General features: G+C 44.9%; 4 pseudogenes; 1 reads left to right on the forward strand and 3 right to left on the reverse strand.

Annotated features, from left to right (window-relative positions):
• Positions 1 to 10177: 10177 nt before the first annotated feature.
• LOC123142349 (wall-associated receptor kinase 3-like) lies at positions 10178 to 24840 on the reverse strand (annotated as a pseudogene).
• Positions 24841 to 32487: 7647 nt separating this feature from the next.
• Positions 32488 to 39876, reverse strand: LOC123142350 (uncharacterized; annotated as a pseudogene).
• Positions 39877 to 43910: 4034 nt separating this feature from the next.
• Positions 43911 to 50109, forward strand: LOC123142351 (disease resistance protein RGA2-like; annotated as a pseudogene).
• Positions 50110 to 66559: 16450 nt separating this feature from the next.
• The window catches only part of LOC123142352 (wall-associated receptor kinase 3-like), a 17541-nt pseudogene continuing 12011 nt past the window's right edge, over positions 66560 to 72089 (reverse strand).

The following is a 72089-nucleotide window of genomic DNA, read 5'->3' on the forward strand; positions in this document are numbered from 1 at the left end:
CCGGCAGGATGGGGCCCGTGCAACCTAATGGACTGGTGCAGAAGAAGAAGATGATGCAGCACCCATTTTACTTTGTCAGCTCCCTCTTGCAGGGGGCTAGATCAAGGTACTCCGGTGTGCAGAAATTGCTCTTCGGCCTCCTTATGGCCTCGAGGAAGCTGCGTCATTACTTCCAAGCCCACGAGATCACCATCGTCACCCGCCTCCCGTTGCAACGGATATTGCATAACCCAGACGCAATCGGGAGGATTGTGGAATGGGCCTTGGAACTGTCGAGCTTTGGTTTGAAGTTTGAAAGTACTTCAATGATCCAGAGGACAGTCTTGGCAGAGTTCATCGCCGAATGGACCTCAACGCCCGATGAAGAGATCCAGGAGACCATCCTCCCCGGCAAGGAAACAAGTCGCAACTGGATTATGTACTTTGACGGGGCTTTCTCACTGCAAGGCGCCGGTGCTGGTGTGCTACTCGTGGCACCCACCGGAGAGCACCTCAAGTATGTTGTCCAGATGCACTTTCCCAGGGAGATGTCGACGAACAACACTGCTGAGTATGAGGGGTTGCTTGCCGGTCTCAGGATCGCGGTAGACCTCGGAATCAAGAAGCTCATTGTCAGGGGTGATTCACAGCTTGTCATCAAGCAAGTTAACAAAAACTATCAAAGCCCGTTGATGGAGGCCTACGTGAATGAGGTGAGGAAGCTGGAGGAGCGTTTTGACGGTATACAAGCGGAGCATGTTCCCCGAGTGGAGAACGACACCGCCAACTACCTGTCGAAGCGCGCTGCACTCAAACTACCTGTGGAGCCAGGTACTTTTGTGCTTTATTTAACTCAACCATCCGTTGAACCATCGACAGAGCAGAACAAGCACTGGAAATCAGGTCCCGGCAAGTACCTTCCCGCCGAGCTCGCAGGAGCCGCCGGCAAGGATGTTGCCGTGGACACCGAGCCTGCCATGGGGCCACAGACTCTGGCAGGGCGTCAAGCCCTGGCCGTAGAGACAGCCGCTCCCATGGTAGAGGAAATGCCTTTGGTCCTTGCCTTCGAGCCCCAGGCTCCGGCATGGGCACAACATACTATCCGATTCCTCCAAACAGGGGAACTCCCTGAGGAGCAGGAAGAAGCGGAGAAAGTAGCCCGTCGGTCGGCCATGTATCAGTTCGTCGACGACGTCCTGTACAGAAAACGACCGAACGCTGTGAAATTGAAGTGCATTCCCCGGGAGGAAGGACTGGAGCTGTTGGCAGAGATACACGGAGGCATATGTGGCTCCCACATAGGGTCGAGGGCCCTTGCCGGCAAGGCATTCCGGCATGGTTTCTTCTGGCCCATAGCCCTCCAGGATGCAACGGCACTAGTAACCAAGTGTGAAGCGTGCCAGTTTCATTCAAAGAAGCTTCATCAACCAGCTCAAGCTCTCCAGACAATCCCTCTTTCCTGGCCATTCTCGGTATGGGGGCTCGACATACTGGGCCCCTTCCCCCGTGCTGTCGGGGGCTTTGAGTACTTGTACGTTGCGATCGACAAGATCACAAAGTGGCCGGAGGTGGAGGCAGTGAGAAAGGTGACATCACAATCAGTCGTCAAATTCTTCAAAGGGCTAGTCTGCCGTTTTGGTGTGCCAAACAGAGTGATCACCGACAACGACCCACAGTTCACGAGCCACGCCTTCATGCAGTACCTCCAAGACCTCGGCAGCAAGGTCTGTTTTGCTTCTGTTGCACATCCACGGAGCAATGGCCAAGCTGAGAGGGCAAATGCTGAAGTGTTGCGAGGCCTCCGGACGAGGACTTTTGACAGGCTACGCTGGTGTGGACGACGCTGGATTGATGAATTGCCGGCGACTCTTTGGTCAATCAGAACGACACCAAATCGAGCCACCGGCCAGACACCCTTCTCTGTCGTTTACGGGGCAGAAGCAGTTCTCCCCACGGAACTCACATACGGGTCACCTCGAGTGCTCGCTTATGATGAGCTTGAGCAAGAGCAGTTGCGGCAAGATGACGCAACGCTCCTTGAGGAAGATCGTCTTCGGGCGGCTGTGCGAGCAGCATGCTACCAGCAAGCCTTGTGCCGCTACCATAGCCGCAAGGTTCATGCCCGAAGCTTTGAGGAAGGCGACCTTGTTCTGCGGCACGTTCAGTCGGCCAAGAATTCCAACAAGTTGATGACAAAGTGGGAAGGCCCTTATCGGGTAACACGAGTCACCAGGCCCGGCGTAGTCCGCCTGGAGACCGAAGATGGTATTCGAGTGAGCAACTCCTGGAACATCGAACATCTTCGCAGGTTTTACCCATAAGGCGCGGTTGCCGGGCTCCCCGGCAAACCACCTTTTGTGCAAGTCTTGCTGGCAAGGCATGTAACCCTTTGTACAAAGCCAAGCGCATACCCTGAGCATAAATAAGTGAAGCGCTGGCGCCCTAAGTTTTAGCATGCATGCTAGGTTGAGTCTCTCTCTGTGTTAGGGTTGATAGTGCTTGGCGGCGACTAACCATCTCCAGCCGTTGGCCCCCCAGGGGGCGCCTAAAATCACCGCCTGGGGGTGACCCGGCGAAAAAATGGGCCCGGGGGCGAGTTGGCCCCCAGCCGCCGCCCCCAGGGCCGGCCCCAGGCGCGGGGAAAAAAATTGTGTAGCAAACTTACGCAAAGTTCGGCTAAAACACGCCAAATTTCTGCAAACTTGGGCTTATATTAGCGGATTTAAGTCGAGTAGTCGCCATTACATATAAAAACTAATAAAAAAACTTGCTGAAGGCCAAGAAGTCGCCGTCGTCGCCGCCATCGTCGGCCTTCTCCTCCTTGACTCGGGCGCCCCTGCTGGACCACTCCCCAGCTGGTGGCGGCGGCGGCGCGTTGTCGTCGTCGTCGCTATCGTCGATGATGACGACTCCTCCTTCGTCGCGGCCTCGGCGGCGCTGCTCGAAGCGCCACAGGGCGGCGCGCTGGCGCTCCGTCGCCATCTTGATGGAGTCCTGGCGTGCCCATTCAAGGGCCGCGTCGTCGTCGAGCTCGACCTCGCCGTGCTCCGTCTTCACCGGCTCCAGCCCCAGCTCCATCTTCACCGGCGCGAGCCCCGGCTCCGTCTTTGGCTTGACGAAGCGCGGAGGAGGAGCCGACGAGGAGGCGCGCCGGCCGCCCTCGTTGATGACGATGCCGGGCTCGGCCTTGATGCCGAGCAGCGTCGGAGTGCCGGAGGAGTGGGAGCAGGAGCGGGAGGAGGAAGAGGAGGAGGACGCGCCGAACCTCCTTGGCGCCCATTGCCCGTCGCGTCGGCGGTGCGCTGGGGCGGCCGCCCTCGCCGGGGGTACGCCAACGGCGGGTTGTTGCCGCCCTCGAGGTGCGTCAGCACACCCTCAAGTGTGCGGCCGGGGGCGCCCCACCACAGGTGGCGCCCCTCGCTGTTCTTCACGCCACCGACCACCAGCGCCCCATTGGTGGACGCCAGCCGCTGCTGCTGGCGGCGCTCGAAGCACGCCGCCCAAGCCGCATGGTTGTCGGCGGCGTACTGGGGGAGGGAGAGCTCGGCGTCGGTGAGGGAGGCGTGCACGATCTCGACCTCGTCGGCGAAGTAGGATGGTTTGGCCACGACGTCGGGCAACGGGGGAATGGGCACTCCCCCATTGCTGAGCCTCCAGCCCGTCGGCCCGGCGCGCATGTCCGGCGTCGCCGGGATGTTCGCCTGGAACAGGAGCCAGGACTCCTGTTCGCGGAGCGAACGGCGGCCGAAGCCGTTGGCCGCCGCCTCGTCTCCGGGGAAACGCTCGGCCATCGGGGAGATGGAGTGGCTGGGGAGAAGAGATCGGCGGCGGCGCTCGGGAGATGGAGTGGCTGGGGGAGAAGAGATCGGCGGCGGCGCTCGGGAGAGGGAGGGCTGGGGGAGAAGAGCTCGGCGGCGGCGCTCGGGAGAGGTGGAGAGGTGGCACTCATCACAGGCGAGCGAGGCCATATATAGCTGCGCCGCGTCCGTGTGTACGCGTCCGAGGGAGGGGAGGCGTCGGCGCGCCGCCCCTTGAACGCGCCGCCCATGAGGAATCAATGGCAAAGCTGACCGGCGGCAGCCTTGCCATTGATTCCCCGCGGGAAACCGAGGCGTCGAGAGAAGACTAGGCGGGCGGTGTCGCTGACGCGGCTGGCCCGTGGCGCTTTCGCGCCAAAAACGATTCGCCCGGCGCCCCAGCGCGCCGGGTTCGGGTTGGGTCCGCTGGTGCCAATTTCGGCCCGAGCCGGCGAAAAAAGTGCCCCTGGGGGCGTGACTGGGCCAATTTTTTGACGCCGGCGGCCGAAAAATCTCCTAGGGGGGCATGTTGGGGGCGTGGCTGGAGATGCTCTTAGCATAGAGGTCGGGTATGCATTTCTCTGTTCCTTTCCGTCCTTTTTGGTTCGCAGGGTGCGTGGACATTTCCTGCTGAGCTTGTTTTTAGGTGAAACTAGGGCTTTATTCATCAACCAAAACAGACGAAATACAAATGATGTCTGGTAAGTTCCCTAGCCACACATGTCGACCAATAGGGAGTGTCGAGGCTGCCTTTGCCAAGGCATGTGCCTCAACATTTGCCTCCCTATTCTCAAAACGAAAAACAACTTTAACAAAATCTAAAGTTCTAGCTCTAATTTCATCCAGAACAAAAGCATATGAAGAAGATGGCGCAGAACCACTAATATCTGAAACGACTTGCAAACAGTCCGAAGCTATTATCACATGTGATTGTAGGAGATCTTGAGCAAGAGCGAGGCCCTCGTTGCATGCTTGAGCTTCCAAACTTGCTGCATCCACTAGGCCTTCAAATACCACCGCTGATGAGCCAATGTAGCAGCTATTTTTATCCCTGCATATTGCCGCGCTTGCCCCCGTCCTTCCTGAGCGGGAAACCGCTCCATCGACATTGATCTTTACCGCATCTTTGCCGGGTGGTATCCAACTCTGGGCTCTTGGTTTTGCTACGCCTGCATGTGTTGTTGGTTCTCGCTTGGTGGCAATCTGAAGATCCTCGAGATACCTGTTAACAAAACTCATAGTAGATAATGGGCTCTGAAATTCATCATCAAGGATCGCCCTTCTCCACGCCCACCATATGGCCCACATGGTGATTAGAACCCTTGCAAGATCCTGCTGGTTCATTGATTCAAAAAGCCAGAAGAGCCATAGTCGTGCATCTTCACTTCTGTTTGATATTATATGCTCAACAATTTCCTCATCACAGAGCGCCCATACACAGCGTGCCATTCTACACTCAAAAAGAGAGTGGCGCCAAGAGTCATACTCCTCCTGGCAAAGACCACACTCAGGGGACGTAGCCATATTGCGCTCATGACGGAGTGATCCAGTCGGTAATGACGTCTGGGCTAATCTCCAAACAAAAACCTTTACCTTTGAAGGGATTTTAACTTTCCAAAGTTGCGACCAAGACTTGCTTTCAGCTTCGATATTCGAGTGACTCGGCCTGTGCTCTAGCCAATCCTCTCGCTGGTGTTTGATTCCACTGATCATTCTATAGGCTGATTTAACCGTAAAAATTCCTCTTCTATCATAATGCCAGGCCAGAAGTCGGGCTGCACCCGGAAACTCAGTGGAATGTTCTGAATAACCGTCACGTCCGGTGCAATAAAATGCTCAGTTAGCTTCCGTGTGTTCCGTGACCTGGACGTCTCGTCAATGATCTCTGACACAAGCTGCGGGGGATCGGCAGATATAGGGCATATTGGTTTCAGCTTGTAGTCCCGCGGAAGCCAGTTGTCTTCCCAGATGCGCGTATTTGAACCAGAGCCAATTCTCTTGATCAGTCCCAGAACCAAAATTTCTTTTGCTTCCAACAGCGAGCGCCACACCTGTGAAGGCTGTGCGCCAATGGTAGCCTCCAGAATGCTACCTTGTGGGTAATATCTCGCTCGCAAGACTCGTGCACTTAGTGACTCCGGGTCTTGAAGCAAGCGCCAAACTTGACGTGCTAGCAAAGCCAGGTAAAATAACTCGATATCCCAAAAACCAATCCCCCCCATATTCTTTGGTTTACACATGGTTTTCCACGAGACCCAGGCCGGTTTTTTCTGACCTTGCTTGCTTCCCCACCAGAACTTCCTCAGCAGTTTGTTTATGTGTTCAGTTAATCCTCGGCAAAGCTTAAAACATGACATTGAATATGTCGGAATAGATTGTGCAACTGACTTGATCAACACCTCTTTCCCCCCTGCTGACAAGCATTTTTCCCATCCACCCTTGAATGTGTCTCCATATTTTGTCCTTCAGGTATCTGAAACTCCCTTCCTTCTTCTTACCTACATCTGTCGGCAGTCCCAAGTATTTTTCTGACAATGATTCAGTGTGTACCTCCAAAGCATTTTTGATTTCATCACGCATTGAATCCGGTACACCCTTGCTGAAATAAATCGAGGATTTTTCAGTATTGACACGTTGGCCCGACGCATCACAATACCTTCTCAGGATGTCCCGCACGCGAATAGCACTCTCTCTGTTAGCTTCAAAAAGCAGAAGGCTATCGTCTGCAAAGAGTAAATGATTAACTATCGGAGCTGATTCTGCCACCGACAAACCTCGAATACCACCATCTTGAGCCTTTAAAAGGCATGATAGATCTTCAGCCGCAAGTAAGAATAAATACGGGGACATGGGGTCCCCCTACCTCATTCCCCTCGTTGGCCTGAAATCTTCCAAACTGCCCCCATTGAATAAAACTGAGAAAGTGACTGATGAAACACATCGCATTACCGTCTCCGTAAAGCGCGGGCTAATATCCAACTTTAGCATCACCGCCTTTAAGTAAGGCCACTCCAAGCGGTCATAGGCCTTCATCATGTCTAGTTTTAGGGCAACAAAACGGTTATTTTTAACTCTCCTCGACTTCATGTAGTGCAAGCACTCATACACTGTTATAAAATTGTCAGTGATAAGGCGACCAGGCACAAAGGCCGACTGCTCCTCGGAAATTACCTCTGGGAGAATGATCTTCAACCTATTGGCTAAGACCTTTGACGCTATCTTGTAGACCACGTTGCAAAGACTTATAGGCCAAAATTGTCCGAGGATTTTTGGACTAGCTATCTTGGGAATCAAAACGATGAACGTGCGATTGATATCCTCCGGTGAGTCATCTCCATTGAGCAATCTTATAATCATACCCGTAACCTCTTCACCACACAGATCCCAATGTCGCTGAAAAAAATGTGCGGGAAACTCATCAGGCCCCTGTGCTTTTGTTGGGAACATTTGAAAAAGAGCTTCCTTAATCTCCTCATTTGTATATGGTGCATTCAACTTGCCGTTCATATTTCCATCTACCCTGACCGGGATATGAGACAGCACCTCCTCCATCCCTATGCATCCCTCCGATCGGTACAGGTTTTCATAAAACTGGCTAGTCATCTCTGCCATCTCTGCGGCATCCGATGTGAGTGTCCCATCCGCCTTCTCCAATTGGGAAATATTGTTTCGAGCTCTCCTAGCACTGGCCTTTTTCTGGAAATATTGGGTCTTGCTGTCGCCTGCACAAAGCCAGTCTATACAAGACCTCTGTCCCATCATTATTTCCTCCCTGTATGAGATCTCCACGATCCGGTCTTGGAAGAAAGAGAACGGGCCGACGCCCCAAACAGTGGCGGACTCACGTACAGGGTTGTGGGGGCAACTGCCCCCACTCGATTTTTGGGCCCTCTGGTACTAGGCCTCAACTATAGAGCTTTGCCCCCTCTCAGCCCGTTGTCTTTGCCCCCACTTATTTGTATTTCTCGTTCTCTTTCCAAAGCCCATCCTGAGAGACAACCCAACCCACCTAGCGCATGGCCTTGTCACATAGGAACATCATCACGGCCGTATTACTTTGCACAAAGCGTTGTCTTTGACAGTTTCACTTGTGAAAAACACGGACTGAGATCTGACTCCTCGACGAAATTCGCCGCCTGCCACCCAGACAAAACGCGAGGCGCCCTTGCCGCTTCCTACGTGTTTTGTGGAGTTATCTTCGTCTGCATGTTATCCTCGGTGCCGCTTTGGTCGTTCTTTCGAGAGTGTGTTGATCTTTTTTTCGTCGGTGCTGGGGCTATAAATAGGCTGGTTCTCCTCTTGTGGTGCGCGGGGCGGGATGGACGGGATGTGCGCGCAAGCTAGCTAGGCCACCAGCCGCGTGGTCCACGCGGGGACTCCAGCAGACGAGGTAGGTCTCAGAGGCCATCTGCGGCTCACAGGCGAGGCCTTCGAACGTCGATCTAAGGTGAGCGGCAGGAGGCACGGTACTTGCAGGGCGCGACGGCGACGGGGTTCGCAACAGTAGGCTGCGGCTGCGTGCGGCCTCGGTCCAGTGGAGTCGTACGCGGTGGTGCCGACGGTCGGCGATGTTCCGATGAGCCTCGGCTGGGCTCACGCTCCATGGTTATGGTGATGGCCATGGAGGGGCTCAGGCAGCGCGTCGCGGCGGTGCGAGTGGCTGGCAGGTCGACCGTGTGCGGTGGGCGTTTGCAGAGCTCACGTGGTTGAGGTGGTGGTGGTGCGCGGGCAGGCGGAGCTCATGGCGCGATGACGGTGGTTGCTGGGTGTGGTGGCTGTGAGAGGACGTGTCGGCGAGCGTGACGAACCGGCCGCAGGCGGCTGCGGCAGCGGGGTCGCCATGTAGCTGCATAGGACAGTCGCGGCCTGCCACAACGGACACCGCAAGAACTCGCCGAGCTCTGGTGGGGTCGAGCCGGAGAGCAGCGCCGTGTAGTGGTCAGCGTGTCAAGGTTCTTCAGCTGGCCGAGGCTCGCCGGGAGGGGCCAGCGATGCTGTTCTCCGGGAGGCCGATGCGCCGAGCATGGTGAGGTTGGAGCAGGAGCGCGCCGTGGAGGTTCTCGAGGCTGACCGTCCGGCCCACCGCCCACGGCAGAGCTCCTCGAGGCTGGCCATCCAGCCGCCTTCGATCTGTTCTACGTAGAAGATGAGCTCGCGCACCGCCGTGATGGCGCCCTCGAGGTGGTTGGACCGTTGGAGTCGACGGCGAGGCTCTCCAGTTTGCTCCCTGGCCGGCATAAGCGAACAAAGGGGCACACGAAAACCTTCGATAGAGAATATATAGGCGTTACGTTCGGCTTCGCCGGGACGGGCCCGTGAGCGCATTGTTGCTGAGGTCGAGGTGCGTGAGCCAAGCTGAGGCGGGATGGGTACGGAGTACCGACAGGTTTGTGTCGGTGACTCGGTGAGCACCAGCCGCTCCAGCGAGGCGCCCTGGGCCGCAGACAAGTTTTCAGCCACGCCGCCGTCGGCATTGCACGACACGCCCGTCCACCGGCATGGCGACCTCTCCGTCGGGTTCCAGTCACCCAGCGCCCCCGTGCCGCCGTCACCGGGCGTGTGCCGCACCGTGCGCGTCCACGGCGAGGGCGCAGCCCATGCACGCCATGGGAACCGCGCATTACAACAGCAGCCGTGCCGCCAGTACCCGATCGCCCGCCTACAACTGCCCATGCAGGAGAGATGTGTGTACGAGTAGTGAAGCCATTACAATGGATTAAGAGTTGGCGCAGCGGCGTAGCTGCACCTGTTGGTGTGTCAAATTCAGAAGGAACACAACTATACAAGCAATTGGCGGGGCATGCAATGCAGCAACAAGAACAAAAACTGGAACTATAGCAAGAGCAGCACAGGATTAATATCTTGGAAATGCAACGCAACTGCGTTGGACAAGTTCCGTTCAGGAATTTTGTGGCAATCTCTTCGTCCTTCATTCCATGTGGAGGCGGGGGGCGAGGGAGGCTTGCAGTAGTTGTGATCATGGGCATGTCCTGGTTGTAAGAATCTTCAAGGCTTGAAGAAGTGATAAAGAAAAATATAAAATCCACATGCGTTCTTACAAATACAGCCAAAGCAACAAACGTAAACAAACTCCTACTCGGGCAGGGAAATGTAAGAAAAAGGTAAAAAAAAATGTTTGAGTCAATTCAAAATTTCCACTCTGATTCCTGATTCAAAGGGCTCTTGCCTGCTGCTTGCATGCATGACGACTGTGTTAGTTTACGTTCAATTTGCCCGTGTAATATTCGGAATAAATTATATCATTCTCTGTCCTATCCTGTTATGCGGAATAAATTGTTTTACTGTTCAACCAATATACTTGCTTCTATCACCTATCGTCTACAATCTCCCCGCAAAAAAAGCATCATCTACAGTCTACCCCAAATCACACTTATAAATAATTACATTTCCACTGCAAAGATGTGAATGTTCCCCTAAAAAAAGAATACAAATTTGCGTTTTACATAGTACACATGGTTGTCGGATCAACCCTATTTTGGGTACAAAAAAACAACAACATAAACGTGTATTTATCTACTTAGCAGCATGAACCGCATATGAGAGCAGCAAATATATGCACATCTTTCGACCTTATCTCTTTACACAATTGTACCAGCCTAGACTCGACAACATTTACCGTATGTAAAAAAACACAGTCCAGGCAGACATACTGTATCGACGGGCGCGGCATGCCGCCGCGCGGGCTATGCTAGTATTGCGTTATAAGATCGAGTAGTACGTCTTTTGCTCCAGGTCCAGCCACACGGATCGAGTACAATAAGTACACAAAGTTTTTTAATTTTTTTGAAACACAAGATACAAAGTTTATTTTGGGTACACACTGAGTAAGAAAATAGCAACAAGAAACGAGCTGCATGCCTACATCCGAGCAAAAGGGTCATAGACACCTTTTCTGCATTCATTGTAACATAGTTCCCTGAAGTGTGTAAGCTAACTAGTGGATAAAATGTACTCTTCTTCCATACTGTATTACCTTGTCAAACACTCTCCACTTCTTCCATATATCGTTAATACTTAATTTGTTGCAACACAATTTACCTCAGATTCGTCAACCACCAATGCGACATGCTCCTCGAGTGGCTGAACACCTTCCAATCTCAGCTCCACCTGTCTCATTGTTGGGCGTTCGTCCCCTCTTAACTTTACACATGCTACCGCAATTTCAGCAATTTCTTCAATTGTGTTCCCACCCTCGCTAATAACTTGCAGATCTAATATCCGCAACAAATTGCCTTCTGCAAACAAGGTAGCAAAATGAACCACTAGACCATCTCCTGAAGCCATATAGGAAAATGGCCTCTTTCTAGTCATTAGTTCTATGAGCATAACACCGAAGCTATAAACATCACTTTTGTCCGTGAGGCGTCCAGTGTAGAAGTACATAGGGTCTAGATATCCTAGTGTGCCTTGAACCATTGTAGTTAAACCTGATTTGTCCAATGGAATGTACCTTGAAGCTCCAAAGTCTGCCACCTTTGCTTCTAGATTATCATTCAAAAGTATGTTAGCAGACTTGACATCTCTATGGATGATAGGTATTAAAGCCATTGAGTGAAGATAAGCTAGAGATTTAGCTGTTTCAATTGCTATCCGTAGCCTAACATTCCATGACAATGAAATTGGTCCTTCGACGTGAAGATGATCATACAGAGTTCCGTTGGAGATAAACTCATAGACCAACAATGGGACTTCTGTTTCAAGGCAGCAACCATAGAGTTTTACTACATTTCTATGGTTGATTTGTGAGAGGATAGCCACCTCATTAATAAACTCATCAATCTCCTTTTGAACCACCATCTTTGGTTTCTTGATGGCTACGACATGGAGGTCAGATAAAATCCCTTTGTAGACAGTACCATGGTACCGCCACCAAGCTCACGAGCTTTATCAAAATTGTTCGTTGCCTTCTCTAGCTCTTCCAGGGTTATGATCATTCTTTCCGCTATATCTGCTTTTTGAGATATCAATTGTTGCAATAACTGGCCACGGTTTTGCTCGAAAAATTTACGTTTCAACATTTGGGCCCTCTGGTGCTTAAATTTGTAGGAAATGAAGTATGCAATAAGAACCAAAAGTATGAGTCCTGCCCCGCTAGCAACTCCAATGATGATGCTTATACCTAGAAACACCACATATTGTCAGTCTGTTTTCAAGATATGCATACCACGTGTAGATTTGATTCATGGTTGCATCAAGTAATGGAGGTATATTTAATTAGGAACTAGTAGTCAAAACTGCGACTTGAAAGTTTTGTTTATGTCCAATAAACCGACAACTTTAGGGAACATCAGGTGTGAATGAACAAATATTTAGACTACAGCTGTGATTTGAAAGTTCTGTTCTTGTTCAATAAACTGATAGTGGCAATCTAGGGTATAGAGTGAACTGAACAAGAACAAACGTATCTATTGAAACATAAGAAGTAATAGCCATTGCTTGTTATTTTTTATATTTGTCCCATTTTCATATTTCCAAAACTGAAATTCGTCACATATCTTATGATGGTGCAATTTCCATCTGACCAATATAAATAGTACTAGTAGTTTTCATACCTTGGTCAAAGCTACAATTTTTTTTATCCATGCTTCTTAATTGCCAATACTTTTGTTTGTCAGATCCAGTATGATCCGACAAACAAAAGTATTGGCACCGTATCTCTGTATCAGAACAAGTGAATTGAAATCGAGTAACAATCAGAATACTAGAGAGATTACGGTATTATTGTACGTAGGAGAAGTCGTTGCAAATTAAAGTTGCAGCTAGCATTGCTTACCTTTAATGTACTTGGAGGGGCCACCTGTGGACAGAAGAAAATGTTAAATTTAGCTGATTATCATTTCTACAAATATATGCAACAGAGGAGCATTGAAGGTCAAAATAAAAAAGAACAGTGTACAGTACCTTTGCATCCGTTGGAGACGTAGGGGTTGCCGTTGTAGCCGATGTTGCAATGACAAGAATAGCCTCTGTTCCTGCGTTTGCAATGGCTGAATTTGCTCTTGCAGAGGTGACGTGCTACATCGCCAGAGCAATCCCCACGCGAACTTACATTGGCTGATGACCCATTATGCAAAACCTCCCACTCGAGAAGAATGGGAACCTCTAGGCCAACTACCGAGGTCCGGTTTTGCATGATCAGGTCGCCCTGCTGTTCAAACCAACCCTCCTCTGTTACAAACACGTACTCGGGCAACGGTATCGGGTCCTCAAGGTTGTTGATGAACATGTTGAATAGCAATCGCCTGGGCATTCCGTCCATGGTCTCAGAGATGCGTGTTTGGCAGCAGCCCATGCCGTGGCAGTACTTGCCACCACCGCTTCCACCAAGGCCAGTGCTGCTACTTACGCTTCTGTCGAAGCAGAAGGAGGCACATCCACTGATAATGTCTGGGTTCCCGTGCCCTAGCAGTGTCGCCTGTGTGTTGCACCCGGTGACTACGAGCTCGTTCCTAGTAGACAGTGAGTAGGGCTCTTCTCCGGAGAAAAAAAAGGGGAAATCGCCAGACTGCTTTCCAACAGGTCCTCCGAACACTAAAGACACCGGGAACCCTTGAATGGAGTTACCACTTACAAGGGCATCTTTTCTGATGACACGCACAGTGGAGTTGGCAAGTGAAATACTAACGACCCGAAAGTCAGTGCTGCCAAGGAGCAGCCGTGGGGGGTCGACGGTTGTGTCACAGGTGAGGTTGAACCCTGGCAAGTAACAGTTGGCATCCAAGCCAATGCCAAAGGGGTATGGCACGTCCACGTCCCCACAAGACGCCAAGCAGCTACCTATATTGTACCAAAGAGTGGCAAAATCAATTTTTTTAAAATACAACATAACCAATTGAAAGTAATTTTTTTTTTTGCAGAGAATCAGACAATTCAGGTGTGAGCTATAGTCTTCGGAAACAAATCTTAGTTTTTTTTTCCTCTCTTGCTTGCTCCGGTTTATCACAATTTTTACCACTAGCTTCTATCACTAAATATTGTATATATCTTTCTGGGGTAGGAACGTATTAGTTGACTAACAGAGAAAAAATGTTGGCCATGGGTGGAAGCAAGTTACATGTAACTGCTAAAAAAACCATGCACATTCATGGACTCATGGTCCACAGGAACTCTTTTATATGGTAACACATTGGAAAAACATATGTAACTTCCATGAATTATGGGGGGAAAAATCATGCATGTGGAGGATTGGTAGACGCACATCCCTGTGAAATTTGGTACACGAAACATGACATTTGTGTGCTAGCTATTTTTACATGTAGTTATACCCGTCTCTAAATGCATGCCTTTTAATTTTATTTTGAATATACATATGGTTTTCCCTAAGCTAAACTATAAGGTTCATATAAACACATGCGCAATTACTTCTATGAGGAGGTGCTTCTGGAATGAAGTTGGAATTCTAGGAAATACTGAAAAGAAGTCAAAATATTCTGCAGTGGTTTACACATGTACATGTTCAAGACATCTGTATGTTTGTATATTTCAAACAAAATGAAGATGCTGTGTTTATAAACTCAAAGAAAAGCAATTCACATCCAAGTAAAATTTTAAACACCTAAACTTAGCATTGTACACAGGCAACAAAAATGACCTTATTCATGTAAACTCACAAACACATACACAAACAATACATTTACATCCTTCCGTTCCTAAATATAAGCCTTTTTAGAGATTCCAATGCAGACTACTTACGAACCAAAATAAGTGAATCTACACTCTAAAACAGCTCTATATACATCCATATTTAGTCCGTATTGAAATCTCTAAAATGTCTTATATTTAGAAACGGAGGGAGTATATTTCTGGAGACGTTTTAGCACTTGGAAATGCGCATATGCTCCCAGGGTGAACATTTAAGTTATTACTAACTCCTACACTAACTTGTATCGTGCTGACAGGAGCAAATTAACTGCTTCCGGGAGCACATGCTTGAAGCTTCCAGGATAACGCTGCACCAAGATGCTAAATAAATTTAAATATTTTTTTTAAGTTTTAACAATTCTAGGAAAATAAAACTCGTAACTGTTGAGTATGCATGCAATTTCTAAAGTGAAAAGAGAATTTGTTTGCCCTGGTCAATGAAAACAATTAGTACTTCCTTAAAATGAATTTTGACAACTAAACTGGACTTTTTACATGGAGCGAAACTGATGTATTTCATGAAAAATTAGAGCACACAAAGTCCTAGAATATCTACATGTCTGCCTTTTCAAATATATTAATCTGCAAACGCACAAAACATTTGAAGATTTACATGTGTGATTCAATTAAATATTAAACAGTAAATAATATTATTTTCATACAGAAACACATGGGCCTTTGAGTTTCCGGTGTACTAATAGCTTGTTTTCGTCTATGAATAGCTGGAGGGACCCACAAAAAAACTGGAGGGAAATATTTTGCAAGACCGTGAAGTCTGAGGTGGTGTTTGGTTCTCTAGTCCTAGGACTTTTTCTAGTCCCTGGGACTTTTTGAAAAAGACTCTCAAGGAGGTGCTTCTAAGGACTTTTAGCAAAAAGTCTCAAAAAAGTCCCCTCTTATTTGGTTTGCTAGGGACTTTTTTTAGTCCTAACACAAAAAAATCCCTAGAACCAAACACCCCCTGATGTGTCATAGAGAACCCGTCAATGATCACATTTTAAAACAATCCGATTGTAGGCAGAAGGAAAAACCAAATACTGCAACATAGAAGAATAGAAATAGAAAAACTCTTTCAAAATTAAATTGCTCACCTCTGTTAGCGCTGATAGCATAGCACCCATCGGGTATGGCATGGTTGCCAGTGGTTCCTGGCGGGCACCGGCACATGAATGATCCTTCTGTGTTTATACATTCGCCGTAACATCCACTTTTACTTGGTGACCACTCGCACTCGTTATCATCTACACATGTGGAAGGATCAGGCAAAGAGAAACCCCGACTTGAACCTATATCTCACTTGTACAAAGCGCACATAGAAAGACAAATATGTACAAATGGTTCTGAAATATTGTCATGTATTAAACAGAAGTATCACATGGTGAAGTGGTCCGAAATCTGCAAGCCTAAGGACCAAGGCAGCCTGGGAGTCATTTCATCCAAGCGGATGAATATTGCCCAACTCTCCAAATGGCTCTGGCGTATTCAGACCAATGCGGGAGGCCTGTGGCTCGAGATTATCCGCAAAAAGTATCTTCGCGGTCAGCCACTGGCCTTCGCTTCTAGGTCTGGAGGATCCCAATTTTGGGAATCGGTGATCCGTCTGATGCCGGTCTTGCGCATAGGGACTTCTATTAGAGTGGGCTCCGAGTCCGGCACATTATTCTGGCTAGATAGATGGGCAGGATCTCGCCCATTTGCGGAACGCTTCCACGCGTTATTCTCGATCTGTGTCCGCCCACAGCTCTCTGTAGCTGTGGCTTTAGCTGACTTGGGCGCCATTGCCTTCCGCCGTACCTTCCGGGCGGTGGAGCTCGATTAATGGGATGAAATGCTCGAGAGTATTGCCCTCCACCCCCCTCCCTTGAGCCCGACTCGCTATCTTGGCATCTGGAGCCAAGTGGCAGATTCTCGACTAGATCTCTTTACCAGGCGATTGTTCCCACCCCTGGGCCGATGAAACTATTGGTGCTCTGGGAGATCAAACTCCCCTTGAAGATATGCATCTTTCTCTGGCAATGGGTCCGAGGCCGTCTCCCTTCGGGAACGGAGGTCAGAAAACGTAACGGCCCTGGGGATGGCCTCTGTCCCATTTGTTTGGTCCCGGAAGGCTGTAACCACATCTTCTTCCGGTGCCCTGTAGCGCAGTTCCTATGGAGCTGCTTCCGGGAGGTGGCTGGCGGCAATTGGTGCCATGACAACCTCCCGGACCTATTTGGGGAGGTCCTTGGGCTCCCCGGTCCTAGCCGCCCCCCAATTTGGGTGGCTTTGGGTACCCTTGCTTGGACCCTTTGGTGTACCCGCAATAAACTAGTTATCGAGCGTGTCATTCTGTGCCGTGTGACTGATGTAATCTATAAAATGTGTGGCTTCTTACAGCTCTGGAGACCGCTTAGCAAGCGGTGTGATCGTGGCGTCATCGACAACATCATGGCAGGTCTTCGTTCCGCAGCATCGGCTTTTGCCCACCGCCACCACCCCCCGAGCCGGATCGGCTTGTTCTGTTGTGCCCCCAGCATGACTTTGTGCCTTGTTCATACTGTGTACTGATGTGTTGGATGCTTGGTCCGTTGCTTTATAATATAAAGCGGGGGAAACCTTTTTTCTCAAATATTGTCATGTATGGATTGTTTTTTTTTGACAACTCGTCATGTATGGATTTAAATTAATTAAAGTGTCACATGTTATGTAGGAGCCGTTTCAGGCATTTTGGTAGAAAGCTTCCAGCCCTATCAAGGGAAAAATATATGTCTCGCTTACTCCAACACCGAAAGAGCTCTTGCCTACAGTTCTTGCTTCACAAGGCCGACCCAACAAGTGGTTTTGGGAACCATATACCCTCTAGAACTGAGAGTGGTTTTGGGAAAATCCTGCGATTTTTCTTTTTCTATGTTTTTCCCGGTTCCTTTAGTTTATGTAGGTTTTTTACTCCCCATGTCTTTTTTTTTCTAGTTTCAATTCCTGTTTATGTTTTCTTTCGAATATAAACCATGTTTTTAGTAAAAAAAAAGGAGTGGGCAGTTTTTTAAGGACAGGAACAATTTTCAAAAATTTCGCGAACATTTTCTTGATCGTGTGAAACACTTTTTAGGTGTTAAGGTTATATTTTTAAGTGCAGAAATATTTTTATATTTCATGAACATTTTTAAGTGTTATAAACAATTTTCTAAATACTATAGAACTTTTTTTTATCTCAGGAAATTTATTAAAAAAGGACAAACATTTGTTTTTCACATTTTATGTATTCTTGTGGATGTAATAAAAAATTAAACGTTTCAAAATTTTAATTGGATGGTAGAAACATTTTTTAAATTTCATGAGCATTTAAGAACATTTTTTAATGTTGTGAATTTTTCTTTAAAAAATGTGCAAGCATTTTTTTAAGTTTTGTGAAAAACTAAACGTGTGCATTTTTAAAAATATATGACTAATGAAATGTCAGGAACGCTGCAGAATCTAAGTAAAAAAAAACTACTCCTTTCGATCCATAATACTTGTTGCTTAAACGGATGTATCTAGATGTATTTCAGTATTAGATACATCTGTTTGAGCGACAAGTAATATGGATCAGAGGGAGTACCAAAAATTAGAAAATAGAACAAGAGAACCAAACCACGGAGGGCCCCTGTAGACCAGCGTGCACTCAAGCTTGCTAAGGGGGAGATATAGATGTGCTCGATATTAAGTGCATGTTCCCCACTAATCGACCCATGCAATTAATTATGTTTAGCACCCCCAATGGCAACCCCATATACGTTATATAGTGAGTAAGGTTTTGGATATGAGCGGAAATTTTTCTCTTGGGGTTGTGTGGTACTCGGTTACCATGGTAAACATGAATGCCGGACACATTTCAGACGTAATTTAAAACCAAATTTTGAATTCAGTTTTTTCACATAGATATACATATGTATTGAACCCATATTTATCAGAAATCTTCTACTAATGCAGCGTTAGTGCATGATACTAGGATGGTTAGCTATACATTAGGCGTTTAAATTTAAAATTTCCCTTGGTATACATGTTTATCATGCGCGGTCGGGGGGGGGGGGGGGGGGGGGGGGGGGGGGGGGGCTCATTATCGCATAGTAACTAAATTTACCGACAGGTAAACAAAACACCAAGACTATCTCAGCTCAGCTTAAACAAAAGATAGACTCTACTTGCTTATTATCGTCGTTCAGTAGATTTATTTTGATGGTAGATTTGCATGGTGACATGTGTGGTGGATATCTATAATGTCTTAGATGATCATTTCCTTTATTTTGGTATATTGTAGATACATAATTTTTCTATGTTTAGTATATCATCTTGAAAACGGAATTGGAATCAAAACAAGCACTAATGAATATCCAAGTTGCCAACTGAGTAAGTATTAAAGATTGTACGGGTATCCTTTTTCTCTATAATTCACAACACAAACTCCATTAGGAGCAGGTATCTATAAGAGGGAGACGACCCACTTGAGAGCGACATAAATGGAAACAAAACCCTAGTCAATTCCCATATTCAATCTCGGCTACTGAACTTCGACGATCTTCTCTCTACCGTTACCAGGGCAATTAAAATAGTAATCTCAGGACTATCCTTGGCCACAGGGAGCCTGCACGTGTAGCCGGGAAGAGCTCTGCACGTCTGCATTGGCTCTTCCCTCGACGTCGTATTTCTTCCTCGACTACATCCGACTACCGCTCCATCAACTGTTCCTCGACTACATCTAGGTACACTGTAGTCATCTCTTCATCACCATCCAGATGTATGAAGTTCATTTGGCCATCTGATTATCTCACGTGTGATATGGTTGTTGTTTGTTTATAAATGTCGTTGCTAGTTTTATGTCCATGATGACTGTGATGTTAGTTTCCATTTGGTTGATCGCTAGTTTATTTGTGATAGGATTGTCTATGTGTATGTCCACTAGTAGAAAAACGACCTTACGTTCAGCTCATTAGTCCCGGTTTGATTACAACCCGATACTAATGATACCATTAGTCCCGGTTCTAACCGCTATGCATTAGTCCTAGTTCATTTGTGACCTATAGTCCCGCTTTGTGTCGCAAACCAGGACTAAAGGGGTGGTGGCAGGCTGGCGTTCGGCCGGGGCCCCATGAGACCCTTTAGTCCCGGTTTATGACACAAACCGGGACTATAGGTTAGCCCTTTAGTCCGGGTTGGAGCCACCAACCCGGACTAAAGGGGTTCTGCAATTTTCAAACTTTACCCCCCCCCCTCCCCTGTATCGCCTTTCAGTTTTGAAAAAAAAAAATAAGAAAAACTTCAAAAATTAAAATCCTTCAAGATGTAGTTATGATACTACATCTACTAGTTAGGGAAATTTAAAAACATAGATTTCGACATGTTTTGCAAAAAAATATTATGAAAAAGTAAAACAATGTTTGCATACGATGTCGAAAAAAAGTATAATCTATACCAATATAAAAAGACCCAAAGGGGCAGATCCAATTAATCTCGGCCATCAAATCATGTCAATCGAACGACTTAGACTGCTTCAATGCCGAGCGCTCAACACGTTTAGCGTGCAGTTAATTTCATGCCAAAAATAGTGCTAATCACATAATAACACGCAAATAATATCCTACTTAATATCCGCATACACTAAATATACTTTCAAATTAACGTGCATTGCACGTACACATTCACTAGTATATCAAAATGCTCAGCACGAAAAGCCGATTCCGATTTTGACCACCGTAGGCCGTTTTGCAAATTTTTAGAATCCTCGAATTATGAAAGACAAAAAAATAATGCTCAAATTTCTGTTTTTTTTGAATTTTGGTCAAACATTGGTCAAACTACTTATTTAAGAAATATCAGTGTTAATAAATAATTATTATTTTGTATAATAATAGTTTCAAACTCAAACGGTGAAAGGTGTGACTTCATGCTCAAGCTAAACTCCTAAGGTTTAATAGGATTGACATCTTACTATTGTCAGGAAAACAACAAGTGAAGACTTGGAAACTAGGGTGAATAGAACTCGAAAGTTAAGCGTGCTCAGGCTGTACTAGTGAGAGGAAGGGTGACCGGCCGGGAAGTTAGACGATTTGGAATATTGAGTGCTCCACACTTGAGCAGTGATGAGGGGTGATTAGATATTAAATTCTCAAATAGTTTAGAAATTTGAAAATCAGAAAAAAAAATCTTTTCAAAAAAAATCAACAAAATTCCTTTAGTCCCGGTTGGTACACCAACCGGGACTAAAGGTCCCCCAGTCCCCGGCGCGGGCTCGTGCCACATGGTGGGCCTTTGGTCTCCGTTTGTGTTGAACCAGGACTAAACGCGGGGGAGGGGGGGGCTTTAGTCCCCACCCTTTAGTGCCGGTTGTAGAACCGGGACTAAAGGTCCTGACGAACTAGGACTAAAGCCCGATTCTGCACTAGTGGTCATTGAATAAATTCATAATCATATTAATGCTAGCCTACACATTATTTCCAATAACTTCTCAGTCTCCGATCTCCCAGAAAAATCGATTTTTTTTAAAATAAATCAAAAAAATTTCAACAAAATTCTTTTAGTCCCGGTTGGTAGCGCGGGCTCGTGCCATGTGGTGGGCTAAAGGGGGGGACCTTTAGTCCCCACCCTTTAGTGCCGGTTGCAGAACCGGGACTAAAGGTCCTTGCGAACCGGGACTAAAGCCCGATTCTGCACCAGTGGACATTGAATAAATTCATAATCATATTAATGCTAGCCTACACATTATTTCCAATAACCTCTCAGTCTCCGATCTCCCGGGGATGTATCTGGTGTACCGGGGTAATTGGTGCTACTGGTGCATCGGTTCCCTATTGCACGTTAAAAAATGTTCGAAAAAACTATGAAAAAGATTTAGTGCATTGACACAACATCAATGTATCTTGTCACAAAAATTCAAATCAAAAATTGAAACGTTGCTTGAGATACAAAAATGACAAATTTGACACTGAATAGTACATAACACAACTTGGGCTTCAGTTTTGGCCCATTAACACATTGATGTAAAATTTCTCATTTTTGTATCTCCAGCAATGTTTTGATCTTTTATTTGAATTTTTGTGACAACATAACAATGATGTTGTGTAAATGCACTAATTTCTTTTGGATTTCTTCGAATATTTTTGAATGTGCAATGGGGTCCGGTACACTGGTAGCACCAATTGCCCCGGCACACCAGATACGGTCCCCCCATCTCCCTTCCAAGCAACAATGCACACCCTCTGCATCTCGCTACCTCCAGCTCCTCCACCATCCCTTTCTTATGTGGTGTTCTCCTCTCCTCCATGTCTGGGCAGATCCTGCAACATTCTCCCGCTTGCAGCTCAAATGATGAGTGTGTAGCATCCATTTTAGTGTTGCAAAGAAGGAGGTCAGAGCTCAAGGCATATGCACAAATGCATCTAGCAATTCGTCTCTAAGGCGGGCACCTCACACGTGTCATGTGGATGCACACACTCGTGCCTACCAGGCTCTACTGGTTTACTTATACCGCAACTCTATCTTCTAGTGGTTCGATTCTTTTTTTCCTCGAAAAGGGGATTACCCCGGCCTCTGTATCACAGGATTCACACAAATAGGGCTTATACCACAACTCCAACTTCTAGCAGATGGATTCTACTGGCCGAAACCAGCACCACGATCATCAGTAAGGGCATCACCACATCAGCTTCCTAGGGGAAGTATCCGGTGCACCAGAGCTTGCTGAGCACCTGGCTTTGGGTTGAACTTATAAATGTTTAAAAATTCTAAGAAAAAGTTAGCATATAACCACAACATGAGTCTAGAATATCACAAAAATTCAAGTCCAAACTCGAAAAACAAAATAAAAAATAATATACCTGGTGATATCAGTCCAAATCTATAGCCCAACTTACATTAGATACTATTCACTATTAAATTTGCCTATTTTTTTTCTAAACCTGTGTTATAAATTTTGGTTCAAAATTGAGTGACACTTTAGGTAGCAATACAATCTATGTTATATATTTTTAAAAATTGTTCAATACTTTTCAGGATGCACCAGTTATTCTCCCTAATCCAAAGTGAGGTTAGTGTCGTTGGATGGGAACCATGGTCCCAACAACGTTCGGCACTGTCATGGGAGCTGTGGTAACTTTGTCTAATTATCCTTTTATTTTTGCCGAGGGGTGTGATGTTCAATACTTTTCATTTGGACGGAGATGTATCATTCTATAGGCCCAGAAAGCTCTTTATTCAACATCCCCGTCTAGTAAGTTTCTCGTCTCCAGAAAATTGAAGTATAGGACATCCGTTGTGGGGGTATCATAGCTACCCCCGGTCCGGTTTATCGGGACTCGTCATATTTTTCATTAAACTTTGACTATGTATGTGATTACCAAAATTTAAAGTATATGGTACAAAACTATATTATTAAATTTGCATTTGATAGAGTTTTCCCGTGATATAATTTTTGTGACATATGGTTCAAGTTTTACTAGTTAAATCTGTAGTCAAACTATGACCCAAAACAAAAGGAGAGCTAATAAACCCGGACAGATGGAGTAGTATCATGCATATCAACTAGGCCATTTCGTTGAGTTGGCATATAATTAAGTGAAGAAAGCATAGGTGTTGAATCATATCGCGATGTCGTATCATAATATATAATGCGCTACTACATGTCCTGCACGCCAACAAATGAGGTCATATAAATTACTAACATACAATAACTTGTACGATAAAGATAATATCACACACCGATATCATATGCATAATATTACTATACCATAGTACTCCCTCCGTCCGGGTTTATTAGACCTCTTAGCAAATTAACCACGTCCCATTTTTGTAAGGCCCCTAAACTTTCGCAGTAAATTTCCCTCGGTTCTCTCTTATGCATGCGCGCAGGATTGGTTAGGCAGCCGCATCATTAGCTGCATGCACTACGCAATAACTGCTCGGCTAGTGCTAAACGTGAGCGTTAGGCTAGCCATAGTGGGGGTAACATAAGTAGTAACATGCACTTGGGACTCGTAAACATGCTTATGTGGCAGGCAATTAAAGAGAAGAGAGATGATTATAGTAACATAGGTAGATACTGTAACATAATAAATGTGATGCTACTATGTGTCATGCATGGCATGAGACCACCTATGATACTAATCTATGATACTATGCACTATGAATGTAGTATCATACACTAGTATCATATGCATGATACTAGTATATGTTACTCCCCACTATGACCAGCCTTATTGGCCAAGTGAAAAAGGGAAGCGGGCTAGCAGCTGCATGCCGTATATTGAGCTACTCTGGTTGGCCATTGGCATCCTCCGGACAATGCATTCTTAGCCTTAATTAAATCACCCATCATCTGTATTAACTTTTTTCCTTGCTACCTGAGTTTCTGCATGCAGGCCCAATAAATCCGGACGGAGGGAGTACTCCCTACGAGCAGCCTAAGAGTGTAGCAAACACACATACCTTTGCATCCGCCTGGAAGGTAGAGATTGCCGCCTTGGTAACCGCGTTTGCAGGTGCAGAAATAGCCTCCTCTCCTTGTTTTCATGCGTTCGATTCGGTTGCCGTCGCAGAAGCTGTGATTTCCAACAATCTCCCAGTCAAAGGAAACGGGAACTGCCATTTGCTGACCTGCCTGTAGCATGTCATTATAGACGGAGGTGTTTTGGAACCACCCATGGTTGGCGATGAACACATGCACGGGAAATCGCTCCATGTCTGCGCTACGGTTCCCAAGACCCAACGATGTGAGCTGCACGTCATAGTCGGACATGCTACTGCTGCGGTATACTTTGGCCTCCTGGTCACCGGGGGCGAATGGGTCCATGACGATATCCGCACGGCAGCAGCCTGTTCCGCCGGAGCATTCCACGACGGCATCGGGTGTCATGCGTGCAGCAGGTCGAAGACCCTGGCAGAGCGAGGTGCAGCTGGCAAGAGTGACGTTGCCACTCTTCACCGTCGCCTGCACGTTGCAGCCCGTCAAGATGAGCTCGTTCCACGATGATAGGGTGTAGGGCCCGTCTTCATCGTCCCAAAGGCCGGTGCTGAACGTGCCCTTGCCGTTGCCATCGGCGTCGAAGTCGATTTTGATGTCACCGTTGTGTTGCGCCATTAAAGAGGAAAACTCGATCGACATGACCTGGAGAGTGGCGTCGCCGTCGAGCAGCAGCCGTGCGTCGCCGCCGGTAGTGTCGCAGGTGAGGTTGAACCCTGGCAGGTAGCAGCTGGGGTCCGGGCCAAGGCCGAACGGGTACGGCACGTCCACGCCGCCGCAGGACGTGACGCAGTTGGGCATCCCTATCGTCGCTGGACCTGGGTCACCTGCTGCTGCTGCAGATGCTCCAGCGGACAACAACATGAGTAGTAGTACTAGTTCCGCTGCGGCTATTGGAGCTACTATGGCCGCGGAGATGATTATTTGCGCCATTGATGGATGGATAGATGGATGCATAGATGGAGCTAGCTAGCCCGTCTCTGGCTACCTATATACTCCTATTCCTTTATACGGTAAGCATTGAGATTCAGGTCTCACCTTGCTCGATAGCTAAGTAAGTATATTTAGTTACGTCTAGCCTTTCGATCAGCGACCACTGATTATTAAACACAAGACAATGAGTTATACTCCTATTCCTTTATACGGTACATAAACTGAGAATAAGAGTATGTTATTCTGATATAAATATGCACTCCTATTCAGGGTGAAAGCTAGACTTCAACGGCCTTTTGCGATAAGACAGCGACGCCTTGAACGCGTCGTCCATCGAGCGATCGAGCGCGTCAAGGTCCCAACCTGAAATGCCGCAAGCAGTTCGACGAAAGTGCAGCACTGGACCAGGACGGATTCAATAAGCATCCAACGCTAAGATGTGGTCACTGATTCCACGTGGAGATCCGGCTACGGGCATCTGCCATGGGATGATCAAAGTACCATGAGACTTTTCGCCTTACCATACGTAAGGGATAAAAAATTGATCACTTCACTTCCTTTTGTTTGGTCAACATGTGAAGAGCTCTATCAGTGTTGGTTTCCATTTTGAAAGCTGGAGAGTTGATTTCTATTCACCTTGATCAACTGATATTACAGAGTACAACATATATCTCCATAGGGAGAGAGCAAGCGCTCCTGAAAACAAGGCACGCAGGCCATGAGCGTTGCTAGATCCTACAAAGTAGGAGTGGACTAAGTTGGTACAACACAACGTTACAGAAATACACATGCACACGTTTACCCCCCCCCCCCCCCCCCCCTCTCAGCCGGAACTCCATGGGGAAGGACGTTCAGGCTGGCGCGGAACTCATGAAACACCTGAGAAGGGAGCCCTTTGGTGAACAAATCAGCAAACTGTGAACTGGATGGAACATGAAGAACATGAGCCTCGCCAAGAGCCACATGATCCCGGACGAAATGGAGATCGATTTCAATATGCTTTGTCCGTTGATGCTGAACTGGGTTGGAGGCGAGGTAGGAGGCGCTGACATTGTCACAATAAACCACAGTTGCACGGGTTGGGGGACACTTGAGCTCATGCAGTAGTTGATGTAGCCAGCAAGATTCAGCAACACAGTTTGCGACGCCCCGGTATTCAGCTTCCACACTAGATTGTGACACAGTAGGTTGCCGCTTCGAGGACCAAGAGATGATGTTATTGCCAAGAAACACACAAAAGCCCGAAGTGGACTTGCGGGTATCCGGGCACCCTGCCCAATCAGCGTCAGTGTTGGCAATGAGGTCATGAGAGGGTGATTTGTAGAGCTGAATACCATAGTGGGAGGTGCCTTCCAAGTACCGAAGTATCCGTTTGGCCAATTGCATATGAGTGTCACGGGGCTCGTGCATGAATAGGCAAACCTATTGGATAACATAGGAAATATCCGGCCGAGTGAGAGCGAGATACTGAAGCGCGCCGGCCAAGCTCTGGTAGTATGTGGGGTTGGAAATAGGTTGGCCAGCGTGGAGGGATAGCTTGGCAGAGGTGTCGACGGGGGTGGACACGGGTTTGCAATGAAGCATGTTGGCGCGGTAAAGAGTCTCAAGGGTATATTGTTGCTCACAAAGAAACACGCCGGAGGAGTTGGGAGTAACATTGATGCCAAGAAAATGATGTAATTCACCAAGGTCTGACATGGAGAACTCCTTCTTGAGAGATGTAATGATGGAGTGGAGAGTGGCGGGAGTGTTGGCAGTGAGAATAATATCATCGACATATACAAGTAGGTAGGCAATGGTGGGGCCATGGTGTCGTATGAACAAGGAAGAGTTGCTCTTGGAGGCACAAAACCTAATGGATAACAAGAAGGACTTGAACCGAAGAAACCATGTCCGAGGAGCTTGTTTCAAACCATAGAGTGACTTGTTGAGGAGATACACATGGTCTGGGCGTGAGGAATCAATAAAGCCGGCTGGTTGTGAGCAGTAGACAGTTTCTTTGAGATCGCCATGGAGAAAAGCATTTTTGACACCCAGTTGGTGAATTGGCCATGAGTGGGATGTGGCAAGACTGAGCACAACACGAATGGTGGTCGGCTGGACAACCGGACTGAATGTCTCATCATAGTCGACACGATAGGGGGTGCGCCAGCCCCTTGTGGGCTGGTGTGCTCCCCTCTAATGACCCAATAGGCCCATTACCCGGGTTGTTCGGTACCCCTTCCGGTATTCCGATGACTACCCGGTACACTCTGAAACACTTTCGTTGTCCGAATACCATCGTTTTATATATAAATCTTTACCTCCGGACCATTCCGGAGCTCCTCGTCATGTCCGTGATCTCATCCGGTACTCCAAACAACATCCGGTAACCAAATCATATAACTCATATGACACGATATCGTCGATGAACATTAAGTGTGCAGACCCTACATGTTCGTGAACTATGTAGACATGAACGAGACACCTCTCCGGTCAATAACCAATAGCGGAACCTAGATGCCCATATTGGCTCCTACATATTCTACGAAGATCTTTATCGGTCGAACCTTATGACAACATACGTAATTCCCTTTGTCCATCGGTATATTACTTGCCCGAGATTCGATCGTCGGTATCTTCATATGTAGTTCAATCTCGTTACCGACAAATCTCTTTACTTGTTTCGTAATACATCATCTTGCAACTAACTCCTTTGTCACTTTGCTTGCAAGGCTTCTTATGATGTGTATTACCGAGAGGGTCCAGAGATATCTCTCTGATACTCGGAGTGACAAATCGTAATCTCGATCTATGCCAACTCAACAAACACCATCGGAGATACCCGTAGAGCATCTTTATAATTACCCAGTTACGTTGTGACGTTTGATAGGACACAAGGTATTCCTCCGGTATCAGGGAGTTGCATAGATGGAGCTAGCCCATCTCTGGCTACCTATAGTAAGCATTAAAATTCAGGTCTCACGTTGCTCGATAGCTAAGTAAGTATATTTAATCACGTCTAGCCTTTCCCTTTCGATCAGCGACGACTGATTATTAAACAAGCGACAATGAGTTATACTCCTGTTCCTTTATACGGTACCTTAACTGAGAATAAGAGTATGCTATCCTGAAATATATACACACTCCTATTCAGGGTGAAAGCTAGACTTCAACGGCCTTTCGTGATAAGACGGGGACGCCTTGAAATGTGTCGTCCATCGAGCGATGGAGCGCATCGAGGTCCCAACCTGAAATGCCGCAAGCAGTTCCACGAAAGTGCAGCAGTGGACCCGGACGGATTCAACAAGCATCCAACGCTATAAGATGTGGTCATCACTGATTCCACGTGGAGATCCGGCTACGGGCTTCTGCCATGAGATGATCAAAGTAGCACGAGACTTTTCGTCTTGCCATAAGTAAGGGATAAAAAACATGTTTGGTCTACATGTGATGACGGGCTGCTGTTGGAGAGCTCTTTTTGGCCCCTCACGATGCAAAAAACGGTTAAAACATATTTTAGGGCATCTATTGGAGATGCTCAAATGACATATCGTACTGTATAATAACTCATGTGTTGTGCAATTTTTCCCAATGTTTATGAAATATTGGTATTTCAACAACTGATCCACCACCAGAATACTATTTTTGTGAGTCTAGCCCGTCCGGAGTACTACTTCTTGTGAGACAATGATACGCATGCATCTGCCTCTTCTCTCTTCCCTGCACACAAATCCATGGACATTGCTTCAACATATTTGAAATGATTTATATATTTGAGCTCCTGCTGCCAAGACCTTCAGAACTAAACCAATCTTGGATACATTCACAAGTAGAAAATGGAGCTTTATTACCGGTTCGTAAGGGCCTTTAGTGCCGGTTCTGCAACCGGCACTAAAGGGTGGAGACTAACCCACCCCCCCCCCTTTAGTACCGGTTCGGCACGAACCGCCACTAAAGGCCCACCACGTGGCGTGAGCTCGCGCCGTGGTATGGGGGACCTTTAGTACCGGTTGGTAACCGGTACTAAAGGTTTTTTTAAAAAAATTGGAAAAATTTGATTTTTTTTTATTTTTAATTTTCTGAATTATTTGATGATTTAGTCTCTAATCACCCCTCTTAACTGCTCAAGTGTGGATCACTCATTCCAAATCGTCTAACCTCCCGGCCGGTCACCCATCCTCTCACTACCCCAGCCTGAGCACGCTTAACTTCGGAGTTCTATTCCCCCTACTTTTCAAGTCTACACTTGTTGTTTTTCTGACAAATGTAAGCTATCAATCCTGTTAACCCTCAGGAGTTTAGCTTGAGCATTAGGTCACACGTTTCACCATTTGAATTTGAAACTATTATTCAAAAAAACAGTAATTATTTACTAACACTAATATTTCTTGAATAAGTAGTTTGACCATAGTTTGACCACAATTTGACCATAGTTTTACCAGATTTGACCAAAATTAAAAAAATTGAAATAATTATTTAGTAACACTAATATTCTTGAATAATTATTTAGTAACACTAATATTTCTTGAATAAGTAGTTTCACCACAGTTTGACCAAAATTCAAAAAAACTGAAATTTGAGCATATCTTATTTCCTTTTAAAATTTGAGGATTCTAAAAAGTTGCAAACAGGTCGTGGTATATCACCCGTCAAGAACCTTCAGAAGTATATCGCCGCAGCACAGCAAGGGACGTTCGTTCCCGACAGAGAGAACGACGAGCTCACACTAGCCCTCGGGAATCCTGAGCACCCTGGACGGACATGAGGCACGCCAGGCTCCGTTTCGTGGAAGGCTGGGTTTCCCGAGGCAGGCGGTTACAAAACCCGAGAGAGGAGGAGGAAAGTGGAGCAGACCGAACTGCAGAAGCTGCATGCAAGGGTGCAAGCGCTATAGGAAAAGGACAGCCAGCAACATGTCGGAGCTACCCCAGAAGCTACCCTGCCATCTCAGCGGAGAAGCAGCGCGGCTTCCACCGAGGTCCTTCAGCAGCCCGACTTCACGGCTCCTGCTAGCTATCCCGTGGATGCTATCACGGAGTCTCAAGATTGCCACCTTATGACGCAGTGGCAGAACTTCAAAGTAAAGGCGGCTGTCGGCTCTGTTGCACCTCCTGAACCCGGCGCAACTTTTCACTGCCGTCCGATTCCAGAAGGATATGCTGTTGTGATGGTGGATGAAATAACGGAGGGATTTGAGGATCTCGAGGGGGGGTAGAGTTTGTTTTTTATATAACGGAGGGATTTGAATTTTTTATCATTTTTTTTAAAACTGAAATGGCGATACACCGGGGGGGGGGGTAGAGTTTGAAAATTGCCCTATAGTCCCGGTTTGTGTCTCCAACCGGGACTATAGGTCAGACCCCTATAGTCCCGGTTTGTGGCACGAACCGGTACTAAATGTTAGCCCTTTAGTACCGGTTTGTGCCACGAACCGGGAGTAAAGGGGCTCGTGGGGCCCCGGCCTGACGCCAGCCTGCCACCACCCATTTAGTACCGGTTCGTGGCACGAACCGGTACTAAAGGTTCAACACGAACCGGCATTAATGCATAGCCGTTCGAATCGGGACTAATGGTACCATTAGTACCGGGCCAAAATTGAACTGAGACTAATGTGTCTCAGATTAGGTCCATTTTCTACTAGTGATTTCAAACACATTAAGATTTCAACGTTTCACATTTCGTATGTGAAACAAACATATTTCACATGAAAAATGTGAAATGAAACCTTTTCAAAAGAGAAACATGGAACCAACCTATTCCACTAAAACATATTTTAAGCCAAATATGAAACTGAAATGACAACTTTTGAAACTGATTTTTTAGAAATGTATAATAGTTTATTCAAAGTGTGTTAAAATATGTCAATTCACAAAAGTGCACATGAAATTGAGGTGATTTTTTTGAAATAAGCCACTAACATATTTCAGAAATGTGAAATATAACTACAGGGAGTGAATTTGTAATTTCTGATTTTGAAAATATGAAATATTCTATTTCAAATTGTGAGATATGTCATGTTATATTGACGTAGATATGATATTTGTGAAACAAGCTGGTAAGATCTTTCATAGCTGTGAAATAATAACTACAGAAAGTGAAAAAAATATACGATTGTGAAACTGATTATTTGAAAATGTGAAACAATGTATTTCAAAAGTGTGAAATTGTAATATGTGATTGTGACACTGATTATTTGAAAATATAACATATTTCACTCTTTTGAAATAAACTATTGCACATTTTCAAATAATCAACATTTCACTTTTCACTGGCTTGTTTCGCAAATATCACACAGATTTCAATTGCACATTCCTAGTGTGTGTGGAAAAGGTTTATTTCAAGTATCTGGAATATATTAGGGTTAAATAGATTTCTAGGATAGGTTAGTTTCACATATTTATAGTGAAATAGGTTTGTTTCACAATTTTCCTGGTGAAGAAGGTTTGTTCAAAATATGGAATGTGAAATGTTGAAAATTAAACATATTTGAAATGTGTCAAAGATTGGTCTATTTCAATTGCACATTTCTCAAATAACCTATTTCACTCATTTAAATATATTGTTTCACATTTTCAAATAATCAGTTTCAGAAGTTGACGTTTCTATTTTTTTTTCACTTTCAGAACCTATATTTCACTTTCCACTCTATAGTTTCATAAAAAATCACTTTTTTGGTGAAATAGGTTTGGTCCACATACAAAATGTGAAACATTGAAATTTAAATGTATCCAAAATTCGTTTAGTTCTAAAGGGTTTGGCATTAGGAGTTCAAATACAATTATTTTGAAAATGAGCTTATGTTTTAAAAGATATAAATGTTTTTAGTTCGCTAGGATGGAATAAAGTCCATGGAATTATTTTCAATGGAGAGAAGAGAAAGATACATGCGTGTCAGAGAGAGAGAGAGAGAGAGAGAGAGAGAGAGAGAGAGAGAGAGAGAGAGAGAGAGAGAGAGCTATCAAAACCATGTCTGCCATATACGGATAAATGGCGGGGGCCAATAGATGTATTAAACGTGGTATTCATTTTGTATTACAACAAAAAGCAGGAACAATAGTTTTTGATGACCCAAATCTTAAAACAACACATGGATGGTCGGACTCTTACCGCTACCTATTGTTAACACGCAAAAGGAGTTTGCAACAACCTGTTGCATCCGTCGCGCTCAGTTTTGCCCATGTTCCCGGCCTTCCTCAACCCCTCACCCTAGCACTGCTCACTAGTGCAGAAAAGCTTAGCTATAGCGCGGCAAAAACAACCTTACAAGCATGGACAGCCGACGCCACCAATATGACGCCATTGTTAAAAAATAGTGCTGGCGCTGGAGTCCACGTCAGCAGTATTCTAAAGAATGATGGCGTGCCATGTGGCCAACGCCAGCAGAAATATTCATCAGTAGTGGTATTCCATGTTGGTGGGACGCCAAAATTTGATTTTCAGATTTGAAAATAAAAGTTGTACATCAACGCGATCCCAACCAAAATGATAGCATAGTCATGTTTAAGAAAAATAATTAAATCAATAATTAACAATACTAAATAGACGCAAATAAGAACATTTAAGTTCAACAATCGCTGCCAGCATGTACAATTATCACACATATACAAGTTCAACTAAATAGAGGGGGTAATAACATGAGGCCGGTCATGCATTCCTACTAGCTAACTAGACTTTTCGGCGCGCGGACTCGGGGTCATACTCTGGAGTAAATGAACCATCGCTGCCAACAAGCCTATAGTAGACCATGATCTGGTCACAATCGTACTTGAGGTAGAACTTGGCTCTCTCCCCATCTTCCATCTTGTAAGCAGTTGTAAGGGCTTTCGAACCAGGGCAACTGAAATAGGTGCAGTTTCACTCATTGATGACAAGACAATTGAAGTGTTGGGCCGTCGGCATCTTCATGAGGGTGCACTGGAATGTGATGGTGGCATCAAGCGGAACTCGAAACCTCTCTAAGAAGTCACGCGGGGCTCGTGTCGATTCGATGAGCTTTGGTGTGTCCATTACCACACAACATACGTACCTAGCAAAGAGGTGAACAACAAAAACTAAGAGGAGCTAGCCAGTTAGGGAATAGAATTTTCTGTAGAATGGAAGTGAATGTGTTTGAGAAACAAAGGGCTGCCAACACTCCTATATACGGGCAAAATTTAGTGCTGGCATTTTCATAAAAGGTACGATAACACTAGATAGCATATCTATGACGTACATTGCAATCCAACGTCACCAGTATCTTCCAACTGGTCAGCACAATGTACCCACATGTTGGTGGTGTTCACAAAATGTTCATACCAGCACTATCCTTATAAAGCTGGTGTACCAGTTATGCCAACACCAGCACTATTTAAAAACCTAGTGCTGGTGTTGATAGGAAATGGCGCACCACCAACAAAAGTTGTGGCCAGCCCTTTCTCTACTGGTGGTTGCCTGCTGGTTAGTGGCTTGTTGGCACTACGACACCGTCCGCCCTGGGATGAGGCCGCAGTGCAGCGTGCTAGCTCCTACCTCACTGACGATTGTAGGCTCAGGACATGCAGGGTTGCATGCTTCTGCTGGCTGTTGAGTATGTATTGAAGTATTTGACTCAACTATGTGATCACGTTGTGTGCACTGCATTCTTCTTAAGATGATTGTGTGCACTGCATATGTACTGATGAGGGAATCTTCATCGGGTAGGCCTACGAGTCATAGTCGGCCCAGCTAAGGGCGTAAGCTCCCAGTGACAAACCCCAGGGCCCCAAGGCTAGGCGTGGGGCGTGAGGCCGAAATCATTCATATACTGTAGGCTCCGAGCGTGTTTGGTTCGCACCCTGGGCTCCGGGCCAGAAGCTTCTCAAGCTCAAGCATTTACTTTTCTAGTTAGAGACCAGCGTCTTGGAGCTCCTCGGTGTGTGTAGGGGGTGTGTTTGTTCGCGAGGGAAAATTTCAGTGCCTGACATTGGCATGGTGAGGTGAACTTTTCCCGCATGTCACAATTAATTAATCTATATTTAACTGACCTCGATCGGAGCAGGCAATCGTTGGGTTTTCTTCTTCTTTTTGAGATCAAGGCAACTCGATCGGAGCAGGTTAATCCTTTTTTTGTCCTTCAGTGCTGGCGTATGTATTGAAATCACTTAGTTTTCAAATGCCCTCCTTAATAGGGAAATTGATTAAGAGGATCCTAACTAGTAGCTGATTGGAGGAAACGAACCAAAAAGGGGTAATCGCTCAGCGGCACTAGATTTCTACCTGGTCCGCATGCCATAACACACAGGACCAGAGGGAGTAGTATAGATCGCAGCGAGACCACTGGTTTGAACTAGATGGCGCAATTCCTATTTCCTGCTCAGTGTGGCAACTTGTTGAACTGTCACACGGAGGGTACCGAGCGGGGAATTGACCTGGGCTGGCCCATTTAGCTATTAAGTTCTACTCTCTATGTTCCTAACATTCCAATATGGACTACATACGGAGTAACATGAATGAATCTACACACACTACATCTATATATACATCCGTATGTAGTCCATATTAAAATCTCTAAAAATAATTATATTTAGAAACAGAGGGAGTACCATTATGGTTGTGGGAACTTTCTGGAAGCCTATCTGGTTTGTTACAGGTTTGGGGAACCCTCTAGTAGGTTTCAATTCGGGTTTTTTCTTCTGTTTTTTTTTTGAAAAAATAGAAATTGTTTGAAATTTTAAAATCTTAATACAATTTAAACGTTCAGAATTGTTTTTAAAAATATTCATGGATTTCATGAATTTCAAAAATTATTGTGAACATTTTCTTAAATTTCAAGAATCTTTATGAACATTTTTTATTTTTTATGGATATTTTTCAGAATTAGTGAATATTTTTAAAATAAAAAACATGACGACAACCGAAAGAAGAAAATTTGAATCTCCTGATATTTGAGTTTCCACATTTTAGTGTCTTGCAGAATTAAAAACTGAACTTACTAGAGTGAGTGCAACTCTGGAAAGCCCCTCCCGGCCCCAGTAGGTGTGCTGAATCACCAACACAGGACCTCACTGAGAGTGACTGGACATGTTTATCGGTTGAGAGGCATACAGCCATACATACGCAGAAAAACAGTGTTTTTTTTTTGCGGGGACAGAAAAACAGTGTTTGGCAGATCGATCTCTGGAATCAAAGTACATGCCGATTAACCAAATCACGCTTTGCTTCCCGCCAAAAGAAGCTTGATTCTCATGGTCGGCAGAGCATGATCAACTCACTTGCCAGCCGGTAGGCCGTTTATTTGTTGATGGATACACCTTGACTCAGCAATTGGTCAGCACCTTGGGAGAAAGAGGAGCTGCTGCAGTGGTTTGTAGAAACAAGGCCGGAAACTATCTGGGAGCCTCGGCAGTGGTGTATGAAGGCTTGATCGATCCAGCTAGCCTGGAGGCGCTAGCTTGTAGCGAGGCTCTAGCCCTTGCTCGGGACCTAAATTTGCAGGACTTGGAGATAGCTTCAGGCTGTCAGGAGATGATGTCAAACATCAAGAATGGAGGGTCGCCAGCTTATGCTCCTAAGATTCAATTTAGTAGAAACTTTTTTCCTTCTGTTATTTTCCGTTTCGACTATAGGGAGAATAATTTCGAGGCCCACTCGCTAGCTAAAGGAGCTGCGTCTCTTGCGGTGGGTCGCCATGTGTGGCAAGGGGTTTTGCCCGACATTGCTTGTATTCCTCAGATTTTGAACTTTGAATAAAGCCCCTAGTTACCCTAAAAAAAAAACAATTGGTCAGCACCAACTCCTTGAAGTGCGGCCGGTCACATCAGTTGGAGCGGCAGGTCCATGCCCACAAACATGTCTGGCGGCAAGTGGGCGTATGCGTCCAAGCCGGGGTCGAAGGTTGATGTCCAGGCCGGCGTCCCGCACTCGTACCTGCTGTGCGTGATCCGGCGGAACCCCTTGACGTTATTCTTGCTGAAGTCGAATGGGTTGTCGATGTCCACCATGAAGATGTCACCGTAGGGGCGCCACGCATACCTTGACCTGGGCAGCGAGACCGGGTCCACGGACACCGTAGCAAGGTCCGCCGTCACAGCGATGCTCCTACCGTCGGGGCTGAACACCGGGTGGGTTATGCGACCGCTGCTGTTCATCACCCTGATGACCACCATTGGGTTGGTCGCCTTCACCAGGTACACGGAGAAGTGCCCTTGGTCCGGGCTCTTGTCGAGTTTCTTGGTGCGCCACCGCCAGTCCTTGCTGTAGTCCGACTTCTCTGAGCCCCATGGCTCCAGGCCGTTGTCCAGCGTGTCGATGCCCCAGTCACGTGTCGACGAGAAGACGATCCAGTCCCCTGTCGGGGACCACTGGCAGTGGGTGTCTGTCCATGGCCCGTCCGTCAGCCGTGTCAGCCTGCCTTCCCCCCATTCACCCTCCTCTTCGTCCGGCGTTATGTAAAGGTTCTTGTCGTCTTCTCCCCTCCGTCCCTTGTTGACCGGAAGACGAATTTGTTTCCATCCGGGCTGCTCGACGGGAATGCATTGTTGAACCCGCCACTGTTTTTTGTGAGAGCTTTGAGATTTCGATCGTTGGGTGAGACCTCAGACGCGCCGATGAGGGAGTAGATGTCCACTTCCATGTCGGTGCTGAAGCGTCCGGCACAGAAGTAGAGGGTGTCCTTTTCCGGGTTTGCGTTCCACGCAAGGGAGAAGATGCTGTTGGAATCCTTTACCTGGTGTACTTGGCGCAGCCCTTGGCTGTCGGCCATCCACACCTGCTTCAAGCTGTTGTCGACGAAGGCAAGCTTGGAGCCATCTTTGAAGATGGCCGGGAGAACACTAGACACCCGAAACAATCCGACGTCCCTCACCGGAGACTCCAGCTTGCGCATGATCTCGGAGACGCGGTCTCCCGGCTGCTGCAAGAGGTCGCTCCTGATGCGGTGGTATCGTCCAATGCGCACCGCACTGTCCAGCACAAAAGGGTTGTAGTGGTCGTCTTTCGGGTTTGTCTTCTGTGTGATCTGCACAGGTGGCCCCCCGCTGCATCTGTGTGGAAGATCTCGATGTGCCGATACTGTGCCGCCTCCACACGGACCTCGCTCAACTCGGACTTCTTGCGGATGGTCGCCACTGCTACCTTGCTCTCGCTGATGGCAGCCGGAGTCATCGCGTCTAACTCCCCTGGGGTGACCTGGACGGTCTCCTCAGTGCTGAGGTTGCACCGGAACACGCCCCAAGCAGCTTCAACTGTGCCCGAGGGAAGGGCTCTGTCGGTGCCTCGATGGAAGAAGACGATATTGTCGTTGCCCCAGGATGGCCAGCCGCCGTTCTTGATGAGTAGCTTGCGCCCCAGCCGCCAGCCCTTTACCCCCTTCACTATCCATGTTCATCACGTAGATGTCATCGCTACTCGCGTTCCAACTCTTGCTTTGGAATGATGCCATCGCTACCATCTTCCCGGACGGTGATGAGGCTGGGCTCAAATCATACATCCCTGCACATACCAGTCACATGGAATGATGGAAGATTAATAGGGTGCCGACAGCTTATGGATGGATCAGTCATCTGTGCATCATCGGCATATACCTTGTGGAGTTAGGCGCTCCGTCTTGCCTGTTGTAAGGTTGGTTTTGTACACGACGGTCCAAGGGCCACGGCGTACATGCACAGGCTCCTTTGTGGAGACGAAGATGAGACAGTGGTCGACGGTGCGGGAACCCACACTAAATCCGCTGCCGATGCAGCCACTGTCCTCCAGGCGCGCGCCGCTAAAATTGGCGGTGCCGAAGATGTCGGCGAGGGCAAATACCTTGACTTTGCTTTCGATATTTAAGTGCAGGCCGATGTACAGCGTCTCGAGGCCGTCGTCCCTTTGGGAGACGAAGACCAGGCCAGAGATGTGTCCGGCATCAATGTCCGCATCAGTAGCTATGCCCTCGTCTGCAAATTAATTTGGGATTCTTGAGGAGGGTCTTCAGCGCGGCTGGAGGGATGTGGTGAACATTGTAGTTGTGGGACACGCCATCGGTCAGATGAACCTCGTCGGCGCTCGTTGAAGGCAGGAAGGGGCAGGAGAAGATGTCGAGTGGCACCGGCGGCCTGTAGGTAGTGGAGAATACGATTCTGCCTCGCTGCTCTGCTATCCAGTAACAAAGGAAAGAATTAGCAACTACAAAGAACAAATGAGCCACATGATACAGCACAGGGGATACCAAGGTGTGTTTACTGTTAAGAACTTCTCTTAAGGTAAAAGCTAAAGAGTACTTCAGTCCAGACAGTCCTGTCTAGATGCCGTCTGAATTAGTTGTCTTAGATTTGTCTAGATGCAGACTATATATAGATTTGTCTAGGTTCGGGCGGCGGCGGTGGAGCAGGTACTTGGCGACGGCGGCGAAGGTACGTGATGACGGAGGCGGAGCACTTCCTGATGGGCGCCAAATCACGCAGCTTGGCGGCGCCGGCCCCTAGCGACGCACGGGCGACGGCGGAGGAAGAAGACGGGGGTGGAGGGACTTGTTTGCGACGGTTTGGAAACTATGAGTTTTTTTTTTTGCAAAATCACCAATGAACTACGGGCACGACATGTTTTTCAGGACGGAGGGAGTAGTTTACAAGGGAGTATGTGATAGTGCGATTGTTGCTTTAACAAGAGTCCACCTTTCCCCAACGGGTCATCCACAAAGCCACGGGTCCAAGCCTAGATAGGAGAGGGTCCTATGGCAAATTGATGAACGGAAATGCCTAATGGAGCTCCAGCTTCATGGAGCCTCTTATTTGAAAACTTTAAACTTTAAAGTTTTAAGTTTTCAAAAATTCTGAAAAAAATACATATCCGTATGAATGTATACTACTTGTTTGTCAAAGTTTTATGACGAAATACCTTTTTATGCGAGCAACACAAAAATGACGAAATCACGTATTTCTAGCACATGTACTATTCACTATAAAAGTAAATATTTTTTTGTACAGGGCACATACAAATGTATTTTGTGATGAAAATTTTACAAAGATCTAATATACATCTAGAAGTACGTACTTGTGTATTTTTCCAGATTTTTTTAAAACTTAAAAAGTTGGTTCTTGAATGTTTGAGAACAAATGAGTCAGATGATACTAAGGTGTGTTTACTGTTAGTACTATGTCTACTAGTGAGTTCTACCTGCTTTGCATATAACTTGTGATATAGTATCATTATAACACAATGTCGCTTCAGAACTCACATTTACATATTACATGCTCGAGATAAGTATTGTGTTATAAAGAGTATGATGAAGGTTAAAGATACAAATTTCTTACTAATGATAGTTAAACTAACCGGAAAAAAATACATTGCTGCAGTGCTCCAAGACATGTATCAATTCTTGACCATCGGATTGAGTTCAACCAACACCCTATATTCAAAGTTATTCGTACACTACATAATTGTATAGATGTGTCAATTCAATTGTTGCTCAAGCCAATCACTCTCTCCCATGTAATCCACATCGCCACGAGTCCTTTTTTTAGAAAGAGTGAATTTTATTGACGCAAAATGAGGCATCAAGAAGATACAAACACAATGAGTGCATACCCGGCCTCTACGTAGCTAGGATGCACACAGCCGACACCAACGCACACACACATAAACACGTCGACAAGTAGCAAAGTCATATAAGACCAAAGCTACGCCTAAGCGAGGAAAAAAGAAAAGCGATCAAGACAGAGATCGACAAACTACAACAATAACCTTATCCGCACCAACCACTTTTTGACACCACACTAACGACGAGAAAAGTTCTTCAGCAGCAACGCCTTCATGAAGGAAACGACACTCAATTGTCGTCGTCACCTGATCCAACTATGAAGGGCCAAATTCTAAGCATCCACCCTAAAGAACAAGTCCGAGCATATCCGAGCAATGCCTTCAACAAGGTAACGATGCAAAAACATCATCATTGTCAGGTAAAACCATCTCAGTTCAAACATTTGTTTTCACCACGGAGCTCCATACTTGGTACTCGAGAAGCACCACCAAATCAAAGTCAATTGTGTTATCACCATCACTTTTCCATGATCCCAGCAGTTACATGAGCTAAAGACAACGCCATCACTGCACACCCATCCCTTTAACTAGTGGCCAACCAGCACAGATAATGTGGCGTGCATGTTCTTTTTTATTGGCACGTGCAGCCACCCAACATAATTTGTGGAGTTAATTATTTGTTCTCTAGGACAAACGAGACTCACACTGCACCCTCTTCTCGAGGCGAGTTGCTGATTTTCAGACATATATAAATTGATGAACTTCGTGTAAAAGAGTGAGGCGGTACTAATTAATTAGATAATGAACACATTTTTCAGCATAAGCATTACTCCATTCATCAAGACTGACAGTCAGGCGATCTACTTAGAGCATCTACAGCCGGACGCCGCAAACCCGCTGCAAACGCTCGGGTGGATGGCCCAGTCATTGATCGATCACGAAAATTTGATTCAGATGGGCGTCTCAAACGGGTCTTAAATGCCCGGCCTGGTCGACACCCCTCATATTCAGCCCAAATATGGTGCGGATATGGGGCGCCTGGGCGCGTCCTTCATGTCGGACTGACGCTGGGGTCTCACACGAAAACAGTCCGAAACCCGGCGGTCTGAAGCTCATCTCCTCTGTTGAACCGATGTTGCTACGTGGCGCCTAGCCCGACTATTTAAGCCGACCACCGGCACCGAAACCCTACCCATCCACATTTTCCTCCTCTTGTCCGCTGCCGCTGCCACTTTCCACTCCCTGTCCGCGACTACTAGCAGCCATGCCCCCACGCCGCAGGGTGGGGAGCTACCCATTTCTAATGCCGGAGCGCCAGCTGCAGCTCCTTGAGCAGATCCGAGCAAGGTGCGAAGCCCGACTCGCCGCGGGGCTACCTCTTGATGTAGTGAATCTGGAGGAGGAGTTGGGGGAGGAGGTTGAGGAGGGGGAGGATGTGGGGGACGCTGGGGACGCGGATCAGCAAGCCATCCTCGATTCTCTTTGCTCAGAGTTGGATGCGAAGGATAGATGCCGTCGTCGACAAGAGATGAAGGCGGAGCTCGTCGTAGAGGAGGAGGAGATGCTCGTCTACATGGATGAGGTCGAGGAGGAGGAGTAGGAGCTGGAGCCCTCCTATGCGCCCGTCCACCCGGCACCTGGCACCGATGTCGTGGACATCTTCGACGATGAAGATTAGTTAAGATAGTACGTAGTATCTAGTACGTATGATTTCTTTTGCATGTTTTGTATGGATTTAGGGTTTAAATATGAGAGACTCGGATGTAGAGTAGCGAATTCGAGGCGTGATCGATCACTGTTCACAGACATTTAAAGAATCGGATTTGCCAAGTCTGGTTGTAGATGCTCTTAGCGTGGCAACAACATGATGATCAATCGTGGCAACAACATGATGATCAATCTGCTCGTGGCATGATTCTGAGGGAGATGCGCACCTCTTTCCCGTACTTTCAGTAGTTTGAGATGCGGGAAGCAAATTTAGCTGCCCATACTTGCGCTAACAAAGCACTTTTCATTAGATTCTCAGTTTTTCATGTAACTCTTGATTTTCTTTTTTTCGAGAAAACTTTTGATCTATTATCTTCAATCATGGTTGTACAACGAACAACAGAAATAATAAAAATTACATCTAAATCTGTAGATCACCTATCGACGACTACAAGCACTGAAGCGAGCTGAAGGCACCCTGCTGTCATTGTCCCTCCCTCGCCGGAGCCAAGCAAATTTTTTTGTAGTAGACAGTCGGAATATAATCGTGCTAAGGCCCTATAGTACCAGCGCAGTAGAACAACAACCGTTGCCGATGAAGAGTAGCGTAGATCACAAGAATCCAACCTGAAAACACACGAACTTAGACGAACTACTACGACCAGATCCGAGAAAATCTAGCAAGGGTAGATCTGCCGGAGACACGCCTCCACACGCCCACCGATGATTCTAGACACATCATCAGAACGGGGGCTAGGCCGGAGGACGTTATTCCATCTTCAGGGAGCCACTATCGTCTCGTCTTCCTGAGCATGACACAAACCCTAACAAAATGCGAAGAAACAACTGAAATAGAGCCCTCCCGCCGGCAAGGGTGGAGATCCATCGCGCCGCCCTGGCCCTAAGGCCACCGGAGATAAGGCGGACAGCCGGCGGGAGGCAGGGGAAGCCTAATTTTCTCGAGGAGGAGCCTAATTTGCACTTAACATAATACTAAGTCTCTACATCTCTTAACTCCTGATTCTCTCATTGAGGTTGTTCAGTTTTGTTTTTAGAAAAGGAGGATGTACCTCCGGCCTCTGCATCTGGATGATGAATGCAGCCATATTATTAATTATTCACAAAGACCATATAAGGTGATACATCAATAAGCCTGAAGCCACCATCTTGGCAACACCGTTGCTACTCATATCCTCTTGATGAAGGCGTGCCGAATGTCCGGGCCTAATACCAAGCAGACATCGCACCAAAGCCTAACATCAAAAGCCGGGTGTCCCATCCAAGCCACTACCTAGATTGGGTCCCACACCGGTCTGGCACACTCCGAATGAGCACCGCACGCTGCAAGGGCCGTCACCTCCATCATCCCTCGGTCCATCCTTAGAGCAGAACTGAAGCACCGACCTTGCCAGACCTCTCTGCCATCAATGCCACCATGACGCCAGACAGCTTCCTCCTTCTGTGCGAGTCCATCTCCGCGCATCAGACGCCGAGTCGCCACCGCACCGCACCACCGAGATCCGCCACCATCGATGTGTAAGATGAAGCACCGCTCCACCAAAGACGCCGTCCTCTAGTCCCTCGAGCCCATGTGCACCTCCAAGAATGACGCCTCCAAGGGGAAACGACACCAAAGAGCCGCCGGCATCCGATCTACTGATCTAGGGTTTCCCCCGGAGGTAGCAGAGAGTGGCCTTGAACTTCTCCTCAGTGATGCCTTCAGGAAGGGAACGACGTAGACAGCGTCGCCATCGTCGGCCATTGGCAATAGCCAACAGCAGGTTTTCACCCAGATCTGATCGAAGACCTCCATCTCTCGTGCACGGGCCGCTGCCGCCAACCGCATAACGAACGCCGTAGCCGCCGACCAAGCTGCCTAAACTAGCCTCTCGCCGCAACCCCAACCGCCAGCACCAACGACGGACGAGGCCCGCCCAGGCCCTTCGGCTCTACAGACCCGCAGATGCCAAATCTGGATCCTGTAGGGGCCAGACTCGCCGGACGTCGCCTCAAAGCCCCATGGCCGGCCGGTAGCCACCGTAGGGCGGGGGGATGTTGATGAGCCACCGCCTCGCTGCTAAAGGTGTCGCTGCGCTGGGGAAGACCATCGCGGGCCAAAGCCCAGATCGCACCCTCTCCCAGGGCAAAACGACCCCGCCGCCGCCATCCTTGGCTGCGGCTCGGACTTGGCCGGCGCCAGCCTCCAGCGGCGGCGAGGGGTCGAAGATGTTTGTGGCCCGGCGGCGCGCTCGCGTTCGCCCTCGAGTGATGTTTGAGGTTGTTCTGTTAGATATGTCCCGCCAAGATGAATAAAATGCCTTGACGGTGGTTCTAGAAAAATATTAACGGTGTACTTTTTTTTGAACACAGTACAGACGCAAGCGCTCATATACACGTGCATACACTCACCCCTATTAACGCGCATACACACCCTCTACCCCTATGAGCACCTTCGAAAGACTGAACCGGCATATCATCTTGAAATTTACGAAGTCACCGTAGTCATCTCGTCGTCGACGGGAACGTCTCCTCCCACTGAAAGCACATCGCCGGAAATCCTAAAATAAATTCAGGAATAAATGCGAGCATCAGGATTTAAACCCCTGGTGGGCTGGGGGTACTTCAGAGGTCAAAACACGGCAAAAATGCAAAAAACAAAGAAAGAAGAAGCTATAAATCAGAAAAGTATGGGAATGGCCGGATGGGTCCTCTGGACTTAGACTTACCACACGCAGACCCGTTTCCTCTCTTCGCTTCAATAATGGAGGTAGGGGAAAAGCAGAGGCACACCTCTCTCATTGCTCCGGGCAGGATGTGAAGCGCCCAATTGCTGACCGCATATAGATCTGCAGTTAGATCCGACTACCCCCTCGCATCCCGGGGGATCTGCGGGAGCAGGAGGCGCCATGGCGCAGCTTGGGGGCTTGATTTTTTTTTAGAACGAAGACGCTAGGAGCCCACAATAGAACAGGCAGAGTTACGACAAAAACTCATTACACGGGCCTAACCAAAAGCCCACGGCATACGTGAAGTTTAGTAACTGGAAGGGTTCAAAGCCGGATTGCGAGCGTATTACAAGGCCATGGCCTAAAGATGAGCGCGCAGGCTCGCAAGACAAAATGAAACACGCCCACCCTCAGGTGGGCTGAGTCGGCTCCCTAGCCGCCACGTAGACCTGACGGAGTCGTTCTTGAGCGTGCTTGAAGCTGTCAGAGTCCTTCTGCTTCGCCAACGGACTCCACTGCTGCAGGAGGATAGAGCATATGCATATAATATTAGCCGGGTGCGACGGAAAAGATCCTTCGATGGTAAATTTATTATGAGTGAGCCATAAGGACCATAGCATCGCCCCAGTACTAGCCCAAAGCACCCGTTTGGGCTGACCCTGAACCGTGTCAACCAAGTCCAGAAGGTCAGAGGAGGATCGCGGGTCCCAAGTGAACCCGGCTGCCTCACGCATTGCGCTCCAAGCAAACCGTGCGAGGGGGCATCGAAAGAAAACATGGTTCGCGTCCTCTGGATCCCCACATAACACACAGGGACCCGTGGGCGGGCCGTTCCGTTTTGCTATATTGATGGACGTAGGTAGCTGGTCTCGGAGCAGCTGCCAGAGAAAGACCTTAATCTTTAGCGGAACGCGGGCTTGCCATAGTCCCTTCACCTCTCGCTGAGCCGCCCCTTGGCACAGTTTGTGGTATAAGGACTTGACGGTGAATTTCCCAGAGGTGTTGAGGTGCCACGACACCCTGTCAGGCTCCTCAAAGAGCGTCACGGGAGAGATCAGGTCGAGCAAAGTATCCCACCTTGCTGATTCCTGTGCTGTCAAGTTGCGGCAAAACGCAATGGCCTGGGGGAGGCCAGAGCTTCGGCCACGCTTTGATTGCCTCTGCCCTCCTCAAGGTGGTTGGGGATCAGATCGGATCCGTTCTCGGCGGCCAGATCAAGCTGCATCGCAAGTTCGACAAGGACCTGCGGAGCATGAAGGAGACGCTCGAGTGCGTGGAGGCGGTACTGCTAGACGCCGAGAGGCGGGCCATCACCGACCACGAGGTCCGTCTGTGGCTCAAGCGGCTCAAGGACGCCATGTACGCCATCTCCGACCTGCTCGACGATTTCCAAGTAACACGGAAGGTAGCTCCAGCTCCAAACCCTCTTCTCCATTCTTGCCCTACTTGCTTGCTGTCAGGCTCAGAAAGTCAGGGTGTTCTTGCCCTACTTGCATGCGGTCATTTTATTGATTATTCTCGAAGATCGTACAAAGTAGAAATATGCTCGACTATATGCCCTAACCGTTTTTGCCAGGCCGAAATTAGGATTCATAATAACAAAACGTGCCTCCAGCCATACAGCCAAGTACTACTAACATATCAACCGAAATATCTCTTGCAGGTCTCCCGCAAGAAGAAATTGGGAGTTGTGATTCCATTTCTCACAACTATTCCCAAGATTAAAATGGCTAATAAGATGAAGACATGAGAGAGCATGTGGCGGAGATCACAGCTCAACACAAGGCCTTCAACTTAATGGCAGGGACTGGTGCCAATGATCAAAAAGTTACTGATGGACGGGTAACAACATCATGGATCCCAGAGGCACAGATCATCGGGAGGACCGATGAGGAAGAGAAAATACTGACTTCTTTATCTAAGAGCGTTACAGAGCAGACCACCTTTCTTGCTATGCATGGTATTGGAGGCCTAGGCAAGACAACCATGGCCAAAATGATCTACCATTATAATTCCCGGTTCCATGACTACTCAAGGGTGTGGGTTTATGTGTCTCAGACATTGGATTTGACAAACGTTGGAAATTCTATAATATCACAACTTTCAGGGAATAACAGTCAACTCACTCACAGGGAGATGATACGCATTTCTCTTCAGAAGCTATTTGCTGAAAAGCAGAAGATTCTGATTGTTTTAGATGATCTGTGGGAGGGCAGTGATTTTCTTTTGGGTGATCTGAAGACTTTGTTAACGGCTGAGAAGGGCAGCAAGGTGGTTGTTATTGTAACCACACGTAACGAAGGCATTGCAAAGAAAATGTCAATCCGTCCACACAAATTAGCACCACTGACAAATGATATGTGTTGGGCTATAATAAAGCACAAAAGTGGCTTTGAAGATAAAGATGACAAAGGTCAGTTGGAGCAGATTGGGATGGACATTGCAATGAAATGTGGAGGTGTGGGTTTAGCAGCTCAGTCACTTGGGTACATGTTGAATTCTATGCCAACATCTCGTGAATGGGAGTCAGTGAGAGACAATGATATATGGACTCTATCTGCTTTAGAGTCAGAAGATACATCTTCAAGACACGTGATGGCATCCTTGAGGTTAAGTTATAGTTCCATGCCTTCGTATTTGAAGCTGTGCTTTGCCTACTGTGCAATCTTTCCAAAAGGTCACAAGATTGTTAAGGATGATCTAATTCACCAGTGGGTTTCTCTTGATTTTATTAAGCCAACAAGAACATCCTACAGTCGTCAGCTCGGCGAAAAATACATTACGGAGCTTTTGGGTCTGTCGTCGTTCCTTGAACATTCAAAGTCATGACTGGTTAGTTTCGACATGACTAAGTGACGTACAATTGAACAGTATAGTTGTTTTCTTTGTACTGTTGTTAGGCAACTCACATAATGCATATTTCTGTAGTACACATGCATGTTCTGTGATATTGAAATGGCAACAGATTCTTTGTACGAAAAATGGCAAGGTAATATATCAAGGGTTTAAGTGTTTAATTCAGTTCACAACACACTCCAAAAAGTAATGCCAGTATGCCATTATAGAATATCTTTCTAACTAAAAGAAATATATGATAATGTACGGAAGGCAATGCAAGTATCAAAAATATGATAACGGTGATGATACACATTTCTCTTCAGAAGCTATTTGTGGAAAAGGAGAAGATTCTGAAAGCTTATGCAAATCTTTTTTCCCTGTAACTCTCCCATGAAATCCATGTATTATCAATGGCCGATTTATATGCACACATCTACCATGCACCTCCATGTACGCACCATCATACACCTTGAATCTTAACCATTAGTTAAGTATGAGTAAATTATAGTATGAATTTTGTATTATTTTCTGAGTAAATTTTAGTATGAACCCTGTAATATTTTAATGAAGAGAGGATCCCATATGGATACATTACAATAGACCAATTATCTAAGAACGAAAGGAATACGACAAAGTGTTTTAAATTAAATCAATCTGAGCTACCTGTTAGCTTTTGAGATGGCTTTTATGGCAAAGCACATGGCTTGCCGAGATGTATGTGGAACTGGCTAAATCTATTTGTCATCGGAATACTTTGCAGAAAACAGATTAGAATAGACCTAAATTATTGGCTCTGGGTAACGATCAACATTAAACTATTGTCCCAATGAATTTTAACTTGAAACCTTTAATTTTGGTAGATTACCCTTGTCAGAGGACTTGCCGGATTTTCCCTTACTTGGCCAGGATTAAAAGCTGGGTTCATCGCCATTGATGCAGATGTGGGCTTGCAAGCAGGCTGCCACATGGCCATGCCATGCTCTTGCATCATCTTCTTCCTCAATCGTCTCACCCATGCTATCAGCGGACTGAGATCCGGTGCCTTGGCACACACAAGGCACACGTGAACAGTGCAATGCCTTGAGCTTTAAGCCGTTAGATCGGAAATCAAGGTTCCAGATTTCAGTGTGTTGGTCCTGTAGCGATGTACTGTAGCGGTGACTCTTGATGTTCATCGGACCGTCGCTTGTATATCCAACGGCCAGGAGATGCCCTCAAGGCATTGCACTGTTCACGTGTGCCTTGTGTGTGCCAAGGCACCGGATCTCAGTCCGCTATCAGCCCAATCCGAGCAGAGTCTCTGGCCTCTTCCTCGTCCTCCCCCTCCCCCTCACTTCCCCCCTTTCGCATTTCCCCTTTACCTTCTCCCCCTGACTCTTCTAGTCTCTCTCCTCTCATTCCCGTCGCTATGAACAGGATGAACAAGTTCAGAAAATTAAGACGCCATTGAAGGCGAGTTGCTGGTTGGGATGGAGCGGGCGAGGGAGTGGAAGGGGTGGCATCGTTGAGCAGTGACAGTTGGCCTCCGTAGCCGAAAATGATACATGGGCATACTTCCATATTTGTTCTATTAGTGAAATCCAATCAATTGAACTGCACAAGGGCATACCTTCATCGACATTATAGTATATACTATATGTGCTACTGCAAATCTGACATTGCTAATTGCTATTGTTGCAGACTGCCAGAGTGCATCCTGACGAAGTTACATTATTCACCATGCACGATCTTGTGCACGATCTAGCCAGATCAGTAATGGACGATGAAATTCTTGTCGCTAGACAAGATGGCAACCTTGGGGGAAGCAACTGCCACTATGCATTGCTCGATGATTGTAGCAAGCCATTGGAGTCAACCAGGATAAGAGCACTCCATTTTGTGCACGCTGCTGAAATTGGACTCCATGATGCTGCATTTGCATCTACTAAGTCCCTACGTGTCTTGGACTTAAGCCAGTGCCCCATACATAAGTTGCAAGATTCTATTGGTCGATTGAAACGGTTGAGGTATCTTAATGCTCCAGGAATACAAGATGCAACGATTCCTAATAGTATCACCAGTCTATCAAAACTAAATTACCTCAGTCTCCGTGATTCTTCTGCCATCTTGACACTGCCACAGTCAATTGGAGAAATTGAAGGTCTGATGTATCTTGATTTATCTGGTTGTTCGGGAATTGAACAACTCCCAGAGTCCTTCGGAAAGCTAAAAAAATTTGGTGCATCTTGATTTGTCAAATTGCTCTCGTGTTTGCAATGCATCAGATTTCTCGGGGAGCCTCACGGAACTGTCAAGCCGCGGCGTTGACCGGGTAGGTCGTGACGTGGCGGATAAGGCTCTGCAATAGACCACGGGCTGTAGCCCAGTGAACTGACTGAGATGGGCTTCAGCCTCCCTTTCTCCCCTGTGACTTCCTTTCCTAGCCTTCTTAGCCCACCTCGCCTTTTCTTGGGAGTCATTTTGACTCTAAGCTCTGGAAAAGAATCATTTGTTTTTCTGAGGCAATATCTTTTTTCTACTTCTCTTGCAATGATTAGTTTTCCTATATGTTTCCTCACTCACCTTTACGTACCCAAATGTTACCTTAGTAATGTTTTCTTTTAATATAAGATGTTATTTGCTTGACCTTTAATAAAGATTTTCTAAAGCGCGACACTAGATCACCATCTTTGGAAATAAGACATTGCCCCAACTTGAGGATGAAACTTTTTCCTTCTAAAAGCTAAACATTGGCATATAGTTGACAGTGATACCGCACTGTCATCATGGGGAGAGTGTACTATGTCACACACTGGCCCTTCTTTTCTGGTAACTACTAAACTGTCTGTTGTAAACTGTCAGCTGCCTCTGCATCAGTGGAGACTGCTTGGCCACCTCACTGGCCTCACTGAATTAAGGATAGAAGGGTGTGGTGATTTGACCGGCACACCAGAGATCATCCGACATCTATCTTCCCTCACAGTTCTGTACCTAACAGCCAAGGAACATGAAGATCTGCCAAAATGGTTGGGTGAGCTCACATCCCTCGGGAGGTTGTACATAGTTGGATACGCAGGGCTAAAGGAATTGGATGAGAACATGAGAAAACTGACAAAGCTACAAGAGCTACATCTGGGCAGGTGTAACAGCATGTCATCATTGCCGTGTTGGTTGATAGAATTAACTTGTCTCAAGATTCTTGTGATCAGTCGTAGTGAGGGCATCGGGTCTTTGCCTGAGGGCGTACAACAACTCACCAACCTTCAGAAACTGGTAATTTTTGAGTGCCCTCAACTAGAGAGGTGGTGCGAATCAGAGGAAAATGAGATGAACCTCGCTCACATCGAAGATAGGGTATGTACTGCCTTTTTTTTCCAGGATATTAGCATAGATTTTATTATGTTTCGATTTCATGATGGAGTATCCGTGTAGTGAATAAATTTAAGGCTCCTGGGGTGATCCCCACCGCCAGCCAAGGCTCAACGTCCTCCTCGCCTTCCTCGCCCTCGCCACTGCCGAGGGTGGCTATCGGCCTTCCTTTGGTGGCGGCGGGGCCACTTAGCTGCGTTTCTTCGGCGCCCGTGATGTCTTTAACTCATGTGGTCCTATTCTTGTGTTAGATCTGACCGCCCCATCGCTGATCCAGTGGGCTCCCCATTGCACTCCTTCTCGGCGAGGGTGCATCCTCATTCTGAGCTGTGACCACTTGCCCTCTCCTTTTTGCGTCTCCCCAGTCGGGGTGGACACGGTCCGGGCCGGTCCGGTTCCGGTCCGAGCCGCCGTTTGGACCGGACGCCGGCGGTCCAGGCCGGACCGGACCGAGCTGTGCAGCGGTCCTGATTTCAGGGACCGGACCGGCTGGCATGAAGCTCGCTGCGGACCGGCGGTCCTCACGGTCTTGGCGACGTCCAGTCACTGCCATGTGGGCCCAGGACATCGGACAGGTGGTCGGAGTAGCAGCACGGTGGCCGGAGCCGGAGAAGAAGCACCTGATGCACGGCGGCGCGAGAGAAAGGCACGGGAGAGAGAGGGAGCAGCACGGCGCGAGGCAGAGGCGTGGTGGCGCGAGGGAGAGAGGGGGAGCAGCTGCGCGAGGGGACGACGGCGAGAGGTAGAGGCGTGGCGGCGCGAGGTTGTGCCGGGGAGAGGAAGGCGAGGAAGATGGCGGCGCAGGGAAGGAAGAGGGGCGGCGCGTGCGAGGAAGAGGAGGCAGTGGCAGTTCGCTAGGTCACGCAGGCACAATATATGTGTTTGGGCTCTTCTGATTGCTTTAATTGGGCTGGGCCTTCGGTCCTCCGAGCCGGACCGAGCTTTAACCGGACCGGACCGACCGAATTTCGGTCTCGTTTTGACGGACCGGACCGACCATCTTATCCAGCGAGCCAGGACCGTACGGTCCGGTCCATAACGGGCCGCGGTCCGGGCCAGAAGCCCGCTCGTCCCGTCCACCCTGACTCCCCAGTTCCTTATGTGATCCACAGCTTGATCTGTCCCTTGCCACTGGTGCGTGGTTGTGCCACGCTGCTCTATCATTGCCTATCGGTGCCCATATCTGTGTTGTGCTCTGCTTCCCTTCATTTCCTTGAATCAGTTGGAAGTCTTGATGATTGAGATCATAGATCTGCTCTCTCTTGTGACTCCTCGTTCTCTCCAGGTGGCCCTCCCTCCTTTGGGGCGTCCATCCCCTGGAGGGCTTGCTCCTTCAGCTAGTTTAATGAAGACTGGAGATGTTTCTCGCAAAAAAGAAAAAACGACTGGAGATGTTGAATTACAAGCACTCAATGCATTCTGACAAGCTGGGGTGCTGGTGGCGATACATTGTGCTCAGCAGCTTGTTTTTTTATGCTGGAGTGACTTTTGGCTTCGATTTAGTTTCTTATTTCTCTACACCTGTGTTTAGTCTGGCTTGCCAATCTTCTTTATACTTTTCGATAGCTCCCTCTGCTTGGTATCCACAACTTTATAGCAGTACTGTTTTCTTTCTAGTAATATAGCAAATGGTGCAAAGCTCTCTTCTCGATTTTCTTAATTTCTTTAAAGCTTCTCCCATGCAGAAGCGTCCATTTTTTGTATATAATCTTGTTTTTGTGTGTGTATTAATATGACACCTTGTTTCCCATAATATAATCTTGTAATCCTCACTTTTGGGATCAGCTGGTTCATTACTTGAAATAGGATCGCATGCTGACTGCAAATTCCAACCAGAAACACATGGATTGCATCATAGAAAATATTAAACTAACTCTTATGATTGATTTCTCGTTTGATTAATTGGAGCATAAAAATCGTATAGCAAGCAACATGCGATAGGAGTTTTTGTCTTAAAATGTAATTCTTACATAATCCTTGCATGAAGAAACAGCTATAGTTTCATATGCATTGCCACGTAATTGTTTCTCTTGCATCGTGAAAGGATGCCTTGTTATTCAAAACTTGTGATTGTTAGAATTAATGGGCTAGGTCCATAGCAATTTCTGAAATCTCAAATCCCATGTGTAAAATGGCAAGTGGTGGTGCTAAGTTTAGTCCCACCCCGGAAGTTGAAGAAGAGTTGGACCTCTTTATATGGTGGGTTCTCTCCACCACTCTAAGTGATGTGTGAGAAGAGAAAGGGAAAACCACACGCGCTCGCTCGCCTCGCCTCGTCGGGGCGTGGCGTGGCTGCACGTGAATGGTCCGCCGAAATCCGGTCCGTCTCCTTTTGCAGGAGCGCAGCTTCCTTTTGCCGTTTTATTTTTATGTCTTGGCAGACAAGTTTTTGATTTCTTGTCCGGTAAGTATACGAATTAGAAACCGAGTCGGTTTGGGATTGTGATCGCGACACAATACCGCTTCTGGTCCTAATATATATACTGCTACCGGCTGCGGCCAGAGACACACCGAAACACACCTAGGGTTTTGCCTCATCTCACAACTTGCGCCGCCGTCGTAGTCTACTCCATCCCAAACGCCGGCGTGCATCGGCGCGTGGGAGAGCAGGTCTCCGGAACCGTTCGTCTTTGCGATCCTGCACCGGGAGAAGACGAATTAGGTTTTTGGAAAGCGCTGTGCGCGACTGCTCAAATTCGTCATCACGGGTCGTCTTCCGTCCAAGTCGGGCGGTGCTACTCATCGTCGTATTCATCGCCGTCAGCAGCAGATCGTCGCCAACATCGTCATCAACACCGTCGCACCCATAATAGCTAACGATCAGTACGTCCAACATCCTCTGTTCATGTCTGTCTCTACAACTATTGTTACGTGTTTGCTGCTGTTATGCATGTCTTGTTGTTCTTCTAGTTTGCTAGATTATTGCATGTTAGTATCTCTTCTAGTTATGAATTATTTACTGGAATTAATCATGAACTTGCCTAATATTCCAACAGTGATAGTTTCAGATGGAAAATAACGGAAAAAGTACTGATCTGCTTCTGTGTGTACAGGACATTGGATCAGGATCACTTACTGCTGTAACTGCGAACAAAACTCGGCCGTGAACAAGCCCTGTCGGACTGTTGAGATGAATCCAGCAAAAGGTGAATTCTTTGTTTCATTATATATATGCGCCTCATATGTTTTTGAATTACTCCTGACTTCACCTCTTCTAAACTCAGAGAATTTCCTTGCAGGTCATCATGTATCATTGTCTTCCTTTTGTTTATTAAACAGAAGGGAGAATTCATAACCGCAAGTCTTGAAGATGCCCCCGTCGTTTCACGGCCTCCCCCTGCTTGGCCTCGTGTTCGAGTGTAGATTTGGACCTGTTCAGATTCTAATGCATTTGAATAATTCATATCCATTCGTGTTCTACCTGTTCAGAATATATATGTGTATGGAGATACGTCGTGAACTGTGTAATCAACTGTTAGCTCTCTTTCGTAGATCGTGAACTGTGGCTTGTGAACTAAGGTAACTATTCGTCTGACGTTGCTTGCTTGTGTAAGACTTGATAGAGTGGCATAGAACTCTGATTTATGATCAACCGTTTGCGTGCAGCGATCCGTGTTTTGTATCCAAAGAAGGTGCGTTGGGGTACTAATCATGCTTGAGTAGAAGTGTGTATTGACAAAACCGGCGAAAAAAAACAAAAAACCCAGAGAACCACCACACAAACCGGCTCCTTTCTCCCTCAAATTGGCCACGCCTTACTAGTTAAACATGAACCAGACTTTGATGCGTTGGTTTGCAGCGCTACGTGGTGGTTTACAGCGCTACGTAGCATCCAAATATGGTTTGTAGCGCGAAATAGCATCCATAAGTGAACAATATATAGATCTCGCGGCAAATATTCGCCAAAACGCAGACAGGACTGTGCGCACTACGCCGACCCATTTCGCTGAAATACACAGGCTTTTTTTTCTCTTTAATTTTCATTTTTTTTCTTGTTCTATTTTTCCTTTTACTTTTATTTTTATTCTTTTTCTATTTCCAACCATTCACAAACTTTGAAAATGTTCAATATAATTTTTAAAAACTGTTTAAGATTTCAAACAAATCCATGTTTTCAAAAAAATATATGGATTTTTTTTCAAAACATGTATATATTTTCAGAAATTGTTTGTATTTTTTATAAATATATTTGTTTTCTCAAAAAACTGAAATTTTAAAAAATCCATGTTTCCAAGAAAAGTTTGCCATTTTTGAAAATTGTTCATATTTTTTAAAAAATTTAAAATTCAAAAAAGTCCGGAAGTAACAGAAACTATTGAATTATCAAATATATTCAATTTTTATAAATTTCTGTGTTTTTCCAATTCCAAAAAAGCTTTGTATTTTTGAAAAAAATGTTCATAGTTTCATAATTTTTTCATGTTTCTAATTTTTTTTGGATAATCATGAACAAAATTTACAATCCAAAATATGTTTAGTAAACAGTTTTTTATAAAATGCGAACATTTTTTTGAATCTGTGAATAGTTTTGTGAAAAGCCAAACATTTTTTGAAACTCCCGAACAAACTTTGAGAACGCAAACATTTATTGAACATGTTTTTAAATTATGAACGATTTCCCTTAATTTTGCAACATCTTTTAAGAAAGAGGAACAAAATTTGAAAGATTTATAACAGTAAAAAAAGAAGAAATAACAAGAAATAAATCGTAAGGAAAACCGGAAACCAGTACAGAAAAAAGAACATGAAAAACCGCCGCGCCATGTGCGTTGGAGGTACATGATTGGAGGAAATCATTGGAGGTACATAAATTGAAAGAAAGAAAAACATAAGCTAGTAGAAATAAGATGGCATTCCAGCAACCTTTCTCCTGTAGCAGCAACTAGCTGCGATGATGGATGGATCCTGTAGCCAACAGCTTAGCTCTGCTCCTCCTGGAGGTACATGATTCTTGTTGGGATTTGGATCCGAGTGAATTTAATTACCCATTTACAAGCAAAGCCAACAGCCGCATATACCAAAGTGGATTCTGGAACATTCAAAGTCCAGTAGTACTATCTCCGTCTTGATTTATCAGTCCTGCTTATATTTTGGGTCAAATCTTAACCTTCGATTTAACTATTAAAAATAATTTATATACCACAAAAATAGTATCATTAAAAACCTCTTTCGAATATGAATCCAACAATATAAGTTTTCAACCCCGCAAAAAACAATAAAAGTTTTCTGACATACAACTTATATTGGGTCCGACTATATCACATCTACATTTGAGATAATACCTCACATCTAACTTAAATTATTTGTTTGTTTATTGTTTTCTGGATTCTTTTTTTAGCGCAACAAAAAAACATTATCTCACATCTAACTTCTATTATTTGTTTATTTCTTTTATTCTTGTTTTCTTTTTTAGCACAAGAAAAAAAATCTATATGTGAGATACCTCACATCTAACTTCTATTTTGGGTCAGATCTTAACTTTCGATTTAACTATTAAAAAATAAGCTATACACCACAACAATAGTATCATTAAAACCCCTTCCGAATATGAATCCGATGATATAAGTTTTCTACCACGCAAAAAACAATACAAGTTTTCTGACATACAATTTATATTTGGTCCGACTATGTCACATCTAGATGTGAGATAATACCTCACATCTAAATTTTATTATTTGTTTGTTTAACTTTCCTGGATTCTTTTGTTAGTGCGACAAAAAAACATCTAGATTTGAGATAATACCTCACATCTAGCTTCTATTATTTTTTGGTTTCTTTTTCATGTATTCTTTTTTTTAGCGCAAGAAAAAATATCTAGATGTGAGATAATACCTCACATCTAACTTCTATCATTTGTTTGTTTATTTTTCCCTGGATTTTTTAGCGCAACAAAAAAACATCTAGATGTGAGATAATACCTCATATCTAACTTCTATTATTTTTTTGTTTCTTTTTTCTTGTATTCTTTTTTTTAGCGCAAGAAAAAAAAATCTAGATGTGAGATAATACCTCACATCTAACTTCTATCATTTGTTTGTTTCCTTTTTCTTGGATTCTTTTTTTGGCACAAAAAAAATATACACACTGCGCTCTTGAGAAGTTGAACTCAGGACCGCATACTCCCAAGCACCAACTCTTACATGTTGGTGATGTTTTAGAAGCGTGAAACATTTAAGAACACAGTACAACGTCAAGATTAGAAGGCAATTTTGAAAAACGAAATGAAAACTTTTTTTTCCAAATTCTGAACAATTTTGAAATGCCGGATATTTACGAAAACACCAAGAATTTTTAAAATTTCAAATAGTTTTTGTGACTAAGGGTCATCTAAGATGATGTCACCCCTAGTCCAGTATGTGTAAGGCTAAGTTACTTACAGATGGTTAGCATTTGTGAACAAATTTTTAAATGAGGAAATTGTTTCAAACATTTGAGTATTTTTTTAAAAAGACAAACAGTTTTTTAAAATCTGCGAGCATTTTTTGAAAAACACGAACTTAATTTGTTATTTTTGAATATTTTTTAAAAACTCAATTTTTTGAAAAAAAATAATTTATCAAATTTGATACACTTCCTAAAACAAAACAAAATTAATAAGAAAATAAAAATATAAAATCAATATTTTGAAAAAACAAAAAAAAAAGTAAAAAGGAAAGGAAAGCTAGTGAAGAAAAAATGAAAAAGGGGTAAACAAAGAAAACCCATGAAGAAAAACAGAACAAACAAAACAGATCCTAGCTACTTGGGCCGACCGTTCTGCAATTTGCTCGCTTCTCCCCTTGTGTGAACCAACAACATTTTTCCATAGTGAGTGGTGTATAGGAGATTCGAGGGGCAGGCTTGCAACCGAGACGACAACCACATCCATGGGCCCACTTGCGAGTCAATGGTCTTGCAACGGGGTTGGAAAGAGGTACATGCCAAGTTGCGAGTCGAGGGGTGGGCGTGCAACCAGGAAGACAAGAACACCTATGGGCCTAGTTGCGAGTCGAGGGATGGACCTGCAAGTCGGAGAACACTTACTATGGGCCGATTTTGAGTCGAGGGGGGACTTGCAACTCGGGCAAGGAAAGTACATGCCCAGTTGCGAGTCAAGGGGGAACTTGTAACCAATGCAAGAATAAAAAGTATGTGCCCGATTGCGAGTCGATAGTGGACTTGCAACTGGGTGGAAAATAACTAGGAGCCAAGTTGCGAGTCCGAGGGATTGGCTTGCAACTAGGAAGACAACAACACCTATAGACCGAGTTGCCACTCAAGCGGGACTGGTAACTAGGACAAAAACAAAAGGTATGGGCCCGGTTGCGAGTGGAGGGTGGACTTAAAACTCGGCTGGAATCAACTGCGGCCCTGAATTGCGAGTCAAGTGGTGGGCTTGCAATTGGGAAAATAACTACACCCTATGGGCCCTAGTTGCGAGTTGAGATGGGACTTGCAACCAGGACAAGAACAAACAGTATGGGCCCAGTTGTGACTCGAGGGGGGGGGGACTTGTAACTGTGACAAGAGCAAAAAGTACGGGTCCGGTTTGCGAGTGGAGGGTAGACTTGCAACTGGGTTGGAAATAACTAGGAGGCAGGATGTGAATTGAGGGGATGGGTTTGCAACCGGGAAGACAACAACACATATGGGTCCAGTTGCAAGTGGGACAACACTTACTACATGCACAATTGCGACTCGAGGAGGGACTTGCAACTTGTATAAGAACAAAAAGTGCAGGCTCGATTTTGACTCGATGGTGGACTTGCAACTGGGTTGAATAAAACCACGGGCAAAGTTGCGAGTCCGAGGGGTTGGCTTCTAACCAAGAAGACAACAACACCTATGGGCCTAGTTACGAGTTGGGTAGGGGGACTTGTAACTGGGGCAAGAATAAAATGTACGGTCCCAGTTGCAAGTGGGGGGGGGGGCGAACTTGGAACTGGTTCAAAAAGAAATACATGACAAAGTTGTGAGTGGAGGGGTGTGCTTGCAACATGTACAACAATAAACACCCCTGTAGGTCCAGTTGCGAGTTGTAGGGGTACTTGCTACTAGGAAAAGAACAAATAGTATGAGCCCAATTGTGACGGGGACTTGCAACTCGGACAAAATCCAAAAGTACGAGCCTACTTTGCAAGTGGGGGTGGGCTTGCAACTGGGAAGACAACAAGACCTACAGACCCAATTGTGAGACGAAGGGGTACTTGCAACTGGGACAAGAACAAAAAGTACAGGCCCAGTTGCGAGTGAAGGGTGTACTTACAACTGGGTTGGAAACACTAATACAAGCCAAGTTGCGAGTTGAGGAGTGGGCTAGCAACCGGGACAATAACAACACCTACGGGCCAGTTGCGAGTCGATGGTGGATTTGCAAATGGGTTGGAAACAACTACATGCCAAGTTGCGAGCCGAGAGGTGGGCTTCCAACTGGAAAGGCAACAACACCTATAGACCCAGTTGCGAGTCGGGGGATGGACTTGCAAGTGGGACAACACATACTATGGGCCCAATTGCGACTCAAGGAGGATTTGCAACTAGGAGAAGAACAAAGCACGGGCCTAGTTGTGAGTAGAGGGTGATTTGCAACTGGGTTGAAAATAACTACATGCCAAATTGCAATTCGAGTGGCGGTCTTGCAACCGGGGAGACAACAACACCATGTGGTTCGGATACACTAACTTTTATGGATGTAACGAACATTTGTCTAGCTGTGTCTAGTTGTTTTTTATGGCATGGCTAGATTTGTTCCTTTAATTACTTAGGGAGTGAGGCGTATGGGGTTGGTGTGCCCTGTTTTATCATGCTGTAATCTTAACGTTGACATCCAACGCAGTTATAAAAGTGAAATACTATCGCAAAAAACATTTACTAGATTAGCTAATTGTATTTCTCAGTCAAATCTAGTACTGATAAGTAGCCAAAAATTGTATTTTCTTTACTAGATCATTGACAAGTTGGATAGCCAGTCGGTTACCAAAATTACTGGCTAGTTCACATCATAGTCCTAGCCTATCTCCATGGCACCTCACTATCTGAGACCACACTAAGGACCTCCTCACACAGTCTGCACCGATGAGTTAACCGAGTCTTTTTTAGCAACTAATTTTTTTGAGCAACTGGGTCAACCGAGTCTCATGTGCTCATTCAATTGCCATATCGATAATGGTGATAGTTGATCTATTAATTGAATTAGATTGATGATAACTGATTATGATGATAGTTGAGCTACTAATTTAACTGGATCGATGATAAATGATGTGGAAATGATTTTAGGCAATACTAATTTGTGATTGGTCGCTGGATGATATTCTAGTTCTTTTCTTGAGAGATTATATTATAGTTCAATAATTGAGATATTTACCTAAGTTTGAGTTTTGGTTCTTGGTGACCTGCAACAACAAAATTAAGAGGTCGGTACTTGTTTATGTAGGTCTCTTTTCAATTGTGTACAGAATGGAATCTATCCTTTAAAATGCTGCTTACTAGTCCTGCAACAACAAAATGCTGGTTTTACCACACTTGTGCTTGAAAGTAGCACCATGTTCTTCATATAGAGAGTCTCCATAGTTTTTCACTTTCATATACTAGTGAGCTTTTTTTACATTATAAAACTTGGCTTATATATTCCGATGACGGGCTTTCTCAAATGCCCGAGGTTTTCATGAGTAAGCAAGTTGGATGCACACTCACTTAGTTTCAGTAGCGAGCTTTCATACACTTGTATCTCTAGTGCATTCGTTACATGTCAATCTCTACTCCTCGTATCGGTATCAATTGAAAGGCCTCTCCATTGCCTTCAAGATCCGCCAAGTTGGTGTGAGACTTTCTCCACTTTAATCTTCCCTTATATCTCTATCGACCTATTCTATTCCATCCATAGTGCTAAGTACAAGCCTCACGTTCATATATTGAGTGAAGTTAAAAATGCTGAAGCGAGAAATTGTATGATACAATTGCTTGGTTTGACACCAGGGTGCTTATGATCTATATTTATGATCGATTTGACGCCAGGGTGCTGGTAATTAAATGAGCAGGGATAAAATTCGTTAAGCATAGTATATTTTGAAGAGTAATGATTATGTTCTAGTATTCATGGATATTATTATGTTGATATTAATTACTTCATCATTTTTCAATGCTCATATCATAAAAGATTGCACGATAGACATGCTAGGTAGCATTCAACATCATAAATTCTATTTTATCATTTACCTACTCGCGGACGAGCAGGAATTAAGCTTGGGGTTGCTGATACGTCTCCAACATATCTATAATTTTTAGTTGTTTCATGATATTATATTATCAATCTTATATACTTTATATGCAATTTTATCATTTTGGTAACCAACCTATTAACCTAGTGCCTTGTGCCAGTTGTTGTTTTTTGCTTGTTTTTAGTTTTACAGAAAATCCATACCAAACAAAGTCCAAACACGATGAAACTTTTTGACAATTTTTCTAGAACATAAGAGACCCTAGAAGCTTTGGAGGGAGTCCAGAAGAGAAACGAGGAGATGGAAAGAGAACAGGGTGCGCCCTGGGCGGTAGGAATGCCCTAATCTCTTATGGGCCCCTCCTGGCTCCGTCTGACCTATTTCCAGCGTTATAAATTCTAAAATATTGGATCCTATAAGCACTAACAAAACAACTTTTCCGCCGCCACAAGCTTCTGTTCTTGCACGATCCCATCTAGAGGCCTTCTTCGGTATTCTGCTGGAGGGGGGAATCCATCACGGAGGGCTTCTGCATCAAGCTTGTTGCACCTCTGATGATGTGTTAGTAGTTCCCACATGACCAATCGGTCCATAGTGATTATCTAGATGGCTCTCCCTCTCTCTCTCTCATCTTCAATGCAATGTTCTCCTCGGAGTTCTATTCGATGTAATATTCTTTTGTGGTGTGTTTGTTGTGTTCCGATGAATTGTGTATTTATGATCAGACTATTCATTGAACATAATTGAGTCTTTTCTGAACTTTATTATGTGTGATTGCTATAGCTATGTAATGTTTTTTGACCTATGAGTTTTCTTTGGCCACGTTGATGAATAGATCTTCAGTGGAAGTGATGCCATAGTAATAGGTTCAATCTTGCGGTGTCCTCAATCTGTGACAGGAGGAGTAGTGAGGCACGTATTTGTATTGTTGCTACTAAGGGGAAAATGACAGGGTTCAATCATATTGCTTGGTTTCATTCTGTCTACATTATGTCATCTTGCTTAAAGCATTACTCTGTTTGTCATGAACTTAATAAATAGCGCTTGATTGGTGGAGTAATAGTAGTAGACGCAGGCAGGAGTCCCTTTACTTGTCGCGGACGTAATGCCGATGTACATGATCATGCCATGAATAATGATAACCCACAAGTATAGAGATCAATTGTATCTTTCTCGATAAGTAAGAGTTTCGAACCCAATGAGGAGCTAAAGGTAGAATTAATATTCCCTTCAAGTTCTATCAACCGCCGATACAACTCTACGCACACTTAACATTCGCTTTACCTAGAACAATAATAAAACTAAAAGTACTTTGTAGGTGTAAAGGGATAAGTTTGCAAGATAATAAAGAACGTGCAAATAAAAGTTAGGTGTTGTTTTAATAAAAGTACAATTAAGTAAGTATAGCGAGTGTGGAGAAGTGGTGGTCGGATTTGCGTAATTGTCCCTAAGCAATTGGCGAAGTTACTAGACCGATAGCAAGTTTTTATGTGGGAGAGGCCACTGCTAGCATGTCATCCCTTACTTGGAATTCTATGCACTTATGATTGAAACTATTAGCAAGCATCTGCAACTACTAAATTTCATTACGGCAAAACCCATCGATAGCACTAAATTTTTGCCCCCCTTCAATCCCGTATGAATCAATTCTATGGCAGGAAGAAGCTTCTGTCACTCTTGCACTCCAATGTATAGTCCTACAATGACAACAACGGAACCACAAGCAATGTAAACCAATCATAGCAATTCACCAATTACCAGGACAACAAAAATCTACTCAGACATCATAGGATGGCAACAAATCATTCGATATATAATATGAAGCATAAAGCACCATGTTCAAGTAGAGGGTACAACGGATTGCGGGAGAGTGGACCGCTGATAATAGATGAGGAAAGTTGAGGAAGATGACGGAGTTGTTTGTGTAGATCGCCGTCACGCGATGATTGCCTCGGCGGTGTTCCTATGCCACCGGGAGAGAGAGAGAGAGAGAGAGCCCCTCCTTATTTTTCTTCCTTGGCCTCCCCCTAGATGGGAGGAGGGTTTCCCCTCTGGTCCATGGTCTCCATGGCTCCTGGGAGGCCCTCCGAGATTGGATCTCTCTCTCTCTGTCTTTCTCTTCTTTTCGCGTCTGTTTTTGGACCCCTTCACCGTTTTTTATATTCCGGAGATCCGTAACACCAATTGGGCTGAAATTTGGAGGGGATTTTTATCCGGAAATTATCTATCTTGAAGTGAAGGAAGGGTTCCAACGTCCTTACGAGGTAGTCACAAGGCAACATGGGGTGGCCACCCCCTGGTCGCGCCCTGTTGCCTTGTGGCCACCTCGGGCACAGTCTTGCATTGATTTTTATCCCAAAATCCACATATATTACAAAATAAATCTTCGTAAAATTTTATCGCGTTTGGACTTCGTTTGATATGGATTTTCTCTGAAACAAAAAACATGCAAAAAACAAGAACTGGCACTGGGCACTAGATTGAAGGAAATGTGCCCTAGAGGCAATAATAAAGTTGTTATTTACATTTCCTTATATCATGATAAATGTTTATTATTCATGCTAGAATTGTATTAACTGGAAACTTAGTACATGTGTGAATACATAGACAAACAGAGTGTCCCTAGTATGCCTCTACTTGACTAGCTTGTTTATCAAAGTTGGTTATGTTTCCTAGCCATAGACATGTGTTGTCATTTGATGAACGGGATCACATCATTAGAGAATGATGTGATGGACAAGACCCATCCGTTAGCTTAGCACTATGATTGTTTAGTTTGTTGCAATTGCTTTCATCATGACTTATACATATTCCTCTAACTATGAGATTATGCAACTCCCGAATACCGGAGGAACGCTTAGTGTGCTATCAAACATCACAACGTAACTGGGTGATTATAAAGATGCTCTATAGGTGTCTCCGATGGTGTTTGTTGAGTTGGCATAGATCGAGATTAGGATTTGTCACTCCGATTGTCGGAGAGGTATCTCTGGGCCCTCTAGGTAATGCACATCACAGTAAGCCTTGCAAGCAAATGTGACTAATGAGTTAGTTGCGGGATGATGCATTACGAAACGAGTAAAGAGACTTGCCGGTAACGAGATTGAACTAGGTATGGTGATACCGACGATCTAATCTCGGGCAAGTAACATACCGATGAGAAAGGGAACAACGTATGTTGTTATGCGGTTTGTCCGATAAAGATCTTCGTAGAATATGTAGGAGCCAATATGAGCATCCAGGTTCCACTGTTGGTTATTGACCGGAGATGAGTCTCGGTCATGTCTACATAGTTCTCGAACCCGTAGGGTCCGCATGTTTAACGTTCGATGACGATCGGTATTATGAGTTTATGTGTTTTGATGTACCGAAGGTAGTTCGGAGTCCCGGATGAGATCACAGACATGACGAGGAGTCTCGAAGTGGTCGAGACATAAATATTGATATATTGGAAGACTATATTCGGACACCGGAATAGTTCCGAGGTGTATCGGGTATTTTCCGGAGTACCGGGGGTTACCGGAACCCCCCGGGGGGTTATTAGGCCTCATGGGCCTATTGGTGGAAGAGAGGAGGCAGGCCAAGCTGGGGTGCACGCCCCCTAGCCCAAACCGAATTGGAATAGGGGGCCGGCCCCCCTTTCCTTCTCTCCTCCCTCTCCTTCCCCCTTCTCCTTGTTGGAATAGGAAAGGGGGGGGGGGGGAATCCTACCTTGGAGTAGGATTGCCCCCCCATGGCGCGCCTCCTCCTCCCTCCCCCCTTTATATACGTGGGAGGGGGCACCCCAAAGGCACACCAAAGTTTCTCTTAGCCGTGTGCGGTGCCGCTCTCCATAGAAACACACCTCGGTCATATCGTTGCAGTGCTTAGGCGAAGCCCTGCGCCGGTAGCTTCATCATCACCGTGACTACGCCGTCGTGTTGAATGAACTCTCCCTCAACCTCTGATGGATCTAGAGTTCGAGGGACGTCACCAAGATGAACGTGTGCAGATCGCGGAGGTGTCGTACGTTCGGTACTTGATCGGTTGGATCGCGAAGACGTTCGACTATATCAACCGCGTTACTTAACATTTCTGCTTCCGGTCTACGAGGGTACGTGGACACACTCTCCCGGTCGTTGCTATGCTTCTCCTAAATAGATCTTGCGTGATCGTAGGATTTTTTTTGAAATACTACATTCCCCAACATCGATCAATACGTTAGTCCTAAAAATAATATAAAATGTTTCCAAAAGTATATGAAAGTTGTAGAATATTGGCATGAAACAATAAAAAATATAGATACAACGGAGATGTATCAAATAACGTCATAACTATCCGCTTTTCTATCGATTGCCCAACAGTAATTTGTTTACCCACCATATGCTATTTTTATGAGAGAGATGCCTTTAGTGAAAACTATGCCTCGGGTCTATTTTAATCATATTACTAAAACCAAAAATACCTTGTTGATATTTATTTTATTTTATTTTACTTTGCAATTTATCTATCATCTACTATGAGATTTGATCCTTGCAATTAACGAGTACAAGGGGATTGACAACCCTCTTGCCCGCGTTGGGTGCAAGTATTTTCTTTGGTGTGTGTAGGTACTGTCGACAGTTGTTTGCGTGAAACTCCTATTGGTTCGGTAAACCTTGATTCTCTATTGAGGATAATACCATCCGCTACTACATTGCTTCACCCTTCCTCTCCGGGGAATATCCCAACGCAGCTCACAAGTAGCACACCTCCACCCCCTATTCTCTGGTCTATGAACTATTTATGTTAGACCTTTGTTGAGATTAGTTTTCGGTGTTGATTACTACTTGTTGATGCTTAGAAGTTTTATTTGTGAAAGATTCATATATACAGATTGTTAATATGTGCATCTCAACTCATTATGATCCATATGATGTCTTGTGAGTAGTCTGTTATGCTCTCGAGGACATGGGATGAACATTGTCACTTGTAATCATGCGAAGGTGAGTAAAGTTCAATTTTTTGATATCAATTTATTGTGTAATTCCCTAGTGGTTATGTGTGGAGTGGACTTTGACTGTATATCACTTCACTACAAGGACCTAGAGGAGACCATTGTGTTATTAGTTTATTTGTGATGGGTGGTTGGAGTGATAGAAATTACCAAACCTTAAGTTTATGAATTGTTGCATGAGGGCTATTGGAACCTCAAAGTTTAATACTATGGTTAGATGTTATCTCAATTACTCTTTTGTACTGACAAATGCTTTTCAAAGAGGGTATAATCATAAGTATTTTTTGGTTCTAGTAAGAATAGCACATCATTATATGTTCCACCACACAACAATTATCAAGGCAATGGACATTAACTCAATGGAAGTAGATGAAAATAACTCGGTGACGTTCGCGTGTGTCCTTGAGAGCGATTTCATGTCTATTAGCAACACAATTGGCATGACCTTGGCACAATTAAGGAATGGACACTTACTGCACTATTGCACTTGAAGTTCCTGCGATCAAACAAACCATCAAACTATCTAGGCAGTTTAGTGATTCCTTACTAGTTTCATCAACCAATTCCTTCTAATCCTTGCTGGTTTTGACACTCTTACTAATCGAGAAGGTCTAAAATAGATGCCCTACACTTGTAGGGTACCTCTTGGGCAAGTTAAGTGGGCCTAGGCCAAAAGAGAATAGGAGAGGGGAGGCTCAGGTGCTTGTCCTTAGCGATGCGCAACTCGAATGAATATGAATATTTGGCTATTAATAATTCTACTAAATGTGAAACGTTTTTTGTTAAATAAAATACCAAAACCAGAAAATTCACAAAAATAGTATTACTAGTATGGATTACAGGAAAATATAGTTAGAGTTCTAAGTTAATTTTGTAGACTCAATTTATGCAATATGATGTAATATGAGCATTATAATAATTTTCTTAAGAGATTTAAAGTTTCCATAATTCCCAACATTAGTCCTATGAACTCCAAGTAATATTCTAAATATTATCAACTATATTTGACATGGGAGAAGTTATGTTATATCCTCCCCCATAATTTTCCTTCAGTTGAATAATGATTTGAATATTTTGAACAATCGAATAATACATCAAAATATGATATTCATATGAATGATCTATTAACATCCAAAATTGGAAAATTGGGAAGTTACACACCATTGCAACAAATCGAGAGCACAAGTTTTGCTCTAGGTAGATAACTACAATGAGTACTCAAATTTGACCATGATTTTACAATGAGTATGAAAATCAAAACAATAGAAAGCTAAAAAAACCTAGAGTCGCACGAACATGAACTTGTGTGAAAATACAACCATTAGCTTTCAATCCTAGGATTGAACTAGGGTGGGCACGCTAGACAACCAAAATCCTTATGAATGAGCCACTGCTCACATAGCTTCTGTGATGTAACTGAATGCACATAAATTATCGGAAATGCACGGGGTCCAGCTCACGTGTAAGCATAACTACCATGGATAACTTTGTGACATTGTGCAACCTTCTTCCGTACTATATTGGCTAGTAAGGCCTTCTTGGTCACTTATTCCATCTCTAGTTATCAAGGATTTTATCATAGTACCATTCACATCAAATTCTTCCATTAGTGCTTCATCATGCTCCCGATGTGACTGAACTCCTTCTAGCCTCAATTCCACTTGTCTCATGGTTGGACGTTCCTCCCCTCTTAATTCTATACAAGCTACTGCAATTGCAGCAATGTCTTCAGTTCTGTTTCCACCCTCATTCATAACTTGGGGATCTAATATCTGGAACAAACTACCTTCAGCAAATAAGGTAGCAAAATGTGCTACAAGGCCATCGCCTTGAGAATCCACATAGGAAAATGGCTTCTTTCTAGTCATCAGTTCTATGAGCATAACACCAAAGCTGTAAACATCACTTTTCTCTGTGAGGCGCCCCGTGTAGAAGTACATAGGATCCAAATATCCTAATGTACCTTGCACCATTGTTGTTAAACCTTATTTGTCTAATGGAATGTACCTTGACGATCCAAAGTCTGCTACCTTAGCTGTTAGAGTATCATCCAAAAGTATATTAGCAGACTTGATATCTCTGTGGATGATAGGAATTAAAGCCGTTGAGTGAAGATAGGCTAGGGATTTGGCTGTTTCAATTGCTATCTGTAACCTTTTGTCCCATGGCAAAGAACTTGGTCCTTCAACATGAAGATGCTCGTAAAGAGTACCATTGGATATAAACTCATAGACCAACATTGGGACTTCTGTTTCAAGGCAACAACCATAGAGTTTTACTACATTCCTATGGTTGATTTGTGATAGGATGGCAACCTCATTAATAAATTCATCAATCTCCTTTTGAACCAATATCTTGGGTTTCTTGATGGCTACAACGTGGAGGTCTGATAAAATTCCTTTGTATACTGTTCCATGCCCACCACCACCAAGCTCACGAGCTTTATCAAAATTATTTGTTGCCTTTTCTAGCTCTTCCAGGGTTATGATCATTTTTTCCGCAATGTCAGCTCTTTGGGATACCAATTGTTGCAATAATTGCCCACGATTTTGCTCGAAAAACTTTTGTTTCAACATTTGCGATCTCTGTTGCTTATATTTGTAGGAGATGAAGTATATAATGAGAACCAAAAGAATGAGGCCAGCCCCACTTGCTACTCCAATAATAATGCTTATACCTGAAATAGTACAAATTTGTTATGACCCATTTTGTTTGCAAGTGTATGCACATACATTGTAATACACATGCCTAAATTTATCTAAGAAGGTACTTCATCATATATGCAAGGTTGTGTTAAGTATCACAACCTCTGCCCCACTTTATGTCATGCTAGAAAATTTCACGGAGACCAAGGAGGAAGCGCTGGAGCGCAACTTCGCACTAAAATGCCGTAAACTTAACAGTGGTAGTTAAACTCATCATTGCATATACAAAATTTGAAAATCCTACACCTAATTAAGGGCCCCTATGGATGTGCTAGGCAACCTTACAACTAATCTAAAGCCCCCCTCCCCTGAATTTCACCTGGTGGGCCCCTCCCTCCCTCCAACTCCAATCCTAAACCCCCACGTTGGTTAGTACATAAGGTTCACAAAAAAATTATGTAGGTATAGCAAAGCCCTGCAAATTTCTACGAGCAATGCTATTCTTACGTGCAAAATTCTACAAAAATTCTAATGTACTAGTTTAGTTTGAGCCGGTTACTTCCATGTTCTGTTGTAGGCAGTTATTTCCCACTCTCACATTACATAAGATTTACGTAAGAGTTGTACACAGGAATAGGATTTCTTAATTTCTACGATCCATATGCAATGTGGCTCCCCCCTCTCTCTCTCTCTCTCTCTCTACACACGCTCTCTGTACCTCCGGTGGCTCATTTGCTTCTCCTCGTGAGCCAAGTCCAACATGTCCTATGCATTGAGCATGCAAACCTCTCCCGATCCATCTTCTCTCTCTCTACACGCACTCTCATGGGCGAAGTCCAACATGTCCTATGCATTGACCATGCAAACCTCTCTTGATCGATCGTCTCTCTCTCTCTAGTGCCTATCTAACTATCTATACAGTGCCTATAAAAAATTTCCATGAGAAATTATCTCAAATCACCACATTAGAAACACTATGCGGGATGAAAAAATTCATACCTACAAATTGTAAATTGCAGGTTGTGAATTTCAAAGAAGGATGTGATGTGCCCAGGTCTTGCAGCTATGAGTTTTTGCCCATGTTTCGAATGGTAATTCTAAGTTCACTATTCTTCCTTCAAACAAAGCCAATGATGTTCTTAGTGTCGGCTGACACGGGCGTTGGAAAATCGCCAGAAGAAGTGGGAGTGGTCCAACCGTACAAGATATCGGTGCCTTCTTGGTCTCAATGTTGCACCATGGAAGTGGTGGCCATTTTGCTGGGTAAATTATTTTAGTTTGTGAATGTACTAGTCTTGGAATTGTGGTCATAGGCACATCGGTGTCAGCTTAGGTGATCGTGGGCACGCTGGACATGGATCTGGTCCCAATGATGGGTACAACACTAGGAACAACAACAGACACACTTACAATAGGAATGAAAATGACGGGCATGCCATGATGTGGTGGCGTTGACTTACATGCCCACTTCAATAAGAAATATTTTACTTTGTGTTCTCCCTAAATTTCCAAAATATAAGTCTTATAAGTTCTGTCCTAAGTCAAAGTTTTCTATGTTTGACCAAGTTTGCCGGTAAAACTATTAATATCAATGATATGAAATAATATGTTGTGAAAATATATTTTATGGTGGATTTATTAATACTAATTTAGTATTGTAGATGCACTACATTTTTTTCAAAGTTAGAAAGCTTGGATTTTGGAGAAAAATTATGAACCTTATAGTTGGAACAAGGTGAGTTTTTTGTTGTTGGGAGAGGTACAATACTTGTGCAAATCAAGATTATCATTTGATGCTTTCTATTATTCATTTTATCTCTGAATACTCCTAGTGTAGCATATGTAGCCCAATTAGGAACGACGTCTAGTAACTGGACCATATTGCGAGATTTATGTGGCACATAATTGACATCAAATTTTATATTTGCCCGGGCGAATGACATGGCCAAGACTTTCCTAGCCACAAAGACAGTTTGTTTGCCATGGTAGTTATTTTACTAGGCACTGCAGTAGTTTGATTCTCATGGTAGCTATTTTGCTTGTCACACCAACCTGTTCCCATACAGGAGGCATGTTGCAGTAGAAGATTTTCACTAGTTTGTAAAAATGGGAACAACAAGTAGTTTCATTTAATATATCTCATGCATTCTTGATGATCATGGGGGTAGTATGAAACTAGAGGGGACTTACGACAAGCAAGGGCATGCGTAAATGCTTCTAAAGAGGGCATGCATAACATCATATACATATATGATAAGTAATCCTATGGTACTTTGAGGTTCCAACTTATTACATGCCCATTGATGAGGACATACTAGATCATGGTATGACGAGCATCATGAAAGAAAAATGCATAAATCCAACTTCGTATTTCTTCTATTATTTTTCATACCTTTTCACATTTGTCTCGTATGTATGATGATCAAGGTACTTTCCTATTCGACGGGAAATGGGCATATTTTCCTTTACTAAGGTAGTGTTGGCTAAGTGGAAAAGTCGGATCAGAGCAAGCAAAGCAATGCTAATGAAGACACTAATAGTGATGAAAAATATTAGCTTGAATTTCTTATCTGGAGGTATTTCCTACCAGCAGATAGAGTGGCTAGTTGAGGAGTTTGGCAACCTAATATTCATCCAACACGGAAAAAAGACCCACATTGTCGATGATGCATATTTATTTGTCACAACTACCTAGGGTGACTTTGGTATTAGATTGGCGTGTCAACCACTGAGCTCACCCTATGTAAGAAATTTATGGAGTGATGCTTAACATACGACAACATAAGTCAAATTTTATAATGATGCATGGTAGGGAGCATTGATTGCAACTCGATAAAGCATCCTAATGATCAATTGTCTGACCGTACAAAAATCAGATGTGGATTTTATCGTACATTATGTAACTTCCCAATTTAAATCATTGTCACTTCACGGCAGTCCTATCAATGTTTCGAGAAGTCATACTCCAGCGATATTAATGACATCACAAAGATGATTGAAGTTAGATCATTAATTTTTATTGAAGTCTGATCGAAGTTTGTTAAAAGCCATGTAACTATCCAAAATGACAACTGGATTGATTGATAGATGGGGCCGTAATAAAGTTGGGAGCATCGCATGTACGAATTAATGTTTGTGGTTAATTTGGTCGACCAAATTTATGGCTCAATGTTATTGCATTTTCTTAGGAATTTATGTATGTGTCATTTGTCTAACTGATGACCATCCACTTTTAATATATAACAGTTATGCAATTTTGTTGACATATTATGAAAATATATTTCATGGCAACCTGGTGATGCAGTTTTCATCTAACCAGAAGAAGCATTTACTTTCATATGAACTAGCAAGGTGTCCCTCGCAAATGTGAGGGCATCTTGTGTTTAGCCTATCAATTTTTTTAATTATTTGTATCTAATGCAATATATATGTTACACCTATTCATCCTTTCATCACATAATAGACGATATTTTTTATGTGTGTTAACATATGATTATGTTGTTCATACATAACACAAAATAATTGTAAAATATTAATTTAAAGTAAATCTAATGATATTTTTTCTTCCATATTATGTTTATCTAGTTAGGCGTTGAGTTGTAGATAGACCAAGCAAACTATCCACAACCCTCGTGCCCCTAGTAGAATATCTGGTCCACTGGTGCTAACAGTGTATGTCGTCACAAGTTTTAAAAAAAAGTTGAAACATAGCTCAAAAAAGAAAAATATTAACTCAACACTGAATAGTACAAACATAAGGATTTGGCTCATTATCACATTGATGTCAAGTTGGTCATTTTCGTATCTCGGACAGTGTTTCAAATTTCGATACAAAATTTCGTGACAACATACATAGATGTTGTATCAATGTTCTAGATTTTTTCCCCAGATTTTTGCCAACATGTTAAAATGTGCTACGACATCTGGTGCACTAGTAGCCCTCAAGAATGGGTGCACGAGATACATTCCCCATGCCCCCTAGATTGATTGTTGCATGCTCTCATATATTTATGCATCCCTATGCCTCTTTGTCAGTTTATGCATGGGTATATAGAGTAATCCAATTAGTTCCTACCCAACCTCCACTACTATTTCTTGCTTGCATATACAATTGTAACTATCTTTTCAGAAAAATAAATAAATAAACGACTATCATGCCATTGAGCCTTCGGTTCTAGGGATATTCATGTACTTCTCCGTGGATGCTTATGTTGGTTCCTAATTATTCCTCCATCATTTCTTATGATCATCCAAACCTTTTCTTTCTACGTTGCCAGCTGTATCAACTATCTATGGAGCATAAGATGATAAGAATAACATTTTAATTCACCATGACTTTTCTGTCGGGTTTCACTAT

Source organism: Triticum aestivum, chromosome 6D (assembly GCF_018294505.1).
Source record: "Triticum aestivum cultivar Chinese Spring chromosome 6D, IWGSC CS RefSeq v2.1, whole genome shotgun sequence".
Taxonomy (NCBI): domain Eukaryota; kingdom Viridiplantae; phylum Streptophyta; class Magnoliopsida; order Poales; family Poaceae; genus Triticum; species Triticum aestivum.